Here is a 71,137-nt window from a genome sequence, read left to right on the forward strand (position 1 = left end):
ACAAGTGTGAAAGTTAGAATGATCACAGGTCACCCAAGCTCAAGCTCTGAGCGACAATGATCTTGCGTAAGAGCGGGTATGGCAAAAAATATGAGACTTTGTATCAGAATATTTACGATCAGTGTTAGCTTTCTTTCACAATGTCGTTCTTGTTGTCTGTTCGCAACCGAGGAAATAATAACTCGCTAAATTCGCTTTAAATCAGCAGAGTGAACAGACAACAAAATAATACACCGAGAAAGAAAGATAAGGCATTTTTTATTGAGAGCTTGCTAATAGTCCTACCTCGTAACACCGATCGCTATCTCATAAATGTTCCCGAACAAAGTCTTGTAAATTTTGCCATGTTCGCTATTACGTAAGATGAATCATCGCACACAGCTTGGCTTGGGCTGCCTGTGGAACAACCTCCCTCAAATCATGGTGGTGAAGGTAGAACACAGCGAAATGCTATTTAGACTACCCAAAGTGCTATTTAGTACAGCTGAAGTGCTATAAGGACTGGCGAAGTGCTGTTTTAGGTTTACCCAAGAGATAACCGGAGTAATATTTCACGTCAATACGGGATCTGTACGGCCGTGTCACGCGGTTTTAGGCTAATCACGTTAATCTCATTTGCGCGATTTGCGTGCTGCCTGCATGCACGGCATAAAACGTTTGATTAATACTTGTTGACCTTTTATCGTTTGTACCACCTTTCACTTCATGTAAAACCGCCCAAGATCCCCGGCCAAGGTCAGCAATTACGGAAGTCTTTCGCGTGCTTTCGTGTGAATATAAACACAATGATGTATCATGTCATGATCAACGAGGGGATAATGGATTTCAACACGATGAGTGACGATTTGTAGTGATACTTTCAGGCACCAGCTGTGCAGTCCCCGACCCGGGATTCCAACTAATAAGAAAAAAGTCAGGAAAGAAGGCAAAACACCAAAATGTAGAAAGGCAGGAGCCTCTCTGCAAGCTAGTCTAAAGTATTAAGTTTGCTCGCGTCAGGTATCGTTTGGCGAAAATGAATGGCTCAGCTCCGGAGATCTAACTCACAAAATTCCCTGCAAGAATCTTTTTCGTTGTCGAAATTTTTTTTCCCTGCGTAATATTCAGCCAACATGTGATCGGAAGTAGCAGCCTTTCTATAACTGCGAAGTCATTGTTTCCTTGCAGAGCGCAAACTACAGGGAATGCCGTGAACTGCCCTGGGAATGTAAAATTTTACTCCACCGGAATATTACAGAGAACATGATTGGTGGTTGAACCTTCCCTTAGGTTTTCACTTAGCTTATTAGGGTTATAAACCGGACGCTGATTGGTCAAATGCACGTGGTCATAGCATGAACCGGTGGAACTATTTCGAAAGGGCTAGCCAAATATGGCGGATGGAAAACCACATAGGATAAAAGGGTCCGTCACTGTGAAAATTTTCGACATTTAAATCTCCCGTTGCAGTCTTATCACATAAAGAAATACGAAATTATTTGCAAGTCAAAGGTGAGGCATTTACTTATCGTAATGTTACGCTAAATTTCACTCGAAATTGTGGTCATCGATGTTTAAACTCGTCAGACTCGTCAAACCAGTCCGAGTAATGGCCGGCAGTCGAAGAAACAAGTATTTTGCTCACGTGTATGTTTTAGTCTGAGCGAGGTCTTGCATGGTGTGCACTGATCGTGAATTCGATGTGAGATTTATTACTCCGTGTAACCCATGAAGAAGGGGAGTTCGTGGATTTTTGCAGACTATGTTTATTCAGACGGTCTGGAGCTTTCGTTAGAATACTTCATGTTATGCAAATGAGCTTTCTGCGGCTGTCGGAAATCGTGTGACCAGGGAAAACCCAGATGAAAGCGTTGTTTGAAAGCTCTCAAGGCCGGTATCTCAGATCAACGCTTAGTGATGAGGCATCGCTAAAGCCAAAACAATCGCAAGTCCTCTAAGATGATGGTGATAATTTCAGCTTATCTTTGGCTGAACATGCCTCGAGATCTCTCAGTTAGAAATTAGACTTCCCCGGCAGCGAGGCCGGAATGGACATCAAAGCAGTCATAATTTAGCTTACATTTCAGTAGATCAATGCCAAAAAAAATCTTCTGCATAAATATAGGTGTGTTAGGAAGTCCTCTTAGCTTTCTGTTCCCTGAAAAGAAAACGTCAAAAAAATCTGCGAAGTTCTGATTTTCACTTGTGTTCATTCACCGATCACTTAAGCTTACATGGTACTTGATTTTGATCAAGCTCGTTGACTTTTAGATTTAATGAAAGAATGTGAGGGTAAAGAATGTGATATTTTAACTCTAAGATTGTATTTTTCTCTGTCATTAAAGAAGGGGAACAAAGACCAACCAATGTGCTTCAGAAGTTGCCTTTGAACAAACTCCTTTGCTGAGTTTATAAGTTAATTTTTAACTGAAAATGCTAATGACAACTTTTCTACTGTGAACGTGTTAATTGATTGTATTTATTGGAATCCTTCTTTTAATAAGATTCTGCAGATCTTTTGATAGCTTGTGCACAAACTGGGACATAAATTTCTGCTTTAAAAAAATCCCTCAGACGGTACACAAAATAATGGGTTTTAACACAAAAAGAAACTTGGGTTTAAAGTGATGGAAATGTGATGCAAGAATTCTTAATTGTGACACAAGCTGGATTGCTCTCTGGACTGTGCAGACCGGTCTCAAGATATGATTTTAAGATGTAAGTTACCCATATCATGTTTCTTCATGCAGAAGTTGGAAGTTTTCTCTTCCTCTTGAATGTATACATACAAACAAATGCCTTGCTTGTCACATTGAAATATTTTTATGGTGTTATCTGAGTCGCTTGTCATGCATACTTTTTTAGTATGCATGATCCAGGTTCAGAAGAGCTTCATAGATCCAGAGGTATGATTTCATAACTTGCAATAACATCTAATTTGGCTTTAAACTCACTCAAAAATAAACGATAATAGTGACATAAATTATTCTTATTTTATTTGAGGAGGTCTCCTTTTAATTGGTTCATGATCTTCAAGTTACTTGAAAGTTGTGATCTTAATTTAAAGTTAAGATTGCTGGCAATAGAGAAACCAGCAATGTGTATGCTAGGCTAACCTAAACAATCTTCTCATAGTCTGACTGACAACGTAAACAATGGGATTTGGCCGTCAAGATACTGCCCCGGCTATGGAGTTGCTTCAATGTGTGAACGGTGACCGGGCTTCAAAGTCGAACACACCATCAGTTCCCTCATCACCTCTGACACTGATTGAAAAAATCAACCAGAAGATTGCCTCAGGCGAAAAATTCTTCAGCTTAGAATTTTTTCCTCCAAGAACACCTAATGGAGCAGTAAACTTGATTGCTAAGTTTGACAGGATATCTGTAGGATGTCCTTTGTTTTGTGATGTGACGTGGCATCCCGCGGGAGACCCTGGCGGTGATAAGGAGACAAGCTCTATGACTATCGCAAGTGCAGCTGTCAACTACTGTGGCATTGACACCATGTTGCATATCTCTTGCGCGAATACTGTGAAAGCTACTGTGACCAAGCACTTGATGAAAGCCAAGTCCTTAGGAATCAGGAATATTCTTGCTCTCCGTGGTGGTATGTTTCACCAACTTTCTACTTATATTGTACAACTGTACTTCAAAATAATTTTCAAATCCGAGAAAGCTGCAAATAATAGTTTTCTAAGGTGTGAAAAACAAATAAGTACATGTAATATAAACTGAAAACAAACAAGCTCCCTGAAGGATGGATTTGCCTGAGAAGTTTTATGTACATTAATTTTGGTGCTGAATAGTGAATTTCAAACAAGGACATAGCTCTGTTTAAGCACTATATGTATCTTAGTTAGCAACAAAATTATATTGGAGGACTCTTCATTTGAATGGTGAAAGTTTCAAATGAAGAATGCTGTATGAGATTGTTTAGTTACTGTACAAACTATAACCTGTTGCTTTTTCTTTTTCAGACCCCCCAAATGGTGAAGAGTGGCAGGCACTTGACGATGGTTTAGCTTATGGCACAGACATGGTTAAACACATTCGTCAAGAGTTTGGGGACTGTTTTACTGTCTGTGTTGCCGGTAAGGACAAAATGATAGTATTTTTAACAAACATGCAATGTATACATGTAGCTCCAGAAAATTTCAATACCTCCGCCACAGAAGAAATTTTACTTGTAAGACTCACCCCCACCCACTCTGGAAATTCTGATTAAGCATCATTCATTTCTTTTTTTTTTGGACTTCCTGAACACCCCCTCAGGAAATTCTAATCCTTCTGTTAGGGGGAGTATGGATATTGTTTGGAACTGGATAGTGCCAATATAATGGGTTTCTCATTTGGAATATCTTCATCAGAAACCAATGGAACTCTTAAGCTCAAGTCACCAGTGCACTAACCCAACATTTTTTAAAGTAACCACCTCACAATTGATGATTGTTGTTCCTGTAGGTTACCCTAACGGTCATCCAGACTGCCCCAGTTACGAGGAAGATCTTCAGCATTTGAAAGAGAAAGTGGATGCAGGAGCAGATTTCATTATTACGCAGCTGTTCTTTGAAAACAAGACATTCTTTAAATTCCTACAAGATTGTCGAGACATTGGTATCACCATCCCAATCATTCCTGGAATTATGCCAATTCAGGTAAAAGATTTCTTTTCAGTTTAATAGTAATAATATTTATTGTACTGATGTGCACCATTCCATTGCTTCTGAAAAATTCTTAAGGAAGTTCAGGAATAAACAAGAATAAACAGGCTAGCTCATATATATATATATATATATATATATATATATATATATATATATATATATATATATATATATATATATATTATATACTAGAATGTGTTTAGTCTTAAGCATGCTTTAAGTTAAAATTGTTTTCAACATGCTGCACTTGTGCAGTGCTGTAGCTGTGTAGATTTTGTAATCTTAACAATCATTTTGTCTATGATGTATAAAGTTATTTACCAGTTATAACAATGTGCTGTTTTTGTTTTTGTTATGTTTAATTTTGATTCCTGCTACAAACTTATTTCTTTAGGGTTACGCTTCACTGCGTCACCTTGTGAAGCTTTCGAGATTAGAAGTTCCCCAGTGGATTGTTGATGCCATTGAACCAATCAAAGATGACGATGAGGCCATACGTAAATATGGCGTACAGCTTGGAATTGAAATGGCTCGAGAACTCTTAGCACATGATCAAGTTCCTGGATTGCATTTTTACACCCTGAATCGAGAAGTTGCCACCAAAGAAATTCTCACAGCTTTGGGATTGTGGTGCCAGGATCCAGCTGCCAGTAGACCATTGCCATGGAAACCATCGGCAAACAAAAAAAGGGTCTGTGAGGATGTGCGGCCCATCTTCTGGGCTTCTCGACCCAAGAGTTACTTGTACCGCACCTCAGACTGGGACGAGTTCCCTAATGGCCGATGGGGAAACTCGTCGTCACCATCCTTTGGCGAATTGGAGGACCATCACTTGTTTTATTTGAGAAGCAGGAGCAAGAAAGATGACTTGCTGAAAATGTGGTGTGAAGAACTGCGAAGTGTGGAAGATGTGTTTGAGGTGTTCAAGTGTTACATCTCAGGAGAGGACAACAGATATGGAGTGAAGGTAAGCAATGGTCGAGATTCAGTATCACAGAACCATGTAGCAGTGGGCCTTTTGCAACCACATTTGTCATATGACCTTTCAGCAAACATAAAACCAAACAACATGTAATTTGGAGAAATATTTTTAAGAGAAATACTACATGTATAGAAAGGGTAGTAGACAGTCTCTCACTTGCAGTTTACTGACCTGAAATTTTTACACTCAGATGGTTAATTTTCTTTTGTTGTTCTTCCTCGATGCTTTTATCATCTTTGTAGGTTAAGTCTCTGCCATGGAATGACGATACAGTTGCTCCAGAAACAGCACTGATCAAAGAAAAGCTAGAATTCTTAAACAGCAAGGGAATTTTGACAATCAACAGTCAACCTCATGTGAATGCCGCTCCATCAAGTGACCCTCTGGTTGGCTGGGGAGGAAGTGGAGGTTACATCTATCAGAAGGTAAGTTTGTTGTTTGCTTTGTTAGTGGTTGAGTAATCAGCACTTTACCGCCTTTTAAATTGAGCTTCTGCAGTACATGTAATATAGATCTGAGGTCATTGAAAACCATTCATTTGCAAATTGTATATGATGCAAAGCAAGGTGAAATCTTGATTTTCTTTTACATGCCAACCAGAAACTTTGAAAATTTAATTGAAACGAGTACAAATTGTACCAAAATTTCGCGGGAAAGTTTCCAGAAAATCCGGAAATTTTTGAATTTCCAAACAGCGTACTATTCAACCAAAGTCAAATAGAATGGAATTCCTGGTAAGAAGTTTCTGAAAATCTCAGTTCATGTATACCTTGCAAGGTTGTCCCCTTTTCCCGAAATTCCAGAAAATGCTGTTCTATTCAGTGCTGGAAATTTCTGAAATTGAGAACTGGAATTTTTGGTAGGAAGGAAAGCTGCCTATCTTGAGCACATTCCTTTGGAACGAACCTGATCAGCATTTATAATGCAAGATCACCTGGGTCATTGTGGATCAAAGGAATTGAGGAATCCTTGCCCAGAGTCATTTCATCAGGTCCTTCTATGAACGATGACCCAAATTATCATAAATCCTGATTTTCCTGATATGGATTATTCAACACACTCACTGTTTGGGCTTTTCCATTTTCATCATCAAATTCCAATTTGGTCAGGATAGAGGACCAGCCAAGGCTGATGTGGCATCCTCTTTAAATATTGTTGTAATTCATTTACTTGTTTTTATTTTATTTTATCCTAAACGTTTGCATTTACTCAATGTCTCTGTTACATTCCAGGCATATCTGGAGTTCTTCACCTGCAAAGAAGTTGTTGATGCCTTACTGGAAGTTTTAAAGGAGTATCCGCAGGTCAACTATCATGTCGTAAACTGTGAGGTGAGTTGGATCAGCACGAGTCCCTGTAGCATGTGCATTGATTTGAGAAATGGATAATTTTTGTTGTTTAACAAATAGACGTTCATTCATTTGCCTCGGTGTATGTTCCAGGGCTCAGTTAATGTGACCAATGCAGATACGTTTTCCCCTATCGCTGTCACATGGGGAGTATTTCCTGGAAAAGAGATTGCTCAACCAACAGTTGTTGATCCAATCAGCTTTGATTCGTGGAAAGTGAGTATGAGCTGAAAATAGTAATCTTGCTGTTTGTTCTGTGTAGGTCATTGCATGCCATTAACGACCAACCGATGGATAGACTAAATGATTGCCTACATGACTGACTGGCCGACTGACTGTCTGACTGTCTGACTGACTGACTGACTGACTGATGGATGAGCAGATGGAAGGACAGACGAATGGCCACATTGACTGACTGACTGACTGTCTGGTTCCTTGACTGTCTGACAGACTATTTGTCTGTATAACTGACTGTCTGACTGGTCAAATTCCTTTCCTATAAATTTGTCTGACAGAGTAACTGACTGACTGACTGACCGACTGATCAACTGACTGATTGACTGACAGACAAAGCAAGAGCAAAAGGAATTTACGTAATAGTAATAAACAAATGATTTTCCTTTCTTTTTCTTGCTGTGTTGTCAAAAGAAAAATTAAACATTATTCTCCGTTTCTATGAAACTGTATAATTGATAGAACTCAAAAAAGCTTTAGTAACATGCATGTGCATGTACAGTTTGTGTTTCCATGGCATTTCTTGTTTCCCCAAACAAACACAGGAATTTTTTTTTTTTACTCAAATACCGTTATTGACTACTTGCATTGTTTTTTTCAAGGACGAGGCATTTGACCTTTGGCAGCAAAGGTGGGGCAAACTCTACCTTGAAGGCTCGCCATCAAAACTTGTCATTGATGACATTTGTAAGAACTACTATCTTGTCAACTTAGTAGACAATGACTTTGTCAAAGGAAACTGCTTGTGGGAAACACTCGAGAAAACGGTGCATCTAAGAGAAAGGACATCACAGAGTGAACCTGCAGAAGTGATTCAGTAAAGAAGAAGGAATTAACTGGAAATAGCAGTTTCATCAGGAATGCGGATTTGTGTGTGTGATTGCTTTTTACAAGCACAACAGCTTTGTGAATGACATTTTTGGTCTGTGTGGCTTCCATTCTTGATTGTTTATGGATGTGGATGTCTAGAAAAATGTAAAATGAATTTGAGGAAAACTGAAGAGTGACAGCTTACAAACACTACACCAACCCCAGAAAGTGGATCTAAAACCTCTGAGCTATACTCTACTTGCCAGTGCAAGTGTGAAATTGTCACTGTAACCAAGTTACTGAATGGGAGAATCTTAAGGTATGGTGAAGTAGTTTTTAAATGCCCAGCTGTAAGTTATAATCAAGGCATTTATTTAGACTTAACCACCTTGCAATTAAATACAAGTTATTTTATAACCAGTTGAAGTACATCAATTGTAACAATTTTGTACCAACTACATAAATAGAAGGACATTTTATAGAAAAATTATAACTGATTTTTATCACTAAGGCCGATTTTCTATTTGCAAAAAAATTCTTGTTGGATATTTACTTGCATGTAAGTGTATTTATTCGGTGCTGTCTTTGGGGAACAAATTATCAGAATTGAGTAATATAATCATTACTGTTGTGCAGTTTATAGAGAGTGCAATAATTTTCTTGCCAGATGTACAGAATACAAGTGTAAGTGTAAGTGCCAATATTAACACCTTAATTGAAAGGGCATTATATATTCAGGCACACTATTTTGGAGATTTTTTCCTTTTAATTTGAGTCAATCTTTTGACAAAATAAGTTTTTCTTTTTATGCTCAATGAACGGGAAAGATTTCAGGGTGTTCAATTTTTAGTTCTTGATTGAGCATTCATCTGTGCAGTAAAAAGCAAAGAATCGCCCAATATGGTGTGGCCTCCTTGGGCTCATCGCACAATTTTGGAAGATTGCGTGACGAGCCCCAAGAACATCTAAATATAGTGTGGCCTAGCTAGAAACACGCATGTCACTCCATGGCTTGTTACTGAGTTATCTTCAATCCAATTTCTCCCTAACAAATTCATATGGAGTCAGCTTGTGGTTGATGAGAATTAAGAGAATGATCATGAAAGAGGAAAAACATTCCTCCTTGCAACGAATTTGTTGCCTTTCACCAGAAAGGAAAATTGAAAAGTTGAACTACCAAGTTTAAACTTGTTCTAGGATTTTGGTCAACAGTGGAAGAATTGTATTCCCTTAATGATAATTTTCTTAATTCTTGTCACCTATTTGTTACACAATGTTATGAGACTGTAAGGAGACATTAGATGTTGAAAACTGGCTAAAATGGCATCTCAAAAGTAGTTTTTACGACAGCTTATATCCAGTAGAAATTTTTATGAATCTGCAATGTATTTAATTGAAACAAATCAATATTGTTGAACCTTAAGTTAACTTCAAGTACATTATTAAGAGTAAATTTGGGAATTATAAAAACTGATTGTCAGGGAAAATAAACTACCATGAATAAAAACCATTCACTGTGACTGATGTCAAAATGTTAGCATGTAATTTATGACCTCCACTTCACATTTCCTTCCTTGAAACTAAGATTCGACAGTGTGGGCATTGGTTTGCTTTTGCTCACAGTCCAAGGCTAGGTTTTTCAAAGCCCGATTAAGCTAACCCAGGATTAGCGAGAAATTTGATTCAAGGTTAGTGAGTTTTCGGTGGGGTTTTCTGTTTATATTATTTGTCCCTTCTGCTTTAAATGTAAATAATCTCAAACTACACAAAACAGAGGCAGTGAAAAACATTTTTATACAAGAAAAATTAATGTCGGTTAACTTTTGATCTTCCTGGGGCCCGTTTCTCCAAGGTCCCGAAAAGTTTTTGCACCCGAAAAGCCGTAGCAAAATCACAAACCTACACAGCTGAATTATTCATATGTTCCAATGGCAGATCCAGGCCTTGAGCGAAAGCGGGGGAGGGGGGGGGGGGGCGGTTGTTTTGCTTACCCTGCAGGCTTTTCTTCCTTCTGTGATTTCTTTTCTTTTTCTTACCCAAAGTAAGGGAGGGGGGGCCTCCCCTAGATCCGCCAGTGTATTCTTAATACGAACAGAGGTTCTCTTCATACAAGAACTTTCAGGTGTATAGACCTCTCTGTCTTTACAGTGTAAACACCGGTTAACTAAAAATGGCTTTTAGGGCCCGAAAAGATTCCGGGGCTTTCTAGAAACGGGCCCCTGGGCCGGGATCAACGCTAACCGAAGTAATAATTTTTTTTGGTATACATAAGACTGTTTTTCACTGCTTTTGTTTTGTGTAGTTTGAGATTATTCAAACTCAAAGTGAAGGACAAACAGTGTAAACAGAAAACCTCACCGAAGAGTTACAAAGCTCAAAATTCTCGTTAATCCAGGGTTAGAATAACCAGGCTTTGAACAACCCGGCCCTGGGGCCCGTTCTTCGAAGATCCCGAAAAGTTTTCGCACCCGGAAAGCCATAGGAAAATTTCAAACCTTATGATTACAGCGCTGTGTTATTCATATGGCAAATTATATGATCAATCATATCTTCACATATTTGTACTGATTTATCCTCACAAAGAGTTCCCAGAATTCTTTGCAATCGAAACATCAACTCAAGACGATCCCGGAAGTAGTTCATTGTTTATTGCTGGATCTTCTGGATGATTTCAGCTCTGAATCTATATATTGTTGTTGAATTATTTTAAACAAGTTATGAACTGTAATTGAAAAACATTTTCTTTTGTATATGGTGGCTATATCTACGATCAGTGGTCGGCAGAGCGGTAAGACGTACATGTATTTGATGTATTGTAATGATGCACGGAAGTTCAATCCAGATTTCTCGTCTCATGATCATCGTGTATTTACGTTGTTTCAACTTAATTTAACTGTGCTGAACTTATGCTGTTAAGTTATGTCTATTCTAGGAAAGTGTGCATTGCAACAGTAGATGTGGACGTTGTCGTCATTTGACTACAGCTACCAGAATTCCTTTCGTTTTTCTTTATTATTTAAATTTTGAAGTCGGACCAGGGGCCCGTTTCTCGAAAGCCCCGGAAACTTTTCGGGCCCGTTAAGTCATTTTTAGTTTATCTGTATCTAAAAGCGGGGTAGTGTATACGCCTGAAACTTCTTGTATGAAGGGAACCTCTGTTCATATTAAGAATACGTGAATAAAACAGCTCTGTAATCGTAAGGTTTGAGATTTTGCTATGGCTTTTCGGGCCCGAAAAGCCATAGCAAAACCGCAAACCTTACGATTACAGAGCTGTTTTATTCACGTATTCTTAATATGAACAGAGGTTCTCTACATACAAGACGTTTCAGGCGTATACGCCTCTCCGTTTTTAGATACAGATGAACTAAAAATGACTCAACGGGCCCGAAAAGTTTCCGGGGCTTTCGAGAAATGGGCCCCAGTGGGGTTTAATTAAACAATTGCTCTAATTGGCACAAGAAACAGAAAAAGTGAAGGATTCTGGTGGTTGTAGTGAAATGATGCCATCATGCAAATCGCCTATTCACTTAAAGTTGTACTAAATGCCTCCGACCTAGATCAGGCAACCTACTATGGAGGTATATCTATGACAAAATTCAATACTCAGTAATTAATATCAAATCATCCAAATTGTACATGCATCAATCCAAAGCTGAATGGCAACTAGCCGATGCTACAAATGGTCATTACACCAAGAGGCATCCGGCTAAAGGGCATCTGAAGCTAAAAGGCATCACGCTAAAAGGCATCACACTGAAAGGCATCACTTGAAAAGGCATCACGCTTAAATGCATCACACGAAAAGGCATCACGCTGAAGGGCATCACACGGAAAGGCATCATGCTTAAATGCATAACGCGAAAAGGCATGACATTTAAATGCATCACGTGAAAAGGCATCACACTGAAGGGCATCACGCAAAAAGGCATGATCACAATTAAAGGTATCACGCGAAAAGGCATCAAGTGAAAAGGCATCACCCTTAAAGGCATCACACGAAAAGGCATCACCCAGAAAGGCACTGTTACAAAAATTATATGGAATCCGGGGCTAACTCTTCTTACTCGTGTCTTGTAAGATAACAGTCTTCTCAGAGTTTTTGACCAAGACATTCCGTATTTGCCTCCTCACGAGGTCTTAATTCAGTACAGGAGGCATGCCTTGAGAGAGTTCATACAGCAAATGAGCAATGGAATGGAAAATGATTGCATTTCTTTCCAATTGGTGAGATCAGCGAGTATTTTTTAAGATGGTGGACAAGCGCTGGGCGTTCTTTGTATGACATTGGCGATAGTTACAAGAACCTCCTGAACGTGAATTCACTACTGCAGCTACACCTCTCTTTTATTTTGGTGCGAGAGGGAGATTACGTGTAGAGAGACAAGCAGAAGCGTTAGGCCTTTTTGTGTGATGCCTGTTTGCTTGATGCCTTTTCACTTGATACCTTTTAGTAAGTGTAGTACCTTTCGCGTGATACCTTTTTGCGTTTAGCCTACAGTACAGGCAGATTAGCGGGCTCTAGTGCGATACACGGGCGTGTGCGAAGTGCGAGAACGAGCGCGAAATGTGTGGATTTTTCTCACCTCGCACTTTGCGCTCCTTCTTGCGCTTTGCGCGCGCTCGTGTATCACAGTAGAGCCTGCTAATCCGCCTGTACTGCAGGCTAGTTTGCGTGATGCCTTTCTGCGTGCTGCCTTTTTGCATGATGCCTTTTCGCATGATGCCTTTTAGCATGATGCCTTCTTGCATGATGCCTTTTCGTATGATGCCTTTAGGTGTAATGCCTTTCAGCATGATGCCCTTTAGCGTGATGCCTTTTAGCGTGATGCCTTTAAGCATGGTGCCTTTTAGTGCAATGCCTTTTAGCATGATGCCTTTTAGCGTGATGCCTGTTTGCGTAATGACCATTTGTAGAATCGGCTAGTTGCCGTTCGGGTTTTGATTGATGCATGTACAATTTGGATAATTTGATATCAATTACTGAGTACTGAATTTTATCATAGATATACCTCCATAATCTACAGACATCAGTAACTGCAACCGAAACCCGTTCGCCGATTCCCATGGTTATGAATTAAAAGAAGTGTATGGATGAAAACTTCTTGATAAAGTATAACTTCAATTATTCCAGCGATAAAGTTGCTTTCTGTGTGTTTTCTTTTTATCCCATTACGATATTCATTACGTAATCAATCATCGGTCACTTACTTACTTAGGCCCATCGCTCCAAGTGGAGATATAGGCCATCGACAACCCCTCGCCAGCTAATTCAAACTTGGGCTTTTCATTCAGCTTCTTTCCAGTTGTATCCTATCAGCTTCAGTTTCGCATCAGTGTCCTGTCACCAGCTGTTTCTGGGGCATCCCCTCTTTCCCTTCGTTAGGGGATTCCACCTCAGAGCTTGCCGGGTGATGTTGTTTGGTGCTTTCTGCAGGGTGTGACCAATCCAGCCCCATTTCCTTCTCAAAATCTGTTCACCTACCAGTTGTTGTTCCCATCGCTGCCAAAGCTCCTCATTGCAAATTTTCTCAGGCCACCAAATGTTAAAGATGCATCTCAGGCAACCATTTATGAAAGTCTGGATCTTCTGGAGTGCCTTTCTTGTCTGCCTCCAAGTCTCTGATCAGATCCATAGAGGAGAACTGATTTTACATTGGCATTTAAAGATGTGTAGCTTTGTTTGTGTCCTGATTTCTTTAGACATCCAGATGTTTTTGAGCATGTTAAATGCTGCCCTCACCTTACCAATTCTTGTCTACATCTGTACCTCCTTGTTTGTGTATAACACTGCCAAGGTATGTGAAAGAGTCTACCTCCTCTAATCGCTCTCCTTCCACTGTGACTGGGTTTTCATTGATGGTGTTGATCCTCATGACCATTGATTTACCCCTATTGATCTTCAGTCCTGTTCTTTTTTGATGCTGCTGCCAGTCCATCGGTCTTGCTTTGCATCTGTTTATGGTTATGTGAAAGAAGGGCCAGATCATCAGCAAAGTCTAAGTCCTCCAGCTGTGACCAAAGGGTCCCCTGAATTCCATTCTTTGTTCCCCTGGGTGGTCCTCAAAATCCAGTCTATAACAAGAAGAAACATAAAAGGTGATAGCAAGCATCCTTGTCAAATGCCAGTTGTGACATTGAAGCAATCTGAAAGCTGGCCTCTGTGCACCACTCTGCATGACATTCCCTCATAAGATTGCTGAATGATTGTAATGATCTTTTCAGGGATACCATAGTGTTTCATAAGTTTCCACAGTGTGTCTCTGTCCACACTGTGAATGGCCTTTTCATAGTCAATAAAGTTGATGTAGAGAGATGAGTTCCATTCCAACGATTGCTCCACTATGATGCGAAGTGTGGCAATTTGATCAGTGCATGACCTGTCCTTTCTAAAACCTGCCTGCTGGTACCGTAGTTGATTGTCTACTGCAGCCTTCATTCTATCCAAAAGAATTCTGTTTAGGACTTTACCTGGTATTGATAGAAGTGTGATACCCCTATAGTTACTACAGACCCTCAAATCTCCTTTCTTCGGTAGTTTGATGAGGAGTCCCTCCTTCCAGTCCCTTGGAATCTCGTCCTCCTCCCAAATGATCTCAAATAGTCTGCAGAGAGCTTCAGTGGAGGTGCCAATGCCTACCTTTAGGGCTTCTAGATCTGCAGGAATGTCATCTGGCCCAGCTGCTGCCCTACCATTCTTCAAAGACTGGATTGCCTTTCTTATCCCTTGTCTTGTTGGTTTACCACAATTAATGGGCAGCTCTGTCTCTGCTGGTGGTATATCTGGGGGGTCTTCTGGGGCAGGTCTGTTCAGGAGTTCACTGAAGTGCTCCAGCCATCTCTTTAGCTGTTCCTCTGCTGTTGTCAATGTTTTTCCTTTCTTGTCTTTGATTGGCTTGTCTGTTAATTGGTATCGTGCTGAGATCTTCTTAGTAGTGTTGTAAAGCTCCTTCATGTTCCCTTGTGCTGCTGCATCCTCTGCGTGGCCAGGTTGTCTATATGGCTCCTCTTGTCTCTTTTTATACTCCTCCTCACCTCTTTGTGGGCCCCTTGTGTACTGCTGCTGTGCTTCTGCCTTACTTGCTCCTGTTCTACAAGTGTTCAATATGGCCTTCTCCTTCCGTCTCTCTTGTATCTTTCATAGAGTTTCAGCTGACATCCAGTCCTTATGTTGGGCCCTATTCCTATCAATTGTCTCTTCGCATGTCTCAGTCCACATCTTCTTTGTCTGCTTCCATTTTTCCTCAGGCTAAATGTTTTTATCATTATAAAGCTGCTGCAACACCTGGTACCTATTGGCGAGGTTGATCTTAAACTTGTCTGCTGTCTCCTTGTCACTCAATAGGTCCATATTATACCTTGTTCTAGTGGCATTAGTGGGTGGTTTGCAGTGCTTCAGGTGTAGCTTGAGTGTTGCCAAAACCATATGATGGTCTGATGCAGCATCAGCTCCTCTTTTTACTCTCACATCCTGTAGAGACCGCCTGAACTTCCGACATATACACACATGGTCGATCTGATTTTCTGTCACATGATCAGGTGATGTCCCTGTTGCTTGATCATGAATGCGCCTATGTTCGAACACACTGCCCCTAATAACCAGACTGTTTTGTGCACAGAAATCTGCAAACAGTTCTCCATTTTCATTCATCCTTCCAAGCGCATGTAGGCCCATAACCTGCTCATATCCTGTGTTGACATCTCCTTTCTTTGCATTAAGATCTCCCATGAGTAAGGTAATGTCCTTATCGCTTTGTCTGTTGACTACACTCTGCAGTTTGTCATAGAATTCGTCCTTCTTATCATCCAAAGCATCATTCATAGGGGCATAGCACTGTATAACAGTAATATTGCTGTTCTTTTTTGTGGTGAAACTGGCTGTGATAATCTGTGGACTGACTGCTTCCCAGCTGATGAGTGGTTGCTGTGCTTCCTTGGAAAGCACAATGGCCACTCCCTCTGTGTGTGGTGCGCATTCATCCTTGTGTCCCGAATATAATATTGTCTGACCTGAAAGTAACTGTAGCTGTCCTGACTGCTTCCACCATGTCTCACATAGTCCTAGCAGCAATATTCTGTAGTTCTCCATTTCCCGTGCCACCTGTGCTGCTTTCCCTGCTTGAAACATGGTCCTGATGTTCCAGGTGGCTATATTAGTAATCCTCTTGGGGGATAGAAGGGGAGTCACCTTGACAGCTTCCTGATGGCTTTCCCTGTCCTGCATCCAAGAATGTCCAAGGGCCCTTCCTCTCCCAAGTCTTGCTGCCTTGAAGTTGTTGTCAATGTTTGCGTGTTTTTATAGATACGGTTGTTAGCCCTACGCCAACCTCTTTACCTTGAGGAGAGGTGATCCTGTTTGTCAGGCCCCTACCCATTGACCTGTCCAGCATGGGAGACCCTACCAGGAGCCTAAGCTCCAGCTGGCATGGCTTTCCAGGTCACAAAGGTACGCAAGCCCCCCCCACCTCGACAAGGTAGGATAAATGAGGGAGAAAATCATCAGTCACGCAAGTGTAATAATCAAACCATGTGTTACAACTGAGTATGACCCACATTTTCAACACCTGATTCCATTTCCACAATCTCTCTGTAACTAATAACTTTCTTCTAGTTTTAACCATGTTTGATCGCATCCGCACAAACTGGCTGATGATGGGCAAAACAAGACAAGCAACTGAATTAGGTTTTGTAAACACGTCAGTTTACTGAAGACTCTAAAATCGGCTTTGAGCCAGAGTTAAAGAAATTGATTTTGTCCTGAGACAGACAGTGGACTTGGTCTCATGTAGCCAGGTTTGATACTATCTTCAGTTGACTGGTACATGTTCTTACAAAACTAGTGCGCCACGCCGATGAGCAACTAAGCTCCACGTCATGAAAACTAGGTGAGATGGTAACAATACACGTCTTGGAGACACTATATTGTAATCCACGGTATTATTCCAAAACACCTCGCTAGACTCGATTACCCATGTTCTCTCCTGATAACTATATCCAATGTTAGCTCTAGTGTCTAGAATATTTGCTATTCATTGTAACTGAGAAAAAGACAATGCTGCTCACTTTCTTCTGGTCAGTGCTAATGAAGACGTATCCATTTCGCTGAAGTTTGCACTTCAAACCTGACTGGGCTTATACCCCGAGCAGGGTACTTGCAGGAAAGTAGGGTGGGAGTGTGCAGCCCACTTCCCAAAACCCTTACCCTATTTATGACCACAATCTGCATTTTTTGCTACCCTATTTATGACCTGACCAAAAATTTGATAACCTATTTGTGACCGTTGCGGCTGACACAGTAGCTCCAGACATAAGTTATGGAGAGCTTTTGTTGACAGTCTTATTGATATTGATGAAAAAGTAGCTTCTTTGGAGAAACATACCCAATTCAAGACTAGAGTGCTAAAACCATGCCCTATTTACAACCAAAATGGCCAAAACCAATACCCTATTTATTACCAAAAGGGCCAAAAAACCGTACCCTTTGGGGCTGCACATACCTATATAGCCCATATAAGGGAGTACCTCCCCCCCCGGGCTTATACTGCTTACACTTGGAATCAGTTTTTGTATGTAACAATGCTATACTGTCAATTACCAGAAGAAATCAATAATCTGTTAGCTCCGAAAGATGAAAGATATGTACGATATGAAATGCTGGAAAATAACTGAATGCAAACAATGTGTACCAGTCTACTGAAGGTGAATTGTAATGTGACGATTTTTTGAGAAATTTATTATTGTCCTGTTTCAAATAGCGTAAGGGAATGATATATCCTAGTCACTTTCAGTGCAAATGTAAAACATACTCTGCTTGTTAGCGATGCAGAATCCTTTGTGTAAAGGAGAGAAATTTAATATCTCTAACAAGAACATAATTTAGATTATGAACGTCACTCAGCAGCCGACATGCTGTCCTCTTCAGAAGTTCTTCCTCTAGCAATGCATGGTTTTCATTTAACACTTGACTACAAATGAAAGTCGTTATACGAACTTAAGGACGGTGCCTACTTTTGTTAGTACGCACACGTTCTGCGCATCACGCAAGCCATGGTTTAAGCGCCACGCGCGCGCTGGGTTCACATTGACGCAATCAACTACGCTACCAAGTACACGCTTAAAATTGAAGCAAAATTTTCCTGCTGTGACCAAATCAAGTTTATTAAACCTGTACTTAAACCAGGAACACCAGAATAGCAGCATATCGCTCACCACTAACTGTTAACGTCTTCCAGGTAAAAAACCAGCTGTTATCTGTCGAGAATTATACTGAAATCCAGCTGTAAACATGTACCTGCAGATGGCGTAGTGCGCGCGCAAAACAAGTGCGAGAGATTCAAATGTTTTACTTACTGGGGAGGTGACAGGAAAAATTGTAACGGTCACCGTAAAAGCTTTCAAAAACGATCAATAACTTAATAAAACGCGTGGGTACCCCTACATTTTATGTTATGAAATGGAAGTGGCAAGCCTATTCAACACGTGATTAGTTTCTGGTTGTGAGCAAAAGGTATTTAGACTGTATTTTAGCTAAACCAGAGGAAGGCTGTCAGAGACGCTAAAAGCGCTGTCGCAACGATTTTGGTATTAAAAACATACCAAAAATGGTTTTTATGTTACCATTTACCATGTAGTTTTAAGACCTTTACAAATGTGTTTGCTTTTCTGTATGTAAAGGCGAATTCTCAAGAAAGCTATGAAGAAATATCATATCCTTCTTTTTGCAGAAAATACTGATATCATCATGTTTGTTGAGATTCAAGGCTAATTATCTCGAAAAAATGCGTGGCTACCCCAATTTTTCTTTGTGGATTCCAATAGCCCTTGCAAAGATTTACTTTTTCCGCGTGGTCCTAACCTGGCGCAAAAACCTTCGTATTTAGTAGGTACCGTCCTTAAGAAAAGTTATTGTTTTAAATTATTGTTGTAGTCATCTCAGTGTTATTTTAAGATACACATCAAATATTATAAATTTAGGTAAAAACATTCTGGCGTACATATCATATCATATACGTTATATCATGTCATATAAATTTAAGTAAAAACATTCTGGCATGTTTTTGTGCTATAATCTCGTAACAGGTAGTGGTACATAGACAACCACAAAGACAATGCCGAGTGAATTTGTGCCAGTTCCAAAGGATTTCAAAGGTCATGTCATTGGCAAGGGCGGACATATCATACAAGACATAAGGAAGAGGTCTGGGGCACAAGTTTGGTCACCAAGCTATAGTGAAGAGGAAGGGTTTACTGTCAGCGGGAATGCAGAGCAGATAGCATGTGCAAAGAGGCTTATTCTGGAAAAAGTGGTAAGTAAAAAAATAATGTCTTCGTAAACACGCCATAACCATGTCATGAAGTTATTCTTTCCAATGTACCTTATTTCAGTAGTAAGCGGCTTCATACGTGAAATTATCTCCCTTTGTTATATTAATAAAGCATAACATAACATAAAACCTTTATTTGACACGATAAGAGTTAAAGCCACAAAGCTTGTGGGGTTAAGTGGCCCATATATTGATAGTCCGGTGACCGAGCAAGATTAATTAAATCGTATATTATTACCTGTTCGGGATTGCCGGAAAAAAAGAAAATTATCTTCTTTATGTCATGATATAAGTCTTTCATGATCATGCACACGCTTTTTTAGTGTTTCCAAGTTCATGGTTTATACCTTTGTACGTTTCTTCAATCTGGTGTATATGACTTATTGACCTAGCATGAGATAAAAATAGCAGAATATCGACTAAGGTCGTCAGTTTTGCTTTCTTGTGTGTTGTGTGAGACCAAAAAAGAAGAAGGCCAACTTCCACTCATCTTGACCCAACAGGCCTGGTCCATGTATATCCAAAATTGTTTCCTCGTGCATTTAATGATCACAGGTCAGTTGCCCGAAGTGGTGATTAAGAAAAACAAAGAAACTGCCCATGCCTTCCAAAAGGTGACGAAGGGAGAAAGCAAAATAAAATTTAAACGCAAAGAGCTTCGAGATACATGTGTATGCCCAAGTTTGCAACAGTTAGTGAAAAGCAATGTCATAACCAAGGTATTAAAAAAGCCATAAAGTTTCCAGACTACGCATTAAACATGTACGTGGTCCGTAAGAGTGCAAATTAGTATTAGTTCGCAAGTTTCCTAGAAAACACTGTCATATCGTTTATGGTTCATACCTTTTTCTTGACGACGTATCTTCGTTTAGGTATATTTCTTGTACTAAAAAAAGGCCATGTTGATGAGGACGGATATTCTTTTTCCTCATGAGGTCAAGCCAAGCTGGTTGTTGAAAAGTGGTAGTAAGGTTGCATTGAATGACGAAAACTATCCTCCTTAAAGAAACTGAGCGCTAAGGATGGCTGACTGTTAGGATCGAGACACGCCGATCACCGCCGGCGAGCAAATCGATCATATTTTGCCCAAAAATACCCTTAGGTGACCTTATTCTTAAAATACTATTTAAAGGTTCCAGCGAATTTTAGTTTCTAGAAATTCCGAAAAACAGAAAGCGCGGTCAAAGTGCGCTTTTTCGTGTAATAAAATTACCGAAATAAGGAGTGAGGACGAAGCACTACTTAGTCTTAAAATAAATTCAAATGACTTCAAATTTCACAAAACTTTGGAACAACCATTCTTATTCACTTTTCGTTTTAAACTAATCTCAGATATGTCGATATAGTGGTTCTCTGAACCATTTTAAAAGCACCTCTGAAGCGTGTTAAAAATGGCGGCAAAATATAGGTCATGTTTGACAGCATAAAAGTGAATCTGGTGCCTCACTTTCTCATTACTTTTTTACAGCCTTAAACGGACAGTATTAAACATTTGCCATTGCAAGTTTCATGCTCGAACTCGCATGGCTTCCCTCCGAGAAATTCGAGAATCTACGTAATATACTCAGCTCAAATGACACATGATATATTCGCGAACTGAGGGTTCAACGTAACAACTTTAATTTATAATTGGCTCGATTAAAAAAAGCTAAAATTAATCTAAATCCCGTCTATTTGTAGCTTAGGCCTTTGGAAAGATCATCTTGCCTGTGATCACCAGTGTGATGTATAGAAAGTCGAATTTCAAGCTCGGAATTCCTCTAGGAAGTATCATCAGCTGAAATTCGCGAGCGCTTATGCAAATCAATTGGCAAGTTAGCAAATTGCCTTAATCTTAGCCTTCTTAACATCTCGCACAATTACGGAATAAACTAAATACCGTGTAAGTCTAAAGCAGTTCACAAAAGAGGTTTGAACTACCTGAAGTTACCTACGAACAAGAACTGGTGGGAACTATTCATCGTTTTATGCCTTACTTGAGCGGTTCGTCGTGTTGGTCGGTATGTGAAATGCTTGACGATGTGCTATGACAATATACTTCTAGCTAAAATCTAGCAGATGCTCAAAAGAGTGGTGTTAGAGCGTAGATAAACCTTTCCAACAAATACCCCCCTCGATAAATAATCGTGTACGGAAAACACATGCAAAAATTGTTGATAGGGTCCAAAAGTACTTACGAGTGACCACGAATGACCACGAATGACCACGAGTGACCGCGGGTGAGATTACGTCAAAAAATGTCAGTGATGTTATCATGACGTCATTAAGAAGTCATTGTGAAGTCATTTCATCAAATAATGACCTGACCAGTGACCAAACTGAGGCTGTTACCAGTGTGGTAATCAAAGTTGAGAGCGCTGCCTGTGCGTTCACAATTCGATTTTTCTCCTTTACAAATATTGGCTGTTGACGAAGCATGAAAGAACAGAAGGTCAACAGCCAATATCTGTAAAGGAGAAAAATCGAATTGTGAACGCACGCGATTGTAAGAAAATCCGAGCGATTTTATTAAACGAGGTGGGGCTCAAAACTTCACTCGCGGACTTTGCCTGTTTTGTTTGATTTTGATTTTCCACCCAGTTTTGTAGGTTACCAAAAGGCCGTATTTTCTGGCTAGAATGGTTTATCTGTTAATTCGATGAAACAAAGCATGCAAAGCCCGCGCACAGCTTTGAGCGTCGCTTGATTTAGTTAAATTGGGCGAATTTTTCTCCACTTTCACAAATAAAAAAGCAGCCAATATTTGAAAAGGAAAAAAATCGAATTGTAAAGTACGGCCACCACTCTAATCTTTGATTTAGCCTCCGTTTGGTGGTAAGAAGTTCACTTCTAGTAACCCACGAATAGTGATTAGGCACTGTGCGGTAGCAGCACACCCTTTGCACTGCGCAACTATTCGCCAATTGAAAGATTAGTTTCTTGCATGTCAGAAAGTGGCCAGCAATGCAAAATTTAAATTAACTCCTTTTTTGTCCAAAATTTTTGACTGCTTTTAATATGTGCGTTTCGGAAACGCATATGATTAGACTTAACAGATAAAAATAGATGGCGACCTGGACCCCTGATGGTGAGACAAATTACGGTGCCAACGAAGTTGATCATGTCTTAACACATCTAATTCACTGTTACCTTTGGGAAAATGGTTAAAATGGAAAGAAAAAAAAGATTGCAATTTGTCGGCTTAACTGTTTTCGGAAGGTTAAGAAAAACGCTGCCGTCATAATTAATCAACTGATGACAAATTGCAACAAAGTAAGGTTGCTGCAATTAGTCAGCGTCTTTTCTGGAATCTTTTACTTCTGTTAACGGCTGTAACGACCGAAATGTAAAAGGAACGAGGACATTTGAGAAACGATCCTCCTCCTCCTCTTCCCTCCTCCTCCTCATCCCCCTCATCCTCCTCCTCCTCCCTCCTCCTCCTCCTCCTCCTCCCTCCTCCTCCTCCTCTCCCTCCCTCCTCCTCCTCCTCTCCCTCCCTCCTCCTCCTCCTCATCCCCCTCCTCCTCCTCCTCTCCCTCCCTCCTCCTCCTCCTCTTCCTCCCTCCTCCTCCTCCTCTCCGTCCCTCCTCCTCCTCCCCCTCCCTCCTCCTCCCTCCTCCTCCTCCTCCTCCCCCTCCTCCCCCTCCTCCTCCTCCTCTTCCTCCTCCCTCCTCCTCCTCATCCTCCTTATCCTCCTCCCCCTCCCTCCTCCTCCTCCCTCCTCCTCATCCCCCTCCTCCTCCCTCCTCCCCCTCCTCCCCCTCCCTCCTCCTCCCTCCTCCTCCTCCTCTCCCTCCCTCCTCCTCCTCTCCTTCCCTCCTCCTCCTCCCCCTCCCTCCTCCTCCCTCCCCCTCCTCCTCCTCTTCCTCCTCCCTCCTCCTCCTCATCCTCCTTATCCCCCTCCCCCTCCCTCCTCCTCCTCCCTCCTCCTCCTCCCTCCTCCTCCTCCCTCCTCCTCATCCCCCTCCTCCTCCCTCCTCCTCCTCCTCCTCCCCCTCCCTCCTCCCTCCTCCTCCTCCCCTCCCTCCTCCTCCTCCCTCCTCCTCCTCCCTCCTCCCCCTCCCTCCTCCTCCCCTCCCTCCTCCTCCTCCCTCCTCCTCCCCCTCCCTCCTCCTCCTCCTCCCCCTCCCTCCTCCTCCTTCTCCTCTATTGTTGACTGTACACTGTTTCTCTTCAGGAGGAGAAAAAAAGAAGGATCTGGGAACCTGTAGAGATTCCAGATGGATACAAGGGTATAATAATTGGAAAAGGTGGAGCTTATCTCCGTGAGATAAGCAAGCAGACAGGAGCAGAAGTAACCCGTAAACATGGGGAAGTGCATATCATCAGTGGAACAGAAGAACAAAGGGAACATGTAAAAGTATTCGTTGCAATGAAAGTGGTGGGTAGATCTAAAAAAGTTATTTTTGACACCTCAGTTTTACAGATATCACAACTTCAGTCCCGACAAGTTTGAGTGATATGCAAAATCCATTGTCCTCTTATTAGTGATCGTGGTTTCATCATGCTATTTAATCGTTATCCATTAACTTCTGAACATTTTGCTTGCTTTTCTATAAATAAAATTTGACCAGGGACCGCAAAACTGATAACGAAATGCCCAGTTGACGCATAAGTGTTGCAGCTTAAAAACATAACTTGTCGAAGCGATACCTGCTCTTTGGTTGACTTTGAATTATTGTTGCAAGCAGTATTATCAAATGCAATTACACATCGTGCTATCACCTGGGCTTCTCCCTCCACTTGGTTTGGAGAAATTTCTTTTGGGTGTTTCATTTCAGTTTGCACTAAGCGCAATCACCAGGGTTTTAGTTCACCCATAATCCTTTTCCCCAGAGGGGGTAACGTTGGTGACGTTACTGAGTGGCAAGTTTGCAGATTCGTATGTTCTCATATATTGAGCTAAACATGTAAGAACAGGAGGATGGTTGGAAAGAGAGTTTTAGTAAAGATGAGATTAATAATTCAAGCAGGATTGTACAACGCGGTTTGACCAAACCATAATCAGCATCATCGTAACTTTATTATTGTGTAAATTAGTCTAGCTTGCTACATTACACTAGTTATGAAACCTATTACACCTAAATATGAAACCTATCCCAGGTTTCATTTCCTTATCCGGCCTTCAGGATCGATAAGACCCTGACATAAGTATCTAATTGCAGGCTTATGCAAGACTTCGCCGTGTAGAAGACGAATTTAACAACGTCAAAGTTTATTGCTTCATTGATGACTGCAATCTTCCCGAGAACTACAGACTTAAGCTGGAGAAAGTGCAAGAAGAAGATCGCGTGGTATTACCAGGGTCGCAGACGCAATACAGGCTGAAACCGACCGAGGAATTTGAACCGCAGGTCAGCAATCAAGAATATGACATATTAAAATAATGAAATAATAAATGTGCTAATCTATGATTTTGAAGTAAATAATCCCGTGATTGAATTTTAAATTGATTGAATTGGTTTTGGGCTGAAACCGTGGAAAGCAATGCAAAGGTGAATTACAGAGAGAAGTAGTTTACAATAGATGATATGTTAGGTCACTGTGTGTCGATAATCAAACTTATTAATCGGACGATTGGGTTCGATTGAGTTCGGCAATCGACAAAAATCTAATCGAAAACTTTATACGAGAGTTCGACTGCGTTCGTCTCATTAAGATTCTGAAAAGTCTCTCTCAGCATGCAAGAACAACATAGAATCAAGTGAAATGAACAATAAAACGTCAATCAGTAATTTGACTGTAACATTATGCATTACTGCTGTTTCTTCCCATAAAGTCTTTGTGGCAAACTTTAAGCTGATTCAAAAGGATAACTTTTTGTTGTTGTTGTTGACGCCAATAGACTATTTTACAGTTGTCTGCTCAGTGACCTGGCCTTTGGATGGCAGCGAGGCTGGAGTTGCCCTTGTTTTGATACACACCTCACTGCTTTTGTCATGTAAAACAAGTTGTTCTGATGCTAACTAGGTGCATTTACATGACAAAAGCAGTGAGATCTGTATCAAAACAAGGTCAACTTCAGCCTCGCTGCCATCCAAGGCCAGGTCACTGAGCAGACAACTGTGAAATGGTCTATTTGTAGGGAACAATCTGGTCTTGGATAACGGAGTATGACAAGCTAGAGGAAGGAGACATTCAGAAAAACACGCACACGTTTTCCATAAATAACTCCCTATTTAATTGAATGTATTTAAACTTCGACCAATTTTGTAAGAGTTCAATTGTGTTGTGTTTGATTGCCGAACTCAATCAAACCCAATCGCTCGATTAAGTTCCAATTGCGTTCAATTAAGTTCATTTAATCGAAAGTTCGTTCAATAGCAAAGCTAACATTTTACTAATGCGGCTGTGGAAAGTGATGCTCTAACCGTTAATTGTCAAATTAACAATAATCAAATCACAGAAATTTGGTATTCTTTAGGATTCTGTTATCTCAGACAGTGAGCCAAGCTATCTGGAACAACTCTCGCGTGCAGTTTTGGAATCGCTGGACATGTTCAAACGTGAAAGGGATGTAAAAAATATTTTGGACGCTGACATGTGGTGTCATTTCGGGAGAGCCATAATCCGAGGACCTAATGAAGGTAACATTCCAATAATAGGTTCTGAGTTATACTCAGGTGACACACATACACTCAAAGAAATGAATAGATTTCTAAGAACTGCAATGAACAAGTTGACTGAGGTGAAGGGACTTTAGTACAAAAGACCGAACTTGTTTTTACATTGTGTAAATCTTAGCACAGAAAGCGTTTAATTCCTACTCAGAAAATATGGTCATTACTGTCTTAAACACAAAACCAGAGTTGCGTTAATCGCGTTCTGTTCATCTTTCACAGACGAAGCTGCTGAGGGAGTGTGGAATATCGACGACGCAACCGGAAAGTTCCGATCATCAGCAGAAGGAAATTATTGGAAAGTTGCTTTTAATGAAGGAGTGGATTTCTTGGAAGATATCTTCAGCAAAAATTATCTCAAAAAAATTCCTGAGGAATATACCGAATATGCCACTAGATATGACTTAACATTTCTAACTCCAGGTTACTATCAAATACGGTGCAAGGTAAGTTAAATTTGGGTAAATTCGTAGTGTAAATACTTAATGAAAACTTATTTTTTTTAACCGTAACTCTTTCATTTACTCGATTTGCCTGCACTGTTGTTTTTGTTCGATAAACAAGGTCGCCTTCAAAGTTGTGTCATACTGAGCAGACGGTTAAATTTGGTGAGTAATGTTGTGCCCTAATTCAACAGGTGTGGGTAGCAAAGGAGGATACCAGGAAAAAGTTGGAGGACATCCCAATCCCGTCTAGTGACGTCAAAAACATCCTGGATGAGATTCACTTTGAAGATGAATCAACCCGTTCAAGATGTCGTGGATGGTTAATTCTTGCATCAAGAAGATATTTACAGGCCGATATTTTATTTCCCGGATGCGAATTTGATTGCAGACTTACCGTTCGAGGAAAAACAGGTGGGGTGTTGGAGTAATTACTTCAGTGAGTATGTAATTATTGTAGTCTTGGCACGTCGTTAATTATTTTAGAAAGGGGAGTGGTGGGAATAAAAGTTACTTACATCCCTTCTTAACATGATCTACCAAGTGAGTTTTTCTGTCTGAAAACTTTTGTATATGACAGCGGAATTGCTATCAACATTTTTTATTTGAATTGAAGGCACTATGATAAGTAAGTGTAGAAAAGGAATATTAGTTACCAGGGGCCCGTTTATCGAAAGCCCCGGAAACTTTTCGGGCCCGCCCCCATTTTTAGTTGATGGTTATTTAAAGATAAAGAAATGTATACGCCCGAAACTTCCTGCATGAAGGGAACCTCTGTTCCTATTGAGAATATGTGCATAGAACAGCTCTGAAGTCATAAGGTTTGAGATTTTGCGACGGCTTTTCGGGTGTGAAAACTTTTCGTTACCTTCGAGAAACGGGCCCCCGGGCAGGTTGCATGCGCAACGTGCGCATTGAAGATGCTGTCTGTATTTGCCTTTTAGGCGCTCAAGAAAATGTGATCTTGCCTATCGAGACAAACATCAATTTACTTGAAGTTTGTCATATCATTGTTCCATAACAGTCTTTTAAACATAATACGTGCAATTTTAGGAGAGTTGGCTAAAAAATGCAGAATTAATTATTTCTTGTACGAAAATTGTTACACGTCATGTTCTAAAGAGTGAGTATTGTACTGTTTGTCTAGAACGTGCCGAAGCTTTTGACTATGTACCTACAGAAGAAGTTAGACGCGTTTTGTCACAATATCTTTCTGGACTGACTTTGACCAAAGATGATGCTTTTGGACTACGTCTACCACAGAGCAAGATACCCAAGGGATTTCGCTTTGTTCATAAGCGGTCCTCCAATCGAACAGTATACACTGCTAAGCCAGGATTTAGCATCATTTTATCAAAGGAATGTTCATGGCGAAGTGTCGTAGCAGAGGAAAAATCCAGAGACTCGGTAATAATTTTGTAAAAGAGCATACATGTATAAATAAAAAAGCAAGATATTTCAAAGTTAGCAAACTTACACCGATTCGCGAGGGCAACACCTGGTAATAGTTTACTATAAACAGTTATCTTGATCTATTTGCTGTATCTTCTCTTTTGAAGGACCGCCGGCCTAGCTCAGTACATGTATGTATAGAGGGCTTTTCATTTGAAACTGTAATACGCATGGCTCATATTCTCCTTTTAAATATATAGACACGAAAGTCCGTAATTGACTACATTTCCAAACACCGTAGCCTGCGAACGCAGACGTATTTCCGGTTCTCGCTTGTCTCCGCCGAAAATAACGTCTGCGAACCCGAACCAGGAAACGATTTCTGTGACGTAATGACTGTTCTTTCTCCTTGGCCGATCAGATTCCATGATGACACGCGAGTACTCCTCGCAGGGAATATCTCGCGCAGTAGTTCTGGGGCTACTTGAGCTAAACTGTGATTGGCTTAAAATTCCTACGTCACAGAAATCGTTTCCTGGCTCTGGTTCGCAGACGTTATTTTAGGCGGAGACAAGCGACAGCCGGAAATACGTCTGCGTTCGCAGGCTACAAATACCGAGAAGAGAGATGAAAATAAAACGCGTAGCGGAGTATTTTTGACGAACTACGAGGTGTTTGGAAACGTGGGCAAATACTGTCTTAAGTGTTTGATATATCTTCTCAATCGAAACTATAACTAAAGAAAAAGCGGAGAAATAAAATCATAAAGATGTATGCTAATTAAGATCAGATATCCAAACACCGTCACGGTTTCCCTTGTCAACGTGCAGAGCCATATGCATTGCGGCATTTCTTGATTCAACTCTTTGCTTCGCGACGTTTTTGTTCCCTTTGCCTGCGTGGTTTGCTTAAGCTTCTTAATATTAATGGAACCAATATGTTGGGTTAGCTTGCTTGTGTCCTCTAGGCCTCCAAAACTGTCTTCGTTCTTCTGTATCCCTGAGGCTTTCGTCCTCAATGTTGCAATGCGTATTCCCAATTCATTTTAATTATCGAACCTTGATTGTTTCAGATAATAAAGAACCATTCTAATCACAATATATTTGAAATGAAAAATGAATTTAGACACTTTTAACCTCGGCTTTCCATCCTACTGGTTGATCTCAAAGAGCCAAATTATAAGTCCTAAGAATTTTACAGCCAAGCACAATAAGTAAAAGCTATGGTTTTGGTTATCATCAAAAATCATTAATAATTCATAAAGAAAACACGCACACAAAAGAAATAAATGTTTAATTAAATTTGATAAAGACACGGCTAAATTTTGCAGCCGATTTTCGCCAGAGAAATAATAATAAACCCAAGTAGATGTACCACAAACGTTTTTGAAGCTGTTCAAAAACACTCGCATGTGTTTCAACGGGTTTAAAACACTGCTGCTTGTTTGCTTTCACTAAGTTTGCCCAAGAAATAGCCAATGGGGTCCCTTGGTACAATCTGGTAATTTCCCTTGTTTCATGCAGTCAAACCCCTATTAAGGTCATTCCCCTGAAATAGAACCTGCACTGAGATTTTTGTGAAACTTTGCCTATTAATTGTTTATATTATAGGAACTTAAATTTTGAAATAAAAATGAGGGGTCCCCATGTTCGTTTAGGATCAACAGCAGATTGTTCATACCCATATAAATCCTTATAATAGCACCATGATTGTATTCACGATTGCTTGCTAAATTCACGCTTCGGACGATTGCTTTTTGTTCTACACTGAGAAATGGTCCATATTTATTTTACACAGAGAAATTTATTACTCAATTCAAAACAATAGAAAAAAATGATAGGTCACCATACTCGTTTGCGAGAAAATGACGATTTATCTCTATGGCGAGGTCCAGCTGTAAAGAAAAAGCCGCCATTTTAATTGCGCGCGCGCTAATCACGCGCGAAATTATGCTCAGTAGGGATGCGCAATGCAATGCTGGGAAATAACCTTAAGCGGCCACTTATTAAACTGCCACCCCTATTAGGCGGCTAGTAATCAAAGTTCCTATGAGGGCTTTTCTATTATTTTACCTCTATTAAGCGGCCAGTCCCCTTCAAGCGGTCACTATCCATTTTCCTGAGGGTGGCCGTTTAATAGGGGTTGAACTGTATACAGAATTACTTCTTTCTTATACCGTCTACTTTGAATTGCAGATTGATCTCCATTTACATTGTGATGAATGGGACCAGTCATTCAGCAGCGGGCAATGGGAACCAGAGGTCATAGTTCGAAAACTACCAGAGTTTCTTCAGTTTGTAAAGGAAGTTCAAGGCTTTGTTCATCGTGAAATGCAAAGAAGCGGACCTCTGAAAGGTAAAATTTAAAATGTATATTTATCAATCCAGTGAACTCAGCTTTCAACTCAACGCTGGAACACAGCATTTAAACTACATTCCATATAACGCGCGCTCTGATTGGCTGAAAAAGCATGCTTTATCAGAGAACATAGGCACGAGCTGATGACGGTAAGCTGGCTTTCAAATTTTTTCTTCGGAATTTTGACAACTTTGACTCAAATTAAACGTCTCCTGTGACTCAGACAAACGTAATGGAAACGAGCTATTTGTCTGCAGTAAATATGGCTGCACGGAGACCATTGTTAACAACACTAGTGTTAAACTGTGCTAAAATAACAAGTTTTGCTAGATTCCGACAAAACACGTAGCGAAATAAACAAATTTTCAACCTACCGAATGCTTCGATAAAAGACATTGTTATACCTCCCAACTCAAGTACGTTTCTCGAGTGGAGGAAAACGTGTCCCGTGTCTCCAGGGAACGCGAGAAAGAAGATCACGTCAACTTTCCTGATTTCGTACACGTTTTGGCATTACTTTGAAGCGAATTTATCAGTATGGTGCACCGATCGGATTACTATTGTTACGCAAAAAGTATGGCTTGAAATGTCTCTGCGATTTACCTCAAATCAAACATACAGAATTTCTCTATTGATATTTCATTCGCCATTCACCATAGATTAATTAAGGCCGCCGCACACTAGCCGATTTTTTGTCGGCCGACAAAATCTTCACTTGTCGGCTAGTGTGCGGTGAATTCAGACAAGTCTGCGACAAGATCGGGGCTTCTCGGGCGATATCTGACATTGCTAGATCTCAAAACGTCTTGTCGGGCCTTGTCGGTTAGTGTGCCATGGACCAAGACAATTTGTCGGGGTGCGCGCGCACCTCAACCAATTAGGAAATGTCATGAAAGTTACCTCAGTGGAATAAGCGCCATCTTGATTTTGGATGACTCAACCCCAAGCCTCAACGCGGTTAGTCGCGACAAAAAATCGGCTAGTGTGCGGCAGCCTTTCAAATCTGCATCACGCAAAGGATTCAAGTTTTACCAATTTTGATTCGTTTGATTTATAATAATAACAATAACAATAATAATAATAATAATAATAACAATAATAAAATTTTATTTACAAATCATCGAATAGTTACAAAACAATAAAATGTTGAAAAAATTATTAAGTTACGAGCTATAATAAGAGGACTGTATTAATTCTTCGTTATAAATGACATAAGATGAAAAACAAAATAATGGCTCAGCTTCCAGAAAATGTGACAAAAAATTAGCCTAATAAAAGACTTGCTGAACATCGTATTAAGCATAAATAATGTCAACTTGGCTCGGTATTCCTGGCTTTAGCGAGAGTTCCCCAGAAATAGCGTTCTCAAAGCCTTAACGAATATTTGCATGTCCTTTTTCAATACCTAAGTCAATGCCCAACAGTTCTAAGTGGACTCTCCTAGAAGCTCGCGAGCCTCTTAAGCAAAGTATTGCTCATCTCAGCAGCGCAAAAGACACTCTTGCCCTGATCCACGACATGGTAGTCGCATAGCTTTCTCCCTTCGCCCTAATAACAATAACAATAATAATAATAATAATAACAACGACAATAATAATAATAATAATAATAATAATAATAATAATAATAATAATCAACTTTATTTATCGAGAGTAACACAGAACAGTAGTCCGTCGATCTCTTCCAGTAACTGGTGTAATTTTGACTTCGATCCAATAAGGGGAAGATTGTTAAAAAGCTGATTTGAAAATGGGATGTATGGTCCAGAAAAAACTGTGTCAAGACATCGTAACCGTCATATTAAAATGTTATTTATCATAAGCAACTGACGATGGGTGCAATCAGTTATGAAACATATTTTCCGTTCAAAGGCTATCGTGTGGTTTCCCAGAACATTGGATGGTTTTGTTGATTTCATTCTTGTTGTGTTTACAGTTCCTCCAGAGATTCTTGCGCGGGGTCCTTTAGCTTTCGAAGCTTATAATAATGCCCTGGCTGAAGGAAAAACGTGTGTCAAGAGGGTGCCATTGATGTTGATTGGACAAGACCGGTCAGGGAAAACCAGCCTAAAGAAGTCATTGAAGGGAACAATCTTCAACCCAGAAGAAGATAGCACTGTCGGCATTGATGTGGACCGATATCATTTCAAAGTCACCAGTGACATTTGGATAACAGGAAAGAAGGATGAAGAGTCAACACCTGATGCAGAGGCCATTTCTTTTGAACATAACACAGCACGGTTGGTTGCTGAAAAATTGATGGCAGTTGAGGAAGAAACAAGAGCTTGTGCTGGTTCAGGAGAATTTGACATAACTGATATGCTGATGGAAACACAGCTACACGAGTCATCAACAGGTCCAGAGCCAAGTGAGCAATCATTTAGAGATTCCACACCTACCGACACAATCCAGGAGCCTGTTGTACCAGCAGAGGAAGTACCCGATTCAACAGAACAGACTCCAGAAGATGATACTCTTGTCGCAACACAAGTGGAAATGTCACATTTTGAAGAGATTGCTGTTAGAACTAAGACGCTACTTCAAAATGGCTGGGTAGAAAACAGCGATGACATCCATTCAATTATGTGGGATTTTGCAGGACAGTCGGTTTACTATGTGACACACCCACTCTTTCTCACAGCAAGAGCAATCTACTTGCTGGTCTATGACCTAAGCCAAAATCCACATGACATAGCCAAACCTGTCGTAAGGCAAGGAGTCTACAAAAAAATTCAAGATAACTGCAGTCTAAAAACCAATTTGGATTACTTGGATTTTTGGATGACTTCTGTGGCTTCCCTGGCCAGTCAGGACAAAGATAACGATGTAGACCATGAATCTGAGGTGTTACCAAAGAAGCTTCCAGCAGTTTTCTTAGTTTGCACTCATGCTGATAAACCTTACAACGATTGCGATCCATTTGAACTCGCCAATGAGATATTTGGGACGCTAAAGGATAAGCCATACGGTCCTCAGTTGGCTGACGTATTTGTCGTTGATAACACAAAGTCGGGTAGTGAATTCGAATGCCCAGAAGTCGCGCGCTTACGGAAGGTAGTACTTGCTGTTGCCAAGGAGTTACCGCACGTAAATGAAGTTATTCCAATTAAATGGTTAAGATACGAGAAATGTCTTGAATCTCTGAAGAATGACAGGCACCATTGTATCTCTCTCGCGCTGGCAAAAGATCTGGCGTCCAAGGTGTGCATCATTAACAAAGACAGTGAGATCTTAACTTTGTTGAACTTTTTGCATGACCTACGACTTTTAATTCACTTTGATGACACGTCAAAGCTGAATGATGTGGTGGTCTTGGATCCTCAGTGGCTGATTGACGTCTTCAAGAAGGTAATTACAGTCAGGTCCTATCGTTGGATAGAGAAGAAATACGTTGATCTATGGCGTAAACTTGAGAAAGAAGGAATCCTAGAAGAAGAACTTCTAAAACATGTTTGGAGCTCTCTGATTCCACAGACAGAAACGTGCGAAAGTCTTGTTGCAATAATGGAAAAGTTCAGCTTACTGTGTCCATGGCCATTACAAAAAGGTGTTTCGTGCAGCAAGCAGTATCTGGTGCCATCTATGTTGAAGTCACATCCACCAAAAGCGATCAGTGATCTGGTTGCATCTGCACAAATTCCATCTCTTTTTCTTAAATTTGAAACTGGCCAGGTTCCTGCAGGCTTCTTTCCCCGGCTTGTACTAGAGTTCTTTCAATGGTGTAGTGACAGATTTCCGCGGCAAGCAGCCCCTCAATTTTTCAAGAATTTTGCCAGATTTCACATCCTTCCAGGAGAAGCCCGCTCTGTGGTCCTTCTTTGCCACTCCTTCTCCATCGAGTTTCTTATCCTAACAGGTAATGAAGCTTTTGACGCATCTGATGTGATCTCGGCTCGTGATGTTCGTAACCAGCTTCCTTCGATGATTGATTGCATGCGGAACAAGTTCTTTTGGATTAAGAACGTAGCATGTGAGCTGAGTTTTTTATGTCCAGTTTGTTGTCAAGGACGTGCAGTGAACTACTGCCAAAATCACGATGCAGAAAGCTGCAGACAAGAGGAATGTCTTCACTTCTTTCCAGATTCTAAACTAGGCAATAATATACAAGTCTTCTGCGACAGATCCGCTACTGCACAAGATATCCGAGTGTCGGTTGGACACTTTGCGCCTTGGTTTCCATCTGAGGATGGTAAGGTGAGCAAGTGTTGCGTGAAGGAAAAGGTTCGACAGGAGTATAAAGATTTACCATAGCTCGGCAAATTCATGTACCTTTAAGATTTCCCGGCTTATATGAGAGGTGTAGAATTAATCATTAAGATTCTCTTTCACTGAGTCATCTTTAATCATTTTATCTGGCTCGTGGCGGTTTTCAGTGATTGTGTTTTCGTGGATTGATTAAATTACATGATTTGAATTTCATAATGATGATATTAAACAAATTTCCAACGGTCGAATTGATCATCGTTATGATACGGTGGGTTAGCATAGCAACAATATCTTTTGAGGATTGCAGCAAAACAAGGAGTTAGGTAACTACCGTTTTTGATTATTTAAAACTAAACACTTTGTAAAACTTAACAGAAAAAAAAATGGAAGGAAACTGGAACCACCTTAAATTTCGTAAGCAAACGAGAAAATTAAAAAAGTCTCTTTATTTCCTATTTGTCAACAGCAGCCAATGTCCGATGAACATGATGGGAGACTCCCTTTCGTGGAAGGTCAGTTTTCTTTCTTGTGTTAATAAGATTGATTTCTTTTTTTTTTTTTCAACTTGATTAACCCTACCCTTAAACATCCTTGCGAACAATAATATGCTTATGTCCGTCTCTAAGTGTGTACATTTGTATATCTAAATTAGATGAGCTGCCGGAAATGTTACCTGCCTTACCTTGCAACATACAGAGATCCCTTCAGCGGGTTAACCAACCGGAAGTTGAAGTAGCCAATGAAAGTGCCGGAAGGCTCCTTCCTTTTTCACATGGTAAGTTTCTGTCGTATTTCTTGGTTTTTTTTCCTTTTAATTTAACTGTTTCTGTCCCAAGGGATTCCTTTACACTTAAAAGTCTGTCATTTTCAACCATTCATTCTGTTGTTTGCTCTCTCTTGATTCTCCAAATTGTTTGTGTTTTTTTTTTTTTTTTTTTGTGCATTTTAAATCCACAGGTCATAGTGACACTTCCCTTGTCTTACCTGTCGACGTTCTTGGAATCCTTCAATCAAAGACCAACAATCCGAAAGAAGTAGTAGATAAATTAATAGAGAATCTGCAGCTGGAGCACACGTCACTGGAACAGCCAGAGCCTGAAACCAGGAAATGGATCCGGTGCCTGGCAAGAAATGCAAAGTATTCAAACAGGCGGGATGTGGTTGAATACTTGAGACAGATTACACCTGCAGGAACCACGGGTAGGTGTGACACTGGCATTGCAAATGATGATGATGACGATTGACAATTGACAATTGATGGCGGTTGACAATTCTTTTTGGTGTTCTTCTCCGATAGCTTTTGTTTTCTAAATATTTATGTGCCGTGCTCATGTCCTTTCTTATGGCCTTGGGTTTGAGGTTGGAGTGGATCTTATTCTTAAGATTGTGCTTTCAAACTTTTGTCAAAAGTGGAGTCATTCTTTGTTGTTGTTTTGTTTTTGTTTCCTGTCTTCTAGCGGAGGAAAATGTCCTTGACTTGAGTGAACTAATGCGATGTGAACCGTTTGTCAAAAATAAAACATGAAAGGAAGACAGTCGATTTCCAAGATTTTGTTTTAAAATATGGTCCTGGGACAAATAGATTTTTGGCAAGTTTCAAGGAATGACAGAGCAATTGCGCCAAGACTGATATTTAATGTTGCAAAATAATAAGCTTGATTTAAGTTACCATGATTAAAGGTTTTGTAATTAAATAGCGCAGATGGAAAGCTGGAGAATAATTAAAACCCATATTGCATCATCGAAAATGTTTTCGCGCGGCTTATTAATCATTATCATATGACCCGTACGGCCCCTCGCGCAATTTCCTTGCAAAACCAGAAGAAACAGGTCCCGTATGAGGGCCGTACGCGTCGAAGTGATAGGGCCGGAAAAACGCGTACGGCCTTCCTAGAAGGGCGTGCGGTAAAATCGATGCGAGTTAATGACAAAAACAATTTTGTTGCTGCAAAATTTTGTTTTCTTCAAAATGAGTGATGAAAGTGAACATTCTGAAAGCGAATTTTACTATCCAGGCGAACTGTCCGATACAGAACTGCTTCATTCGCCAACCCACTCCGAAAGCACAGAAACAAAGTCAACACTCCTCAAAAATGAAGAGGTTTCTAAGAAGCCAACAACAAGCAAACAGGCAGTTAGGAAGACAACTTTTCCGAATGAAATGTCCGATAATTAATCTTTGGAATAAGCAAACAGTCTTGAGGCGAAACTTCTTTCAGTGGAAAGCATCACATAATTCCAACAACGCGAAGAAAACAAAGTACGATATAAATGTTTTATTCGAGTTTCCAGAGTTTCTGGGAGAAGTTGGTTAAACCACAGGTAACCCAAGCTCAATATATAAGAAGCTCAATTGTGATCAAAAGTGAGCTTCTCATATATCGAGCTTGGGCTACCTGTGGTTAAACCAGAGAAATCACAAACATACCCTGTGTACAGTAGGAAAAATTGCGCTGCAGTTTCTACATCAGTGTTGTTTGAAGAGACAAAACTGAGTACGAATACAAGTTCATTACCGTACAGTTCATCCAGATAATAAAGCTCTCTTGTGTTTAATAATGTAATTTCCTCCACACAGCAAAGCCAGCAAAGTCAGTAAACCCAGGCACTGTTTGCGGGAGCCAACATCGGTGTCATTAATATTCAGTTGTTGGTTTTCCCTTGTTCAAGAGAATCCAAGAGGTCGACAACTGAAATAGCTTGAAACGACGCCGGAATTTTCTTTAGTCTTCAGACGAAGAAGATTGGTGAACAATTTCAGTGAAGCGTGAAGCGAACTTTTGTTACTCGCCAAGTTTTTGACGGTTTTGACATTTTTGACAGCTTTATGTCAAGTTTTTGTTGGCTTTTTAGACAGGTTAGCCAATACCGTTAGCATGAATTGTAATTGTGGACTTACATTGAAAAACAAAAATGAGAAAACGAGTCGTGATTTTCGATGAATTTCGAGTTTCTTGTTCGACGCGGAGAAACAAATGACAAGTTTTTATTGTAGAATCTTTTTTGTAGTTGCCCAGCGCGCGGCCGTCTGATGTTATGTAATCGCGTCGTATTTAGGTTCAAACAACTTTTAATTTGATTTAAGCGACTTTTTTAATTCCGGTTTTCCCTTCATAAAGAGAGGACAAGGCGAAACACCTCAGTCGGGACAGCCTGCCAAACGAAGTCAAAACTCCCAGGCTAAAATGTACCCACGGCCACAAATCCACCGCAGAATTAAAAAAAGTCGCTTAAATCAAGTTAAATCGGTCAAATAACCACACCAGGAGCAAACAACACACGTATGGGATAAGGAAAGCCATTTTTATTGAGAATTTTCACTTTTAACTACCTCCATGGATATCTTGTAGAAAATCCCATATAAACCCTTATAATTCGATGCCATATTGTGTTGCTTGTGTGGTTCATAGAGAGAGCTTGGGCTGCCTGTGATTGTAGAAACCCAGTATTTGCAAACATGCATGTATTTCCATCAGGTTGTTCATATAATAAAAAGAACATTTCTCTTAAAGTCGAAGATATGAATTTTATGTTCCTGTGGCGGGAGCAATGTCTCACTCGTTCGCTGCGTTCACTCGTGATATATTGTTCTTACCACTCGAACATAAAGTTCGGCAGGTATATTTTGCAGGGTGCAGGGTGCAGGGTGCAGGTTGAGATGTAATTATAACTGGAAAACCGCTGGCACTTGAAAGAACGTACAGTTGGTAGAATTACCGTGACTGTTACATGACGCTGTTTACAGTCGCTCAGATAGGTGGCTTCCACCTAAGTGCCAAACCGGCCGAAGCGATGTGAGGAGAGTATATTTCAATGATTTTAAGCCTGCAATGAATTATTGTTTTTGAAGAAACATCTGAAATATCATCTGAAATATCTGCTGAATTTGGTTTCTTCCCAGTGAGTACCAAAATGAAAGCACACTGAGCTTGCGCTAGTATATTCCGTCGGTTAAAATCTTATATTATTTCATTTCTTTATTTAATTGCTTCATTTGTGATGGCAATCTTCTGTTGTTGAGGGAAGACTCGAGCCAAATCTGGAATAGATGGAGACATCTGTGGAGCGGCCATCCAGATGGCTTTGAAGAGATTTCACCAGTCCCTGCGTGTCGATCGATAAGTACTTATAGCGGATCGATCGTGTTTTCGATGGACATGAGAACATCGCTCAAACCAAGTGCGATCACAAACATGTTGGGAAGCGTACGAAGTCTCTGGTTTCTGTACACGGCGTAACAAGTTAGAAGATTGCCAAAGAAGGTCTAAATATTAATAACAGCGTGTTTTCACTACGTGAAAGAGGCGAACTACTTTATGTAAGAACCCCCGACAAGTATATAGGTTATTAATTATTTTTAGTGCCAGCGGTTTTTCAGTTATAATTAAATTTCAGCCTGCAACCTGCACCCTGCACCCTGCAAAATATACCTGCCGCATAAAGTTCATATCTTCTCGCCAAAGTGTAATATCCTCAATGTATTTTACTGTACGTTGCCCTGTACAATACAAGTAATACGACAAACGACAGTCTGGTTTGCGGACGGCAATCTGCATTTTATACTGTCCGATTTGTACATTAATTTCGTACAAAGCTTGTATAGGAAGCGGCCTTTTCTTCAACCATCTATTTAGTTCAGGTTTCTCTGTATAATTAAAATACATCTCTTTACAGGTCCTCTACTACAAGAAAATTTGCGTGTGCTAGACATTCCTCAACAGCAGCAAAGTGATCTATCAGTGGGTTTGTCCTGTAAGTATAAAGTTTATCCAAGTTCTAAAGGACTCCATTTACGTTCCTTGATTATTTTGGTTTTGTTTTTGTTTTTGTTATTGTTATTGTTATTGTTATTGTTATTGTTATTGTTATTGTTATTGTTATTGTTATTGTTATTATTGTTATCGTTATTGTTATTGTTATTGTTATTGTTATTAACGAACACTGTATAAATCTTTATGTAGCTATGAACGAAGGAAACCTACACAGAAATATAGAAACTGAGGTTAAATTATTCCGTTCAAAATAAAACTAGACGCTTTGCTGCGTGTACCCAGGCAGTCGTTATACTGAGAAGCACTAGCTATATTTCAATTGAGCTAAATGTTCTCCATTTGAAGTCGAACGAAATTCAATCGAATCGATGTGCTCAAGCTATTCTGCTTTTGATTGCATTTCTTGGAATCGAGCTTATTACTCGTTTGCAGGTCTTTAAGGCAAGAAATGAGTCAAGGTCTTTATATCAGCCTATAAACGTTTCAGTCTATTTTCCTTAGCCTTTGTCGTTGTTATTTGCGTTTCTCAAGCAAGCGAGACATTTTGAATTTCAGAGTTATGGCGGTGCGTGATATAGACCTACGAACACGTTTGTCGAAAAACATATACTTATCTCGTGATTTTTAGCCCATTCAGAAGTTAGAGCATTAAGAAAAGTGCTTATGTAAATGCTTGTTTGTTCAGTACAGATAATCAGTCGCCTAGATAGCCAAAGTAAGTTCCAGATGTTTACACTAGTTTCCGGTCGCAATGTTGGCATACCACGGACGTACACCAATACGGCGGCTCCTTACTGGTCTCTGTAAATTTGTGCAAAATATTTCGACGAATATCTGAGTTTGGGAAAAACACAGACTTTAAAATCAGAGAAGTGTCATCTTTATTAATCTCCTATAACATCACAATTTCTTGATTTTATCCACTAAATGGTTTTCAAATAATTTTTTATTGTGTCAGGATTGCGTGACAGTGCAAGCCAAGAATTGTTTTGCTGGAGTCAACATATATTAGTTTCTTTCAGCTTAAATGTACAATAATACGCTACATGGGTTTCACTCTTGTAAAAACACATAACTCTGTTACAAGAAAATAACGAGAGAATATCGTTTAGTTTGAGATTTTATCTTTATTATACTTTACGGTATACGAAGTTTTTCAGAGCGTTTTACTTAAGTGTACTCGAACAGATACATTCGTAAACAAATTCTCTAACCTTTCTGCTCTTGTCGCTCAGAAGTTCTTGAGTTCGTGCTGGGATTCTACTTGGTTCTCGATCACGTCTAAAAATACGATGACACTTCTGAAGATGCTTTTTATCAAGTAGAAGAGTTGATAGCCCCGGTTGATGGCTCCTTTGGTATAACATGATTCTTGATAAATTCACTCAAAATGTTCGCTCGTAAACTGATCTCTCGTAAGGCTTGCAGACCGACCCGTTGCGAAAACGCTTAAAAAGTCCTTTAGTGTTGGTCTACCGCGAACTGTGTGTTCGTTCGTATGTGATTTCATCGCCCTAAAAATCAAGGAATCCGTGCTACCTCTTCACGACGGCAGCTTCTGAAAATTCCATGTGCTGTACGCAAGCAGGGGTGACGCATGCGCTTTAGAGACCAGACGGCGATTTATGACTGAACGCGGAAATCGAAAAAAAAAAAAAACCGAGTCGAAATTTAAACCCAGGCCTCACTGCCTGGGTAATAATGAGTGCTGATGTATCATCATTTGAAACCAAGCAAATATGTCGAAAAGAAAGCATAGCTGCGAGTTAAAACTACTCTGCAACAAAAACCTAAATCTTGAAGACTCTCGGTTTTGTCACAATCATTACGCCTCAGCAACCGGGGTTATTTACCACGAGCCATTGTCCAGATGAGAAATGCGGGCAGTTTTTCCGCGCAGTTTTTAAGTCGTGTAAAGATGAATGTTCTCTTTTTTAAATGAGAACATTCGTACTTAAACTATTCTCTGGAATTAAATTATCCAATGATGTTTCTTATCTTCAACTGAAATATCGCCAAATTAAAGAATTTTACGTCATTTTATAGACCACCTCCAGCCATTAAACCGACACTAATGGCTGGAATATACGATAGCTCAGCCAATCAGATTACAGCATTTGCATAAGTGTTCAAGTAGAATGCTACTAAAACAGAGAGTAGAATTATACTCGTACACTACCGAAAATGCTGTAATCTGATTGGCCGAGCTATCGTACACTGCTAGCCGTAAGTGTGCAGTGGCTGTAGGTCGTCTTTGAAATGGCGACGATTTCTCGTTTTTCCAAAGTTTCGGGGACGAAAGCAAACGGATAATTAAATTCCTGAGAAGACTAAAGGAAAGGCATTCGCGGTTTGAAAAACTCGAAGTTGTTGAAAAACTGATGCGCTGAATGGATGATCTCGCGCTCATAATCTGATTGTTAATTAGAGTTCTTTGGAGGATCTATATATGCAAATGCATAGGGAGAGTAAGGTACAACATAACTCATTCAAAACGTTACGGGGTGCAAAAGGTGCTGATACATCCCTGTCATCTTTCTATAGAGTGTGTTCATTGTCACGCAATAAAAAATCAAAATCAAAAACCATTCAGTGGATAAAGTAAAAAAGTTGTGATATTATAGACGATAAATAAAGAAGACAGTTCTCCAAGTTTAAGGTGTGTGCGTTGTCCCAAAGTTGAGATATTCGTCGAAATGTTCCGCTCAAAATTATAGAGCTTAGTATGGAGCCGCCATGTTGGTGGACCTCCTTAGTCCTCCAATATTGCGGCCGGAAAACAGTGTAAACATCTAGAACTTACTTTGGCTATCTAGTCGACTGATTATCTGAACCGAACCGAAAAAACATTTGCACAAGCACTTTTCCTAATACTTTAACTCCTAAAATGGCTAAAAATCACGAGATAAGTGTCGCGCACCGCCATAACTCCGAAATTCAAAATGCGTTGGTTACCAAACGAAGGACGCTATTGAGCTGGAAAGTTGTAAACAGATATAAATTTAGTACCCCTTATGCCTGATGACGATAAAACGTTTAATGGCTCTTTTGTTTTGGATTTGAGAATTTGATGACGTCACGTGAACACACTATGTTCGTTCAACAAAAAGAAATCTGGGTCCCAGGCCGCTCTGTTAGGTCCGCCACAGGCATGCAACCTAATTCATATCCACTAAGAAATTAAGTTTTACTAATCTTATCATTTGGTATTTCAGAGCTAACAATAAAGGAATTATGTCGCAGCAAAGCAAATAATCTCTTTCTTAAACATCAGTGTTCTGTTTGACGAAATACATTGTTTTTTTGTAGGTGGGGAAGAATGGAAGCTGCTTGCTGAGAGACTGGGCCTCAATTCAGAACGGATTCGTCTCCTTGACAAACGTTGTTTCAACCCAGCTGATTTTCTCTTGCATTGTGTTGGAGAACGGAGCGACATGACTGTGGGAAATCTTTATGAGCTGTTAAATGAGTGTGGGCTACCTGGATTGGCCGATCGACTATGAAAAGACCAAGATTCAATGGTGTCGGTTTTACTGAGTTGTTTGTAATCATGATAATTGTATCTTGTCCAAGGGATCAGTTTTAGTATTAATTGTCACCTTTGAATCCGTGGACTGCACTTAGGAAAAGAAGCAGGACCGGTACTGAGCAGGTTAAAAGGCGCGTTACCAGTCCGAGCAACAACCTGAGAACTAAATCTGTGATGGCGTCATCAGAAATGGCAATATGGCCGCCAAAACTAGGGACATTATTCTCAGCCGCTTTTGAGCTCTTTTCTCGGCTATAAAGTACCCTTTTCCCACGAGGCTTTGCTCATAATACGACCTGCGCCGTTATGTATTCACGAAGGGTTTGGATTTGTTGTATTGAATCAGGAGCCATGATCGGGGATGGAGACCGTAAGCGCGCGCCATTTCTAGTATTGGGGCTGTCCCTATGATATGGTACAATTTTTCTGCTTTTAGAACAAATTGCGCCATCGTGTGCGGTACACGCGCGTTCGTGCTGCGAGGATTTTTTTGCGGATGTAGTGCGGGGAAATGGCTGCCGAAATTCCCGAAATGTTTGATGCTTTTGGCCCACAACTCAATACGTTCATGTCTTTTGGAAATTTTATGTCAGTATTTTCGTCGTAAGCTGCTCAAGTTTGAGTGAAGTAAGACAGTGTCGTATTTAGTTTTGTCCCGCTTTATATCACCGCTGCTTCTTTTACAAGAGTTACACATTACTCCACTCTAAGTTTCACATGTTTGAAGATTTACAGCTTCTCCATAACACAGCAAAAAAACTAGTTGGATATATTTGGAAATAGCAGCGTTTCAGGACTTCAAAGTTTCCCTCCTCTAGCCACACGCTTGCGAGCATTTCGCCAGAGTCTATCTCGACCGAAAGGTAAAAAAAATAATAATAATTGCAAGTTTGAGTTTCGCCTGAATTGTTAGCAACGCTCGATGTTATACAAAGGCGCAATAAGTGACAATAAAGTTTATGTCTGTAGATGCTGCTCAGTTTTGTTTGTGTAAAAATCCAATAAATTGTCTGTTGTCGATGAATAAGAGCGCCCGCCGATGCATGTTTTGTACAGCCAGTAAAACCTGACAGATTGGACTTTCGCACTTTCGTGTGAAAACTTACATCGAACTCATATAATATCTCTAGTTTTTAATTATGTTTAAGGTTGATAAATGTTTGAAAACATATTAAAAGCTTAGCTGAAAATATGTGAATACAGCAGAAATAATCAACAAAGTCGCGATGACGCTTACTTAAGTCAACTCGAATAACGATTTCGATTTTGTTGATTGAGTTATCAAAACTCAATGTCGAGGAAAAGGTTGTTATTCCTCGTGGTAGATGTAATAATAAAGTATATTATCGTTTGTCTCACTATGTAGTCACTTGAAATGTAGATCGCGACGTTTCGACTGCTCACTGCTAGTCTTCTTCGGGCGATAAGGTCGACTGAGTGCACTTTATCATTTATATCACAAAGGTCGGCTGTGGTTGGTGCATTTCGATCCTCCTATTGTTCTATTATTCCGGCGAGTAGCTGTTCCCTCAGTGGTCCGCTCTTGTACCATTCTCCTGTTGTTGTGTTTTTTGATCGTGGGCATCCATGCTTCAGGAATTTCAATTCCACTATCCCTGTTGATGTTATTAGGGTGAAGTCTTATGTGAATAGCTTCCTTGACCCTACGTGTGTACCAGTGAGGATCTCGATCAATAAACTTGACCTCATTCCAGATAGGATAGTGGCCGGTCTCTTGGGTGTGTTCAGAAACGCCGGAGGTCTGGGTACGGGCGAGTCTTATATCCGTGTCGTGTTCTTTGATCCTCTCCTGCATAGATCTCCCTGTTTCCCCGATGTAGACTTCGCCGCACTCACAGGGAATCCTGTAGACAACGCCATCTTGTTTAGCCGGGTTGATGGTGTCCTGTGGTCGCACTAAGTGTGACCGAAGTGTCGTGTTGGACTTGTAGACGGTGCGAATGCCTTGTTCTAGGCAGCGGCGGAGAGACTCCGAAACTCCTTGGATATAAGGTAAAACGGCGGTGGATTTAAATTCCGCGAGGGGCTCTCTTCTTGTGGTTGTTCATGCCTTTGTGATCTTCTGTACAAAAGAGGAGGGATATCCGTTATAAACAAGTACAGATGACAGATGTTTCTTTTCTCCAGCGATTACTGATGGTTTGGTCACGAGACGTTTAGCCCGGTCATACGGACACTTCACAATACCGCGATTTACTGACTGAGGGTGGTGTGAATCATACAACAACAACAGTTTATTTTTACTACTGTAAACAACTACGCTAGGTACTGATCAGTATGTGTTGGTTTCCTGTAGACACTGGTGGTAAGGCGGCCATCAGATTCTCTATAAACTGACGAGTCGAGAAAGGCGATCTTGCTGTTATTCTCGATGTCCATGGTGAAACGGATTGATGGTTGTTGACTGTTTAAGTGTTGCAGGAAGACGTCAACTCTATCCCGATCCAGGATGGTGAAAGTATCATCTACGTAGCGTTTCCAGATCTTAGGCTTGCAAGGTGCAGACTCTATTGCTTGTTCTCGAAAGAGGGGGACATGGGGGGGAGGGGGGGGGGGGTCTGAACACCGCAACACCGCAAAAAATAATTAACGAACACCGCATCACCGCAAGAAAAGTCAACGAAACACCGTCACCACAACACGTATTTTTAGCGCCATGATTCGAGTCTACTCTTAAAATAATATTTTTATACCTCAACAATTTTAAGCACAAAATAAGCACATCACAACGCTTTTCATTGAGCATATGTCGATACTGCTGATGCCTGTAAATCCGTTTTCTCACTCTTGTGAAGAAACCTTGTGCGTAGCTAGGAAGCGGACGAATAAAATAGAGAGGAGCCTCAAGAGATGGCCTTTACCCCAGATCCCTCTCTTCTTCTACTTCGCTCACTTTTCTTGGTGTATAAACCCACTGACTAAAGCCCTATCTGGACTGAAAGTATTGCTTTCCGGAGCTAGCTGCCTTTGCGTTCGATATCGATAATCGTTTGAAAAAAATAGAAGGTCAAGAAAGTCGCCAGACCTTGGAGCGGGTATAGACCGGTATCAGAATGACCTCTAGACGAAGCCGAATAACAAAAGGAAAAAAAATTAGTAACCCTGTGTAAGTTACAAAGCTTCCTTACCTTAGAAAGCCTTCTTTCTTCCCTGCCGACACGACATCTGAATATATTTGGTGGCCGCTAGTTTGCGCCGCCTTTTCCTTTTTTCGTAGGAAAAAGCTGCGCAGTCAATAATACATTATGTTCGGCTTTGGCGTTTCCAGAATTTCCGGGATTGTTTCTGTCCTCGCTCCTCCACGTGTCTACCGAACACTGAGCTCTGGGTGGCAGAGGTCGAGTTACTTGTTAAGTTACGTATAAATGAAAACAGCTTCGGATTGGCAGCCGAAGCATTTTGAAGTTTGACCAGAAAGTGATGGTCTGTATTTTGTTACAAATTATTAACCTCAATGGTACGTGTTTGTCATAAATTAGCATAGATTAACGAAGTTAGGTCAAATTTAGGTTTGAGAAAGGTAAATCAAAACACCCCAGCACCGCAAACAATTTCATTTCACCGAACACGGCAGCGTGAAAAACACAAATATCGCACACCGTAAGGTTTGAGATCACCGCAACACCGCAAGTTGAGATTTTATTCACCGCATCACCACATTAAAAAAAAAAACATCAACACCGCAACACCGCAAATCCGCATGTCCCCCTCTTCAAATATCTCTATGTAGAGATTAGCGATAACCGCGGATACAGGGCTCCCCATGGCTGCGCCGTCTCGTTGTTCGTAAATCGATCCGTTGTACTGGAAGTACGTAGATCTTAATACGAAATCCAAGAGGTCCGCGATTTGAACTGGTGTAAGTGTCGTGCGGTCAGCCAGGCGAAAAACACCATAATCTCGTGGTCCTGGATCTCTTCACTGGCGATGGTGGAGGCGAAGTCAGTTGAGTTTTTCAATTTGAAGTTCGAGTTACCTGCAAGAGGAGATAATACTTAAGCCAAGAAAGCAGACAGGTCGTATGCAAAGGTGTTGACACACGACACAATTGGCCTAAGCGGTGTGTCGGCCTTGTGGATCTTCGCGGCAAACCATAGATCATAGGTGATTTTTTGTGTCGGGGTCTGATCTTATCATAAACCGCCTCTGATAGATGTCCATTCCGTTTCAGGGTTAGCAGCTTCTCAGATAGCTTCCGGGTCAAGCGGTCTGTCGGATCTTTGTTGAGCAGCTGGTACGGTCCGGAATCAATTAGCGCTGACATTTTTGCGTGGTATGTGTCAGCGTCCAGGATTACGCTAGCGCGACCTTTATCAGCAGGAAGGACCATGATGGAGTTCTCCTCTTTTAGGCTTTTAAGAGTCTCCTGCTGTTCCTTCGTGGTGTTGGGCGTGGGTGGTTGTGCGTGTTGAAGGATGGTGTTGACAGATCTCCTGACTGTGTCTGCTCGCTCCGATATTATTCATTCACAGTGCGAAAATTAGTCTTGTTTTGGACCCTGAAAAACTCACCATTTCCATTAGCTTAGAGCATAAAGCTACATATAAGAGCCCTGGTTCTTATTCCCTGCCTTATTCCCTGCCATCGCTGTGAAAACTCTGCAAGAGAATCTCGCCTCTCTCACCATTTGATCAGGCAACGTGACAACATCCACGCGAGAGCCCCCGACATGTGCGTGGATCCGCGCGGATATATGACGTCAGGATGGCGCAATTTGTTCTAAAAATAGCAAAATTGTCCCATATCATAGGTGCGCACGGATCCCAAGACTTACGGTCTCCGTCCCCGATTATGGCTCCTGATTGAATGTCTACTTATGTCCAGTACACATTAAGATATCATGGTAGGTGGAATTTTACGAAAAATGCGGAAAATCTTTTTTTTTTCTGCTGTTCAAATTGAAAAGACTGAGATAAATGTTTTGCAAAAAGAATGGAGAAAAAAGCTTTTTTAAGTTTTTGAGATAAAGAGAAAAACTATTTTTGAATCTCATTAACCTCTTACGGCGCGTTGACACCTCTAATTAAAATTCACCGCCAGTTGTCACAAGTAATGAGAATTGCGGTGAATTGCGATCTGGTTGTTTCATCGCAAGTTAGCTTTCGTTCTTGTCAAATTTTCTTCATGTCAGGACGAAAACGCAAGAGAACTTCTTGCCCATTTTCGTCTTCGAAGAAGCCGAAGAGGTGAAAATCTGGTGGAACCCATAGGTTCAGCGTGGAACATTATCCTTGGCTCTGAGCGACCGCGGGTCGAACTGACGAGGACACTAGTCCCGCCAATGAAGCTGAAGGACAAAATACAACAAGTGCTAGTTGTACGAAATTGCTGGAAAACGGACGCGATTCCGAAACTTCCACAACGACAGAGTCAAGCGCAGATGTAGATGTAGACGATGTAGACCTCGAAGTTTCCTCTTTTGGCTTCACGAGGCATGGTTTCAAAAAATGTCTGGAGAACGAAGAAGCCTAAACTCGAGCAACATAATACCAATGCCGCCGACAAAATCTTCTAAGTAATAGAAATCACGGCAGTTGCAATACAAACCTGTATAAAGCTCTTGGTAATTTGTCGCTTCTCGGACGATTTCGCTGCGACGGGTTTGCGCGCCAGAATTGTAGACGTCTGTTTATTTCAAGTTGTCATAGCCCAATTGTTGTGGTTAACTGCCCCATGCGGACATCTGTCAGTGCGGACTGCGGAGGGGATTTTGAACACCTAGTCATACCAATCTCATAAAAGGTTTTTCGTCTTTTTCTCGATAAAATAAAACTGCAAATAAGGATGGCTGGATGAACATTTTTAGTTCGTTTACGCGCGTCTTCCGACGGAATTGGCTGAAAATCGGCAACTATGTTCCAGGATACCTCCTTCAAAAAGGGTGTCGGGCTTTGTTTAATTTCGCTTCCGTTTCAAAGTTATGGCCTCTTTAGTGGAAGGAAACGTCTGCATTGAAAATATCACACTTTAAGAGGATGTAGGAAAAAAACCAAACCACATCTGGAAAATCGCCGACACCTTTTTTGAGGGTGATGTGTGAGAAAACATTTCCGATGTTAATCGCGCCGCTCCGATAATTCACGCGCGGAAGCAAACCAGTTTACGCGAAGCAGTGTTTCTGGTTATTTCTTTTAATATCACTGCAACAAAAACTTTTTAGAATATTTCAGAGATATAGTTGTATTCTATAACTATTTAGCTTTCAGAAAATGTCCAAGTTGATGGGGTTTTCTCTCAAAGCGCCAGCGTAAGAGCGCGATTTCCGAACACTGTCAATCCATCTACCATGATACCTTAAAGTACGACCAAGATTTCCAAATGCTTATATTGCTTCAAATGTCTTAGTTGCTTAATTACTGAAGTCTTTTTCAGGCTTATTTCAGGTAGACTAGCTTTCATGTTGCAACAGCACACACTTATTAATTACCTGTTAATCCTGTTAATTTCATTAACTTCATGCAGTTGATGAGAAATGTGGGGGCTAGATGAAAATATCCTAATACGTAATTGGGGGTCGGCAGGATGAAAAGGGAGCTTGGAGGTAGCAGCAAATACTCTCCTATCGTCACAGCATTTCCACTGGGAAACAGCCCTGAACAAGGAAGTAGCATTTTCCTTTCAGACGCCCCTGCGAGTTTAAACCCCTCGGCTGCGCCAGCTAATCATAAATCTTTAACGATTGTTTAGATATCAAGGCAATTTTGCGAGTGCAACGCTGTCATTCGGCGTAACTAAGAAGTTTAACGTTGTTGCCCTTGAGCAAATTAAAAAAAGCAGCTGATCGTTAAAGGAGAGGAGGTCACTCCCGCAAAAACGTTTCTGTTTTTTTTTTTTCAACACTAATAAAACATTGCAGTAAGTTTAGCCACTCACCAAAGTTTCAGCCTCTAAAGGGCAGGTTTTCCTTTTGAAAGTCGTCTCCGAAGAAGCCCAAAATTCCACATTGTTGCCGCCATTTTAAACCATACCTGCCAACCCCCAGAGTACAAAAACCTGGAGACGGCTAGAAATCTTGCCAATTTTGTACCATGTATTGTGTAATTTGATTGGTTGATTTCTGACCAGTTAGGTTACTCGTTAAATATATATCAATTTGATTGTTCTGTTTTACTTTTTCCGATTGAGAGCAGCTCAAATAAGAGCAACAAATTCACTTCTTGTTTTATTTTCCTTTTTGAAATCTTGAAAATAACGAAATTAATGAAAAAAAAAATTAAAAAGAGCCACGGTAGGTAGTTCCCGGGAGATCTGGTGCTCTAACTGGGAGACCGGGAGATTTGATGAAAAACTTGGACTGCTCCCGGGAAAACCGGGAGAGTTAGCAGGTCTGTTAAACAGTACTTAGCAGTCGGGCCACGTTTTCGTGACGCCAAGAGATTTTGTCCAAATAGCTTCTGACAAGCCTTTTGCTCCAACTCCGAAAATGATAGCTGTGAAGATAGTGAAGTGGATAATCGCTTGAAAAATTAATAAATTTTGCCGACCTTGTGAAGGATGCAGTCAGTTGCAGGTTTTTCTCGTTCCCGCCTATTTCGAGTCGGACAGAATGACGTCACGTAAACACGGCCTGGCTGCCAAGTACAGTCTCAAAATGGCGGCCTCCGAAGTCGCTTCTTTCGAGACAAATTTCTTCAGGATAGCACGCACTTCAGAGGCTGCAACTTCAGTGAGTGAAAAAGCTGAATGTCTACTTTTTTATTTTTCTATTTATGCAATTTATTTACAACTCGAACACTTACACTCCTTGCAGTACTAATATTATGCTTACATTTACACTTACAATAAACTTGCCACTTACACTACTTATACTTACACTACTTATACATGCACTACTTACAATACATATTTTAAATTACAATTACGCTAATTAAATTACCGTGGGCCTGCTTACAATGCTCTTTATTTATTACAGAGAAATTTCATAAACATATAAGTTACAAACATACTAGATTTTATTTACAACGCACTTAATTATGCTATACTGCTTCCTTACTTCGATTTAGTACCCTCCTTCCAATAAGCGCCACCTTTCGAATAAGCGCCCCCCTTGGAATGTGTTTTTATTAATCAGCGCCCCCATTCCAATAAGCGCCCCCATTCTAAAACGCGCCCCTATTCTAATATTATAATATTACAGCGCCGTCTGAGTACGTATCAACGGAGGTTCCTCTTCCTCATAATTCCTTCAAACGAATGATCTCTTCTTCAAGTTTTGTTTTGAACATCCGGTTATTTCTCTAAAAAAGAAATAAGCGCCCTGTCCGGAATAAGTGCCCTTTATAATCTAACTGTAGCGAATACCATCCAAATATCGCGCGAAACGAGTGCAAATATATATACAGTGATATTGTACAGTTATTTGTACAGTAGAAAACCTGTTTGCCTGACAGGTGGGCGCACGCATGCGAAACTGTCACACTCTCCCTCTTTCACTGATAAATTTATTGACTACAGCAGTTAGATAATAAATCTCCTATTAGATGTTTTGGTGTTTAGTATCGCTTTACATTTTTACTCGTTGTTTGTATTTTGACTCGCCCTACGGGCTCGTCAAAATACGGCACAACTCGTAAAAATATACAGCGATACTACAGACCAAAACATCTAATAAGATAAAAATATATGAAAGATCATATATATTTGAACTGCGGAGAAAGATATGAAGATCTGATTGATCATCGCAGTTATACACACAACTGAATATGAACAGAGGTTCCCTTCAAACAAACAGTTTCAGGCGTATACACCTCTCTGTTATTAGATACAAATTAATTAAAAATGGCTTTGCAGGCCCGAAACGTTTCCAGGGCTTTTGAGAAACGGGCTCCTGGAATTTTATTATGGTAAAGGACATCTGGTCCTGGAAATCGTGTGTGATTTTCAGATCAGAATTGCACGACACGGAATTCAATTGCCACTTAAACGTAGCCACTCTGAAATAGCACAATTTAATCGCTTAAATACACGATGTAGTATTTTATTGATCCAGTAGCTGGTTTGTTAAAAAAAAAGAAAAAAAACGGAACCGGAAACGCTTTTACATCTCACTTTGTATGCAAAACAGACTGAAAGATACGATCTAGAACAAAAACTAATGGTACGATTAGTGAATAAATTGCACTGGCCTCCCTGCTATTTGACTGGTTATTTTAATCAAGTGAAACATTCTCACTGGCTGAGGAAAAGATGCGATTTAGAGCACAAGTTAAATGGAGCGATTCGTGAATAAATCGCACATGAGAGCCAATCAGATCGCAAGGATTAACAGTCATTTCAACGTTTGATTTGGCAGAAAATTCACAGAACTTGCTTGAAAGAAATATTTGGCAGAAAGTAATGAGAATTTATATTGACATCTAGCCGGGGAGTAGGCTCTTCGCGTAGAATGAAGGAGAAGAAAGGAAAATAAATGAAAAAAGAAAATGAAGAAATGAAAAGGAAAAGGAGATGAAAGGGGAAGAAGAAAGTCTTCCCATTTTCCTTTCTTACTTTCTTTCTCCAGTAAGACGCCTGCTCGCAAGCTAATTGAGATCTTGAGATCTTGTCTTGTGAATTTTGGAGTCCGTTTTGGTTACGTAACTCATGCACGTTGTAAGAGCGCAAAACAAATGACTGTGCACGGTCATGGACCTTCCAACATAAATCTTGACATCTTTGTTTGCCTCTTCATGTTTGCTGAGCTTCATAACCATCTCCCTCTTATTAACTAAGGTCACCCAACGCAAGTCTCTACGCAAGTTCAACCTGCGGCTTCTTGTAATTGACTTGCGAGTCCGTTTCGCGAGGGCTTTATAGTCCCCCGAAGCCCAGTTGATCCAGTTGTTCAGGGAATTGCATTGCGCATGCATAACACTAAGAGATTCCCTTAAATTAAGATTGACAACTAAATAAATGCTCTTTTTCTCCTAGAAAAGCATCTATGTTTTTTATAACATTACTTGGGTACACAAATTATCGATTGATATCGATTAGCAGTTTATCGAGACGACCGTATACGCCTGGTTAATCGAATAAACGCTTCCGAATTCATTTTTAAAATGAAGGAGAAAGAGAGAAGACTATCATGCGCCGTTTGACAAGGGCTTAAAAACTGTACAAAAAGTGATTAATATTTGAAAAAGGGCCTTTGTGTATATCTGGCTCGTACGGGTTCACGTGGACCCCATATAAACAAATAAAATTCAAAACGTTCTCAGAGCAAAGCGTGCAAAGGGTGTTCTCGTTGAAATTTGTGACATACTTGTTAGCTGATTGGTCTAATCGTATTTTCCATATTCATGATGACTGATTTGAGGTGCTCGTTTGTCATTTTGATATGTTTGCCGTCGGAGTAAGATGTGTTCAGTTCCTCTCTAGATGAGAAGCAAATTCTTACTTTGAAGAAGAAATGAAGAGCAATGTCAATGGTTAGTATCAATTTCTTTGCATTCTAACTTCGTAAGCAATATATCTATAAAAAAAAATACCGGCGCCAAGTCCTACCACGCGCGCTTGACAGGCTCGGTTTACGTTTCGTGTTGAACTTAGAACAACCCCATTCTTTCAGTAAAGGAGTAAAACTTGATGAAGAAGCTGGTCTAGTTCAGGAACCATACGAGACGCTTAAGTTCATAGCGGGCTATTTCGAAGAGAGTTTGGCGTTCTTCAAGAAATTGCGTTTCTTTGTCAAATTTTGTATTGTGGCTGTCAACAATCACTCGTGTTTAATAATTCATTGTGAATTTTTTATTCCTCGTTTACTCGTTTGTTTCCACACTTAAGTTTGTTCCTTACGCGATTTTTATCTTTTCTATTTTCAGGGAGTAAACGCCTGAAGACGGAAAAGTCAGGAAAACACAAGAAGATAAAATGGATTCAAGCGAGGAGGATGAAGACAAAGTTAAGAATATCATTTGAGAATTTGGCTACATTGAAATCTTTCCGATAAGAAATGGCAGTTTTGCAACTAGAGAATATCTATTCGAATTCAAGATTTGATTGTCTAATATCAGTTTGGATGTTAAAAGTTTTAATTTTTTTCTCGACTGTAATATTTGCAATCGAGTGAGTGAGTGAGTGAGAACTTTATTAAAGCCGCATTCGGGCGCGAAATGTTAGCAATTTCTGCCATTTTTGCCAGAAGGGTTTCAACCGCTTTCGAGTTATCATTTAGAACATGTTTTCAAATTGTGGGGAGTTTTATTTCTTTGATCGAGCGATCATCAACTTGATTAAATCAAATTTTAAAGGTCGACATTTGCATGCTTTAATTTACTACATGTATCTTCTCAAAGTCGAGTATATTTTTTTTTCTCAAAATTCCAAACTGTTGTGCAATTGCTCTACTCTCCCAAGTTTAAAAACGTGTTACTGAGCGATGACATTTGTAAAGTATTTTAAGGTGGCACTGCATGTTGAAATCAATTTGTGGTAGCAACTGGCCTTCCGTAACTATTGGTTACTGTGATCATGTCAATCATAACAAATTCCGTAAGAACAAAGATTGGGCAAACAATTCGACGTTGAACATTTTAGTTTGCTGTGTTCTCTAAAATCGCATTTAGCACTGAAGTTGTAATTTACCAAGCCGTAGTTTCAGTTTATTATGTGGATTGTCTGTTGGAGGACAATGCCGTTGCTAAGAAACAATTTTAAATGACTGGTCGTGGAAAATCGTTTCAGTCTGGAAGATGATCGTACTCGGTCTACCTATCAAACGCTTTATGGCATTGAAATTTATTTCTGCTTCTCAAATCTCAGCATTTTCCGAAATTAAAAAGTCTCTTGATCGATTCTTCGATTTTCAGTCAAACAAACGAGAACATTTTTTAAATCTCACAAAGGCCACCGAGCAGCTGCAAAAGAAACATACTGTAATTTATTTGTGATCCTGCTCGAAATTTATTAATGAGCTCTGAACTCCTCTGACAAGGCTGCAGCTTGAAGTTAATTAAAAGTGCTCAGTTCAACTGTCAAACAATTGCTATCGTTTCTTCTAAGTCAATTCAAATTTTGAAACACTTTAAAATTATTTCAACGAGGAATCGTTTAAAACAATTCGTCAGTAAATTTGAATTTGTTCCCAAAGTACTCCATTCAAGTTAAATTCCTGAATATTTGTTGACATGATCACAACATATAGATTGCTTCCTTTCCTGTTTCGCTCGTGTATGTTTTTTTGTTTTTGTTTTTTATTTACGCACTTCAGTAAAAAGCACATGCAGAGCCACCTTGGTAAATAATTCTAGAAGAGGATATTGGGTTTCTGGATTGATCTTCGTATCCTGAAAATACTAGATTGATCGGCAGATATTGTTTTGTACATTTCCGTACGGAAAACGGTCGGTTTATATTTCTTCGGAGGGGGACTAAAGGTTTAACAACCAGAAACCAAATATATCCTCCTGTTTAACTTCCAGCGAGGACGTAATGAATTCTGTCTGGTATCAAGCAACTTTGCCTCTAACTGCTTTTCAAAAATTTAAGCCCAATGGTCTGATTTTCCAAACTTTTTGGCCGTCGTTTGTGCTATTGGATCTATTGCTTTTCAGAAATGTAGCTTCAAATGTCTAATATTCTAGAGCTATATTATTTGGACTGCCGAACACTTTTAATGAAAATAGTCGCGACTATATAGATCTGCTACTTTTCAAAAATGTAGCTGCAATTGTTAATTGTTTGATTATGCTAAATTGTTATTGCTTTCTTCCGCAACTGACGGAAATTTTTAGTAAGAGTATTCACTATTAAATCTATGATTTCTCCAATTGTTTAATTCTTCGAACATTTTATCGCTATCGTTTGTATTCACTATTAAATCTATTATGACGAACGTAGCTCCAATTGTCTAATTCTTCTTAAATTCGTTTGTAATGGACAAACTATGATTTTTTTCAAACATTGTTATTCATTTATGCAGGTTTGCCAAAAATGTAGTTTTAATTGTCTGATTCTTCCAAAATTTAATCGCCATAGTTTCCTAGAGACAAAAAGTTTCCAAACATTTGCTATTAGCTCTATTGCTTTCAAAGCTTAGGTTTCAATTGTCTGATTCTTCTGGCATGTTATTGCTTTCGTTCGCAAATTTACGTAAAGTATTTAACAGAAGCCATAGCGGGATTATAGTGATGTATTTTGAAGCTTGATAACCAGACATTAATCTTCAACACCTTGCTGGAAGTAATTTCTAGAGGATAACGAAGTAAGCCATGAACAGTTTTTCTTTAAATTGGCCTATAATTTGTTTGATTTAGCTTTTTCATCTCGGCTAAAAGTGACGGAAGTTCTAAAATTTACCAAACAGTAGGACTAGATTGAAGTTTTCGCTGTTTTTTTTTAGTTTCGTTTGAGTAATAGGGTTCATGGCTTGCCTTTGCTATCTTCTTGAAATATATTGCATGATGATAACACATTAAATGCTTATGCCGTAAATGATGGGCACCTAGAAAGCTATTTACAGAAATGAGACGAGCAAGTTAACATATCTACAACTGCAATGTTTCTGGACAACATTGAGAAGGCGGCGACATTTTGGAATCGTTATAGTTAAGAGAGTTCATATAGTTGGGACTCAAGTTACCCAGCTATATAAACGTTCTTAAATGTTTCGATTTAGAAATATTTTCTCCCTCTCAGTGTTGCGTAGAAACGTTGCAGTTGCAGAAATTTTAACTTGCAGTTCTCAGCTTTGCAAATAGGTTTCTAGCCGCTTGCCATTTTATGGCTGACTATTTGACAAGATATCATCATGAAATGTACCATCTTGGACACAAACAAACTTTTAAATTCAAATTGCATGTTTGGAATCAAAATGTTTCTTTAGTTTGTGTGTAAGATGGTATATGTTAAACTTTTGGCGGGAAAAATTGAAGGGGGCACCCCCTTAAAATTTTTGTCAAAAAAGTTGTCAGGGGAAACGCTGTGCAAATTTTTTCCAATTTTCCCGCCAAAAGTCTTAGTATATATAGGGCAATTTTTTGATGACACCTTTGTAATTGATTTAATTGAATTTCAATGAACTAATTAACTATTGTAAGAAGACGATTAAAGATGAATAAAACAATTGAAATGAAACACTTGTTGTGAGTAATTTATTGAAATATTTTATTTACTTAGTTAAGATGACAAAAGAAATGCACACCTGAATAAAATATTGCATTTATTGACTACTGAGTTAAGTGTAAATAATAACTTAGAGTTTGAGAAGATTTTTTTTTTAAAAAAAATGGCGCATGCGTATTTTAGGCGCCCGTATTTTTTTTAGTCTTTTGGCGGGAAAATTATAAATTTTCAACAGATGTTAACAAGAAGTAATTTTTTTTGGAAAAGAAAGGGCGCATGCGTATTTTAAGCGCCCGTATTTTTTCCAAGTCTTTTGGCGGGAAAATTTAAAAAAATTAAACCTAGTTTAATACGCGAAAGAGTTGAGGAAAAAATTTCATCTAAGATTAAGAAATGAAAAACACTACAACTGGCAAAAAGCTGAGTATTTATTCATCAAAAGTTTTTGTAGAAATAAGTTCTGTCTGTAGATTGTAAATAATTCTCTAGATAATCTCTGAGTGCTTAATTTTCTACAGCCTAATGGAGAATGAGCGAATTTTTTCAAGCGACATCAGGTTTTAAGAAATGTGACTTCTACCTTTCGGAAAAAAAATAATTGTTTGTCTTTGCTTGTCCCTCTTTGATTAATCCTAGCTTGATGGCGCTAAAGAACAAACCCAGGCACTCTGAAAAAAAAGAAAGAAGGAAAAATTAGAACGAGTAAGCTAGATTAAATTGTACAAAAGGGAAGTTTAGCCACGCTAAAGCAAAAACATGAACGTTCAAAGCTACAATCAAGGGTAGACAAGAATTTTCACTATGCTTCTGCTTGTACTTGAATTTAAACAGCGGTGAATGAACTCAATTCTCCATTTTAAGTTCACAACAAATTCCAGCGAAGGATGTCGAATGTAAAAAAACATCAAGACAATATACTCACTGTTAGAATATTTATTTCCATTCCCGAGTTTCGTTTGTTTTACTGTTGTCAACAACATTCTACATATTTTAAACGGAACATTTCAATGTTCTTTCAATGTTCGTTCAATATTCGTAAAATCTTCTGAACCAATCCTCTGAAGTCTTTAATTAGGATTTAATATTTCAAAACCACTTTTCTTCTCTGAAAAAATTGTATTCGTAATGTCATATTTTGCTGCAAGATCGTATCTTTATTTTGATTGAAGCTCGAATATATAAGAAAGAACTAAATAAGCTCGAAAAACTGAGCCAATCTGACTGATCGAATGATTGCGTTGCCGGCTGTGATATGTGAATTGTATTGTCAACTCAAAAGTATTTTGATTTTTACAAAAAAGCTCAGTATAACCTACAAGAAAATTGCTTACAAGATCACTGGTGAATACTACACGAAGAGAGCTTGTTTTTGGCTTCTACACATGCAGAACTCGCGCTTCTTGTTTCCGCCGCATCAACAGCGAAGCGCGCTAGTGACGTTATAACTCAGACAAACTCAGACAAACAAAACAGAAGGGTGGAAGATTTTGAAGGTTTTTCAAGGGCATAAACAAGTGTTCCTAAAACAATTTTAAAACGAAAACTTGGCGTTCATTTTCCTCCTATTTCTCTCAGAACACGCTTATGTTGTCTTACTCTAACGGGGTTCCAATAATTCGCATTGTTTTTTTAGACTTCGCGCGCTTCGTCATTGTTGACACCAGCAGCACATTAAATGTACGTGCTTAAGGTAGTAGATATCCGCAAAAATGGCCAAATTTTGTCGAAACTGGAGTCCAGAAAGTATGACAACTGAAAACCATATTTAATCATAACTTATACTACATTAAGACTTTTTAAAAGTCTTCAGCTACCTCTGACAATAAGTTTTAAGAGGTTTCGTCAAATCCTGGCCGAGCTAAGGGGTGTTGACTAGGGCCCCTTCTGTGAAACAGCTACAATTTTGGGGCAGGTCAATCTCCTTTAAAACCTGTCCTAATTGAGCCAAATTTTCGTTGAAAATACAGGAGACATGGTAAAATGCAATCACCTACTTTTCACCAACTTCGGGGGGGTGTTGTTTCCATAGAAACAAGCAAACATAAAAGAAAACTTTTTTGTAGTTTCGCTCTCATTCAATGATCTATGTTTCACCTGTATGGCATCAAAAACTACATCATGCATTCTACAGGCAAAAATACACACCCCTGCCAAATTTGGTGAGACTTGGACAATTCGTTCTCTCAAACGACTTGTCCCTAAATTGCATAACCTCAAAAAACGTAACTTTTTCATCCCCAGATTTTACTACATTTTTGAATAATGAAATACATTTGAGACATTCTAAGCAGGTAAAAGATATTTAGACCTTAATAAAAAAAAAGTATCTAAATAATGTTCGAAGTGAAAAATTAAAGTCCAAAAGCCCGAGGCGGAACCAGGTGGAGCGGTATAAATAAAAATATATATATATTTTTTTCGAAAAAAAAAAACCTTTCTACATTTAATGACATCGCATTTAAATTCTTTCAAGTCTTTAAGATTTTGGTAGGGCAATATTCATATCTTATCTAGTTTCTGGACACGAACATTACAAATATTACCTTTATTACCTCTAAAACAATAGATCGCCAAACAAACTGTTTGATGAGCTGAACAATAGCCTTGAATTCAGTATGAGATCCTTTCGCACATTTTGTCTGACATGCGAAACAACAACATGAAATGTCTTCGTTTATTAGTGTTTTTACGTTGGCCGAATTAAACGCCGTCTTTTTTCAGGATAGCACAAAAACACTACAGTTCCTTTTTACTCCTTCATACCAATTCGATTTTCACACGGGTGTCGATATTAGTGGAGAGGGAGAGATATTTGTTGAATCAATTCAGTTCTTCAGTTAGGAAATAAATTGTATAGAAATTTAAAATGTCCTGGATAACAATGTTTTTGAACTGTCATAAAAACGAATGTTTTTGTGCATTTCCAGAGGCAAGAAATAAAGTGATATACTTCACTTGTCACTTCTCATTTCATGATCTTCATGCCTTAAGACTTGATTGTTAAAAATACTACAAAGCTGTAATATGAACGTTTCTTTTTCCCTGCTCTGTAACCTGTGAGATTTTTGATGCTGCTCATGTGAGCTCATAATTTTTATATCGTTGATGAAACCACCACTGAAAGCTTTAAGATGAAACCACCACTCTCAAAAGAGGTCAAAAAAAGTCAAAATTTAAAGGCTCGGTATACTTATTTTCACAAAAAGCTGTATACAAAACAATTCAAAGCGCAGATCCACCATTCTGAAGCATAAAATTGTGTTTATATCAATGGAAAAAACTTATCTGAAATATTCGTAGTTTGTGAACTCAAGACAGACATTCATGCAAGCATTTGATGACTGTAGTGCACGAAAAGCTGCTGTCATGTTTCAAACCTACAGTGGGGGGGGGGGGGGGGAAGGGGGCAAAAATCCATTCTTCACCTTTCAAGTACTTATGCTATGCCACAGCTTTTTGTGAAAATTAGTATACTGAGCCTTTAAATTTTGAATTTTTTTCCCGACTCCCTCCACTCCCACCCTTGTTAGTTGTCTCCCGTACATATCAAAAAATATAATTAATAAATTAGTAAATATATAATTCTAACAAAACGGCATCTGGTTTCTGTTAAATATCGAGAGTGGCGTCACAATTACAGTGCCTGAACTGATCATTATCAGCAAATCAAATCTTTCCTTTCTTCAAGTTATACTCCATCCCGTTTTGGAAACAGTACAGGCAAGAAAACCGCCTGTCTGTTGGAATGAGAGCTACTAAGACAATTTTACTTAAGCATGTGCCCAATTTTTCTTTCACCTATTCAACTTTATTTTGCTTGGTGGTCGTAGATCTGATATTTGTCTGTGCGGCAATTCTTTTACTTCCGTCTTACCTTGGCCATCAGTTTGAAAAGAACGTATATAACGTTTAGAAAAGGCGACTATCAATTTCAAAAAGGTAGTTAATGTAACTGTTCCTTTCAAAATAATCTAATCGTGACTTGTTGTTTGGTTATCACGCGAATTACTAATTAAAACAAACAATGCCCCAAGTTGGCGTTAATGGGGGAGCACTGCCTTGCGTTAGGTAAGCCTGTGCGACTTCCGGAGATTGCGTGAAACAAGAACCTCACTTATCTCCCCAGCACTACGAGCTGACTGCAAGACAGCACGTGCTGGATCGGACAAGAGTATTGGTAGCGGGCGATATTCATAGGCAACGTAGCCAAGACGCTTGGGGGAAGTCGCTGCGCAGACTTAACCGCACCACACAGGAGTGACCCAAGTTTATTAGAATAAGAAATAGCAAACCAACCTCTTCTCCAAAGGGAGGGAGGGAGGGAAAATTTTCAACAATAGTATAGCAAGTGCTAACTGCGCTGTACAACAGAACACCAAAGTGAACTCTGAACAGTTTGTTTGAGCTTTTATAGCTAGACGCTTGTCTGCTGGGAAGGCCAGTAGAAAGAGCTGTACTACCGGACAGCTTAGCATTACACGTGTATACTCTTAGCCATGAATAGTGCTTTAATATTTTTGGCCAATGCTATCGATCGTTATAATATGCTAGAGGTAACAAAGCCATAATGTTTGAGCTAGAATACAATGTATCTCAGAGTCTGCTTGGCCTTGGGAGCTTGCCTACACAATAGCTTAATTGAAAACAACACCGCCATGAAAGGCTTACTGATTACGAGCGTCACGTTCCATTAACTATATTTTACTGACGTGACAGTAAAATTGCATTTTAAAATTAAATGTGAAAAGCTGTGTACAAGATATCAAAATAGGCGTCCTCAAATTTCCACAAAGGCGATACATGCACAAATTTCCAGAGTTGTCTACATAAAAAAAACAGCATAAATGGGCGAACTCCAAATTTCAAAGAAGTTTCCACAAATCTAACTCAAAAAGACATGAAGAAATTTTTAAAAACCACACCTGCAAATTTCAAATAATGTCTAAACAATTTAAAAAAAGATCGCTACTAATTTCAGTCAAACTGATGGCAACAAAATTTCAAAACGACATCTACAAATTTCAATCCGATCTTACAGATTTGAGAAAGTGTCCCAAAACAAAACAAAAATACCTCTACATATTTCAATCCACGTCTTCAAGATTTCCTAAAAGGCATCTCAAAAGATTCCAAACAAACGTGTTAAGGCTTCACAGAAATGACTCGGACCTTAACTCTCAAAATCGTATATAATGTTTTAAAAGACCATCACAAAAGTTCAAAAACTTTGCCGAGTGGCAAATGCAGACTTGCAAAAAGAAGTAATTATGACTTTATTTAAAGCAGGAGTTGGACTCGCATTGTTGTTCTGGCAAGTAATCACACAGTCATTGCTCTTTTCTCAGATCAACAACCGAAAGCATTAAACGTATTGTAAACTTCCTGATATTGGTCTCTGATCATGACTTCTCAAAATTCACGCAACCACGTCAATACAGTCTGGTTAAAACTGTAACTCATAGTTGAGGAAACGTTAGGAAAAAAAACCGATAACTGACATATCATTGGCCCCTGCCAGACACTGCTTTCACTACTCCACTGCATTGAGCTAAATAAAGCAATTAAACCTACCTAGAATTTTCATCATCCAGTAAACGACATCTTTGTTTCTAATTCTTCAAGCTTTCTTTCCAAAACTGTTCTTCATTTGTCCCTGAAGAAATATAATGTAGCAATTTAGAGATCGTACATTTTAGGTCTAGTAGAGATAATTGATAAGTAATTTAAAGCTTAAGATTTAAGGTTTATTTTACAGAAATGTATGAAACTTAGCAAGGCAAATTGATATTTTACGGTTGGAACTGAAGACGTTACAACTTGAAGAATGTTTGATCAAAAGTCTGATCGAACGTCGAAGAATTGCCATTTTAATTTTAAAAAAATCTTTCCATTACCTTGTTTGTGATTACTTCACAGATGAGGTGACCAATCATCGTACAGCGTGTACGTCATCCAGGCATCTGAAAACGTGAATAAGAACATCGTGGTGAAATTCTCAAGGGGTGTCACAGTAAGCTTCTCAAGGAAAGTTACCCTTACTGAAAAATAAATAAAATGAAATAAATGAAGACTTCACATGTTAAATGAAAATACCCATACCCCTTGCCCACTCCTCTCTCTTCACACACTCCCTCTCTGGCCCCACACAGACAAAATTGTGCGAACCTTTCTGTGTAATTTCTCGACCAAAATGATGGCCAGATCGTCAAAGAAATGATATGGAATCTGCGTCACGAATTTCTATTATCCGTCTGTCGATACCAAATCCAGACCATCGGCTTAAAATCTCTGTTCCCTTCAAAAATAAATCAATAAATCATTAAATTTACCTCACATGGTTATCATCCAATTTTCTGTCGTCATCGTTGTCCCCAGTTCTTCAAGCTGACCCGTCCAATACGATGCTCTTCATATATATGTAAACAAATAAAAAGTAGTGATGTTAAGATTTATTTAATACATTACTGGCCCGGAATTGGTACTCGGAGATAAAACTGTCAAGAATGTGTAAACATAAGCGAATCCAGGGGAGCCGTCATTCGGAGTCATAACTAACTTCTGGTTGCAAATGTCTCATATCTTTTAGGAGAATCTAGATTTTCAAATTTTCTCTCGGGGTAGGTATGCACCTCCCCTTAACAATTCGATTAAATCAGTGTTGTCAAAAAGGACGGAATTATGTACATCTCCCTTTAAGACATTTTAAACCACGTTATTCCAGGTAAACAACGTTGGGTATGCAAATATAATCTTCGGTTTCGATGTAGTGGAGCAAACCGTTTGGAATTCTATCACAAGGTGCGAATATTAAAAAAGTAAAGAAATAAACTTGTTTAAACAACATACACAGAGACAACTAAATGTAAAGAAACTATGGTGCGTTACCTCGACACTGTGGCCGGCATGCTTGAATGTCTTCATTCCCTCTGCCAACAGGTACATTAGCCACTTGTTCACCGCCCTTTCAGTGCACGGTAAGACATCTGAGACCTCTTTGTCGTCGTTCTAAACAGACATTTTCAACACGGGAACTAGTTTCTTGAGGATTATTAACGAAGAATCAACGCAATTTTATTTTCCCTTCACTTGGTAGATACCGCGTGCGAAGGTGAAGATGAAATATGAATAGTAATGAGTGAACGTGATTTGAATTTCAAAAATATTCACCAAGCAGTAAATTTGCGGGAGGACTGGAGCGGTCTTTTGTTTATAATTCCCAAGTATTTTTTGTGTGTGTTTTAGAAACCTGCGTTTATGAGCTTGCATGATTCAGAGGAATGCGGTTGGATAACTGCCGGGATTATTTTCTGTTTGGGGGAAGGGAGGGTGCATGAGTTGGTTGTCACGCCCATTGACTTTTCTGTAACCCTGTTTGATAGAGTGAGCACAATTGAGGACTTACGAAAACGGAGGCTTTCGAAGACGATTTGAAAAGTGAAGCCTTTTGAAAACGCGTTCGCTTTGTTTCTGGCGTTGATAGGTGAAAACGGACCGAAAAAAGCGTCAAATTCTGTCATTTCCATCAGCGTTTTCGGGCGTTTTAGTGTGGACAATAGGCTAAAACGTGTATCAAAAAGTATGCGTTTTCATACGAAACGCATAGTGTGGACAGGTGAAAACAAAACCCAAAACGCTAGCGTAGGCGAAAATATTTTGCTTCGTTTACGGACACTTTTAAAAACGCATTTATGTGGTCGAGGGGCCTCAGTTCAATAGTGAACTCATTCAAAAAGAGATTTCATTACGTGTAATATCACAATCTTGACTTTAAAGGACTTTTTTTCCTCAACGAGCAAAGAAGCTCAAAGCCTGGTTTTCACTGCGACGCATAATCATAACGGTAGTGAGGACGTCCACAACATAAGCACGTAGGCAAGCGTACAATGGATAATTGCCTCAGTTTGAACAAGATGGCGGGCTTTCGCTTATACAAGGGACCAGGTCTCTTGGCACATGCTTACAGCGTGAAGCACCGCGTTTTCACCGACATAAGCACAAGCACAACAACAAAACCTTTTATTGTTCGTGTTGTGCGCGTCCGTTGCAGTGTCTGCGCTTTCGTCGTTGGCGTCCTCACTAGCGAAACGCTGGCTAAAAGCCTTAACCGCTATTTTCCTCTTCCACCGGAAAAAGGCGACAAAAAGAGCGATAAGATCCCCGCCCTAGGTACCTTAGTTTCTGGCTTAATAAGACCTGTGCCCTGCATAAATATGGTAGGGATTGGTCGACCCCAGGTTTTGCACCATTCTGCTTGTTTTCTCCAGCATGCTTTTCGAAGTCCCGGACATGGGACTTTATTTTTAGGTTGTCTCCTCTCTAATTCAACCTCCTGAACAGCTGAAAAATACATTGATTTTGTAGGGACTCGTCCGAAAAGCAGCAGCTCTAGCAAGTTTGTAAATCTATCTGTCGTCATAGTGGAGGTTTTAAGGCTAAGGGCATAGTTGCTGTTGCTTGTCTAATTACTCTCTCTAAGAGTATCGAGACGTTCATGTAATACATGCGAGCTGCCACCCGACCCACAGGGACAGAAGTGTTAATAACTCACTCTTGGGAATTTGCTCACAGTTTAAAGGAGCTCAGTCACACGGTGTTTTGAGTTATTTGGGCCACGTACAAATAACCATTAAAATGAAAAAAATGAAAAAACCCTGAAATAAGTTTTCCAAGATAGGAAAACACCACAGAGATAGTGATAAGCCACAAAGGAACAAGGATGGTTAAGGATGAAGAAGATTGACACGGATTGCAAACGACGAACTTGACAAATTTAGGCTCAACTTTTCAAGATGCGCAAACCGTGGCGTAGCTCCTTTAAACACTTGAAGGACACTCCGAGAACTTCCCTCGGGTTCAAATTCACAACCACCTCAAGTCACTGTAGTCAATAAGATAATTCATTCAAACATTAATTTATTAATTTCCTTTCTGAGGCACAAAATATGGATTCTTTGCTTTTCTTTTTCGTTCCACAATAATTATTACAGTCTTGTTCTTTCGTATTTACAGTCTACAAGTCTACAGCAGACTGGGATGTCCGACACTCATTAGCGGACAAGAAACCTCAATTATTTTATAACCACCATTGGCTTGTAGTTCATCTGCTTGGAATGACCACAAATTCGACTTGTCAGTAACGAAGCAGACGTGAAATGCAAACAGAAAAGCGCGCGTTTGTGATTGATTCCTGTCTCTCGCATATCAGCAAGAACTGCACTGAGACCGAAAACCGACCCAAGTGTCACGTTGAATTGCAGAGGACTCTTGGCGATCCTTACATGAAGGACCCGTCAGAGTCGTATATAAATATTTCCTCGCAGAAGAGTTCTCGGAAGCTTGAAGATTCCAGCTTCTCTCTCGCTCTATTAATTGAGTTCGCCGGCGAAATTCGTTACCACTGATTCCCTGGTCTCTTCTTAAATTGTCTCCGCGCATTGCACGGCAGACGTTCTAAAGCATATCTTGATAATTTCAATTCACCAGCTCCAATTCTTTAGATAAATTCATCTTGCAGTAGGCGTGGAGGTCAACTCTCTTCCCCAGGCTCCTCAGCGGCGCTTCCAAGCCAGCGGAAGAATTCTGAACTGGCGGTTATGGCCACGCCCTTTCCTGGCTCCTCTTGGGAGCTGCTTTCCCAGGCGTTGAAAGATTCTTCTGTGATGATCTCCTCGTCATACAAACTGTCAAAGTACGACTTGATGAAACCTGGGAGAGAGATTCAAAGCAAGAGGGTAAAGGTAAGGTATACTTTGCGAGGGACCAATATACCTACTGTAGGTGGAGAAAGGCACTGTGAGGTAAAATGTTGTGCCCACAACACAACACAATGGCACTTATTAGGGCTTGAATGCAGACAATTCAATCCGGAGGTCCTAACCATTAAAAGGCCATGTCTTCCACCAAAACAAGTAGAGCGATTCGTTATTCATCAAATGAGATTTTTGCCACAGAAAAGAATCATGAAGTATCATAACAAAATGCAATTCGGCAAAAACTACATGTACTGTATGTATATGTAAAAGGATCGCGCCTTAGTGGCTAATTCCCTCTATGATATGCACCTGCAGGGAATCAGTGTAGTTGTGTTTATCTCCTTGAACTGGATATTTGCTTTGACGAATACAACTACCATAATTCCCTGCAGGTGTGTCTTAGAGGGGGAACTGGCCATTGAGAACCTGACAGAAAGACGTTTCGTTGTGGACTCTCACTTCAACGAGGCAATTTTGGAATTACAACACTAAGAACGAATGCCAGGGCAACTTCAAAGAGTACATAAATCATTACATAGAAAATAACAACATTAGCCCTTGATTCAACAACAAACCTTACCTGGTGGGTGATCCAGCTGAACAAAGAGTGCCTGCACTGCGTAAAGAGCTTGGAGTTCTCGACTGGTATCATCGTCTATGTACTTTTGGAGTAGATTTTTCCTTTCCTTCAGGTGATTGATATTGCATTTGCACTGGCCTCCCTCTTCTTTTGAAGAAGACGAAGAAAAACACACCAGTTAAAGATAATTTGAATTTGAATCAGTTACACAACCAAATGACACCAAATATTTTTTTCTCGTACGACAAGAACAAAAAGAAACATGAGCTACAATAGTCTGAGTGATGTAGAAGAGCTGGAAAAGGAAATAATTTGACACGTTCAAAAGATTGTAGAACTCCTATGAACATGTGTCACTAGTTTCTTACAGCAATACAGTGCAGGATGTAGCTAAGTAAAACAAACCAAGCTGGTTCATGAACAAGCTCAGCTGGGTATTTTGACCAGGATTCCTTCAAAATGATTCCCAAGTTCTTGTTTGCTGGAGATATTTCAGCCAGCTTGCAGTGGCTTAATAATTACCTCTGTCCATTGTGTCTTCACAAACAACTGTTACAAGAGCTCTAATAAATGAGGACTCCTTAGTGTCAGCCGGAGAAACGTTTTTCTAAGAAACAAAGTTAAACAGAATTACGTAACACCTTTGTACACTAGGACTGATGTATTTTTATGTCAATAAAATAAAATAAATAGGAGCTAGCAGTGACATAACCAAGGAATGGCCGTTTGTCTAAATAATTGTTTCCAAACTGAATTAAGACTTTGAGGTGCTGTTTTTTACAATACAATCAACTTGCACGTGACTCTAGGTTAACTATTAAGGGTTCATAACTGGGCTACCATAATGGAAGGCGAGAGTTCTCACCAATACACCATCCTTACTTTCCCTTCATGTCCCCACAGTATGTCATCGTACATGTATGAGGACATACATCCACCTTACTGTAGGTCACCATCCATTTTATTAAGCCAACATGCTTTGTAAAGATCTTAATCAAAGGTAAAGAATCATCTTCAAAAGCAACTCAAATTAGCCTTGCTTTCTTCCAGTCTTGACTCTGGTCTACATTCCTCAGGTGGGGGAGGGGGGGGGAGGGGGGGGAGGGGGAGAGGGGGAGAGGGGGAGAGGGGGAGAGAGGAAGAGGGGGAGAGGGGAAGAGGGGGAAACGGTGGCTCATTTCCCAAACAGGGGCTAATAATTGAACCTACTCAAAATAGGTTATAAATTAATCTCAAATTTCCACTAACATCGATCCATTCGAACACGTCTTCGTTCCTGGCTTTCCTCTTTAATACGAGAGTCCTAAGTTCTTCCTGTATTCTAGCGGAGTGTTGCCCTGTTGAGCCAGTGGGCTGCGATGAATTATGCTGTCCAAGGGCAAATTCAATATTCTACAAGCGAAAGGAAAGACGAAATAATAATTTCCAGTATAAATGATGAAACAACAGGAAGGTAACAAAGCCCATGAACAAGCTCAGTTGCACCTCTGCACCTTCCAAAGTACCCAAAGTCTTGGTTTTACAGTGTAATTTGCTCTCTTTCAGCTGGTGAAATTGGTCAGTAGCCGGCTCTTAGCTACATCCTTGCAACAGCATAACGAATAACAATATTGCATCTCGTAGCAGGATAGCTCCCGTGACCTCCAGATAACAAGACTGGCCCCTTACCTTCGCCCAAATACACCCCTTGGTTCAATAGCACATCAGATAACATGAAATGAAAGATTCACATTAACATTAAAACACAAAGTTAGTTGTTCTGTACCTTGTCCTTGGCAAATTTAACAGCTTCTTCCTCAGTTTCAAAGAAGGTGTTTAACCTCAGACGATATCTACTCAAAATGGCAGATACATCTTCACGGCTCTAGATACAGACGGAAGAAAAGTAAGAACTTTACTCATCTAACTATGCTTCTTTTATTAATAACAACAACAATAAGAACCTTCAGTGACAGGCCAGAAGAAAACTGTGAAATCCTTAACTCTTTGCCTTAACAGTAGTTCTTTCATCTGTTAACAAAAACTGAAGGAAGACAGGTAACATCCCACATACAAACTCACAACAGCAATATTGGAATTGAAAGTGATCTACAAATCACAATACATTTTCTAACTCCTGTCATCCAACAAAAACGATATGATAAACACTATAGTCCTTGTTTTAATGGAAAAGTTGACTTAACCACTCAATTTCAGGATGACGGTTCTCTAGACATGACAAGGCCACAGTTTTGAGCTTGTGACCCTGTTAATCAGTACACAAGAACCAAAAATAATGATAAACAACAACAAAACAATGCCTCCTGAACAAAGCAAGTGCAGTGGGTATTGCTATGTTGCCCCGCAATTTCTCATAAAATGAACCACCCACATGTAACAGAACTTACCGACTCATTGGTGGCAGTCTGCAACATGTGCGCAAAGAGTTTGGCAGCTTTGTTTTTCGATACATATTTCAACACCCGTTGAGAAAATAGTTCATCAAGATCAAGATTGCCATCAAATGCTGTTGGTCCCATGAGTTCTGCAATGTATTTCCACAACTGCGGAATGTCAATTTCTAGGTCTTCAGCAAATGTAAATATCTGTTCAACACTGAAAAGAGATCATAAAAAAGAAATAATTAGGGTGAAATGAATTCTGCAACCACCTTAAATTTTTCAAAAATTTGTTTAACAGTGATTGGGCATTTGTGTGATACTAATATTGCCCTGTCTCTCAAGAAAGTGTAGTTCATGTAGTATTAATCCATCAAAGTATAACTGCTGAAAAGTGTTGGAAACTGTTGTCAGCAATCTTATTGTCAATCAGACTTTTCCCATTCCCTGAGCTATGGATCCTTACAAGGATATAATTGTGGTATTTTGCTTAACTACAGAGATTCTTCTTGTCTGCTATTTAATAAGAATGAGTCTGTGCACATCACTAACATGATGCCAACACATCATTCTGTCATAGCCCATTTCCGAATTGCTCATTGCCACTCTATCCAAGTGAGACCTGTTGCACAATCACTCATATGACAATGAGTTTGATTTGAATGTTACTGAAGTCTCATTTTTATATGAGAATATTGGCACCAGGACTTGCTTTGAGAAAGAGACTAGAGATTATTTGAAAATGGTCTGTTGATAAGAGAGATTTGAGAGAACTGATAACGCTGAGTAGACACAACCACCTGCTAGTATTACAGAATGATTACAGATGAAGGACCAAAGATGAAGGAGTAAACAATACCCAGATCACAGACATACCCATTGAGATACTGTTCAGGCGTAAGTGCCCCATCACGGAGCAAGTAATGCAGCAACCTGCCAGTAGCACTTCTGTCTGAAGCTTTTTTCTCCATAGTATGGTTGAATGCCAGATTCACAAAGATGTGATGTGTTGAAGGGGACTGAAGTTCTTTGAAACACTCCACTGCCTCCTAACAAGGTAAAAACACAGAGATTTTAAACTTCAGCATTCCAGGGAATAAAACAGTTTAAAGTGAACTCTCTCCAAGATGAACACTCTTGGGAACAGTTCTATGTGACTGCCCACAAAGAGTCTAATTCTCCTGAAAAGGCTGCATTCTCACCCACCTTCATGTCTCTTATGTCAAGATACTCGTCGATAATTGCATGCGCCTTCTTTTTCATTGCTTCTTCTGATAGTTCAGGTGTTGGAGAAACAGAAGCAGAAGCAGCCTCTACGGGTGAAGCTGCTACTGGGATCAGTCTTGGAGATTCCCTTCCTCCTTCACGCTCTTGGTTGTTACGCTGAAAGTTAAAGAAAGCACGCAATGTTTAAGATCACTTGCAAAGTCAAGGAAGGATGTTCATGCAAAGTCCAGGTTTAATTTGGAGGTTTATGGAAGATCTACAAACCTTTGGTTGTGCTACTGTCCGCGCAGCCTCTAGAGCCTTCTCCCGTTCTCCTGCCTGGAAAGGTCCACGACGCCCACCTCCAGATATTGGACTACGAGGTTCTTGCCGGCCAGCGGAGTTTTGTCTTCCGGGAGCAGAGTGTTTTCTTTCTCCTGCCAAGGCAGAGTATCTGGGAAAAGATAGAAATTTAATGGCTTGTACTAATGAATAAAATAATTACAATAAGATAATGA

At 39.8% G+C, this 71,137-nt stretch overlaps 4 protein-coding genes and 1 pseudogene across 9 annotated transcripts in view; 2 read left to right on the forward strand and 3 right to left on the reverse strand.

The window, feature by feature from the left end:
• The first annotated feature begins 1,356 nt into the window (after window positions 1-1,356).
• LOC145481751 (methylenetetrahydrofolate reductase (NADPH)-like) lies at window positions 1,357-9,540 on the forward strand. 2 transcript variants are annotated; one of them, XM_081460278.1, is made up of 9 exons: window positions 1,357-1,491; window positions 3,115-3,588; window positions 3,959-4,072; window positions 4,443-4,636; window positions 5,040-5,612; window positions 5,870-6,052; window positions 6,860-6,958; window positions 7,070-7,192; window positions 7,813-9,540. In XM_081460278.1, exons 2-9 carry the CDS (start codon window positions 3,135-3,137, stop codon window positions 8,029-8,031), a joined length of 1,959 nt encoding a protein of 652 aa, XP_081316404.1. In that variant the 5' UTR covers window positions 1,357-1,491; window positions 3,115-3,134; the 3' UTR covers window positions 8,032-9,540. The 2 variants fall into 2 exon arrangements, with proteins under 2 accessions (XP_081316404.1, XP_081316405.1); XM_081460279.1 differs by lacking the exon at window positions 1,357-1,491 and adding an exon at window positions 1,500-2,697.
• An 86-nt stretch (window positions 9,541-9,626) lies between these two features.
• LOC145481748 (uncharacterized) lies at window positions 9,627-45,192 on the forward strand. 4 transcript variants are annotated; one of them, XM_081460273.1, is made up of 16 exons: window positions 9,627-10,808; window positions 16,323-16,494; window positions 19,100-19,326; window positions 23,501-23,704; window positions 24,489-24,677; window positions 25,748-25,910; window positions 26,166-26,389; window positions 26,581-26,800; window positions 27,534-27,793; window positions 29,974-30,133; window positions 32,072-34,329; window positions 34,808-34,853; window positions 34,994-35,116; window positions 35,299-35,541; window positions 39,016-39,093; window positions 42,423-45,192. In XM_081460273.1, exons 3-16 carry the CDS (start codon window positions 19,129-19,131, stop codon window positions 42,614-42,616), a joined length of 4,560 nt encoding a protein of 1,519 aa, XP_081316399.1. In that variant the 5' UTR covers window positions 9,627-10,808; window positions 16,323-16,494; window positions 19,100-19,128; the 3' UTR covers window positions 42,617-45,192. The 4 variants fall into 4 exon arrangements, with proteins under 4 accessions (XP_081316399.1, XP_081316398.1, XP_081316400.1 ...); XM_081460272.1 differs by lacking the exon at window positions 16,323-16,494; XM_081460274.1 differs by lacking the exon at window positions 16,323-16,494 and having other exon boundaries at window positions 34,811-34,853.
• On the reverse strand, window positions 15,270-16,244 carry LOC145481752 (protein CFDP2-like). Its single transcript, XM_081460281.1, has one exon. It carries the CDS (start codon window positions 16,242-16,244, stop codon window positions 15,270-15,272), a length of 975 nt encoding a protein of 324 aa, XP_081316407.1.
• Window positions 45,193-46,015: 823 nt separating the features above from the next.
• On the reverse strand, window positions 46,016-47,183 carry LOC145482472 (uncharacterized; annotated as a pseudogene).
• Window positions 47,184-65,582: 18,399 nt separating this feature from the next.
• LOC145481753 (eukaryotic translation initiation factor 4 gamma 3-like) overlaps window positions 65,583-71,137 on the reverse strand; it is a 37,520-nt gene continuing 31,965 nt past the window's right edge. For both annotated transcript variants that reach the window (XM_081460283.1, XM_081460282.1), the window contains exons 20-28: window positions 70,905-71,073; window positions 70,620-70,796; window positions 70,290-70,462; window positions 69,423-69,630; window positions 68,801-68,899; window positions 68,284-68,427; window positions 67,558-67,642; window positions 67,036-67,182; window positions 65,583-66,408 (exon numbers count right to left, since the gene is read on the reverse strand). In XM_081460283.1, the coding sequence (XP_081316409.1) occupies window positions 66,230-66,408; window positions 67,036-67,182; window positions 67,558-67,642; window positions 68,284-68,427; window positions 68,801-68,899; window positions 69,423-69,630; window positions 70,290-70,462; window positions 70,620-70,796; window positions 70,905-71,073 (1,381 nt within the window). In that variant the 3' untranslated portion in view covers window positions 65,583-66,229. The remainder of the gene's footprint in view (window positions 66,409-67,035; window positions 67,183-67,557; window positions 67,643-68,283; window positions 68,428-68,800; window positions 68,900-69,422; window positions 69,631-70,289; window positions 70,463-70,619; window positions 70,797-70,904; window positions 71,074-71,137) is intronic.

Source organism: Orbicella franksi, chromosome 3 (assembly GCF_964199315.1).
Source record: "Orbicella franksi chromosome 3, jaOrbFran1.1, whole genome shotgun sequence".
NCBI classification, from domain to species: domain Eukaryota; kingdom Metazoa; phylum Cnidaria; class Anthozoa; order Scleractinia; family Merulinidae; genus Orbicella; species Orbicella franksi.

What these genes read in the sequence shown, in the direction of transcription:
- LOC145481751 (XM_081460278.1), top strand. Translation starts at nt 3,135, where the DNA reads ATGGGATTTGGCCGTCAAGATACTGCCCCGGCTATGGAGTTGCTTCAA. An exon ending in GAGGTTACATCTATCAGAAG is followed by an intron (nt 6,053 to 6,859) that starts GTAAGTTTGTTG and finishes GTTACATTCCAG; the next exon opens with GCATATCTGGAGTTCTTCAC. An exon ending in TCAGCTTTGATTCGTGGAAA is followed by an intron (nt 7,193 to 7,812) that starts GTGAGTATGAGC and finishes GTTTTTTTCAAG; the next exon opens with GACGAGGCATTTGACCTTTG.
- LOC145481752 (XM_081460281.1), bottom strand. Translation starts at nt 16,244, where the DNA reads ATGCAGGACAGGGAAAGCCATCAGGAAGCTGTCAAGGTGACTCCCCTT.
- LOC145481748 (XM_081460273.1), top strand. Translation starts at nt 19,129, where the DNA reads ATGCCGAGTGAATTTGTGCCAGTTCCAAAGGATTTCAAAGGTCATGTC. An exon ending in GAGACTCCCTTTCGTGGAAG is followed by an intron (nt 34,854 to 34,993) that starts GTCAGTTTTCTT and finishes TATCTAAATTAG; the next exon opens with ATGAGCTGCCGGAAATGTTA. An exon ending in TACACCTGCAGGAACCACGG is followed by an intron (nt 35,542 to 39,015) that starts GTAGGTGTGACA and finishes ATCTCTTTACAG; the next exon opens with GTCCTCTACTACAAGAAAAT.